Below are 60,948 nucleotides of genomic sequence, written 5' to 3'. Positions count from 1 at the left end.
GCGTTAATGATAAACTGTGAACAAACAATAAATCTGAATTAGATTCCACCACACTTGTCAGCATGACTTTAAAATATCTTCGTACTTCTGACTTCACTTTAATTCTTTTTACACTTCATTATCATTTGTCTCACCTGACGTGTTTTTATGCCCAAACAATATTGGGCAAAAGTAGCGGACTCAGTTTTGATGCTAGCGCAACAACATTGGTATCATATGAATTGACAGTTTACAAAGAATCTGTTGATATCAAACATGTTACTGTAGCTGGGAAAGACGCTAAATATCGCTCCAAAGTGGACTCCTTTTTTACCGCGATTTAATATTTTTACAAAATAGGGTCATATGAAGTCGTATCTGTGAAGGGGATTCATATGATGAATTTCTGCATAAAACACAAATTGAACCAAACAATATTTTTGGCTGAATTCCTCTAACAACTGGTTTAATCTGCAGCCTGCCACATCTCTCACTCCTGACTCAACTGACCGCTGACAGATCAATCCAGTCGAGAGGTGCAGGGCAGACTAAACCATTCTGTGCATTCAGAAGGGGGGAGAGGGGCCTTTGAGACAGACTCAACATTTCTTCCAGAAAGGAATTCTGAATGTTTGTTTATTTATTCAGACAATTTTAGTGAGCTTATTGCGGTTATAACTTAGAGAAAAAAGCTAAATGAGAAAAACATTTTTATTTCAGGCCCATGAAGGGCCCCCCTCCCCACTAGGGCCCTGGGTAGTTAGTCCCACATTTCCCCCCACTATGACGCCCCTGGTGGAAAGCGAGCCTTCTTTGTATTTACATACCAGACAGTTTAACAAACACCAGAAGAAGAAACCTTGAAAGTTATCCAGTAACCTAAGTATTTGTTTTTCATATATGCTTGAGGCTCAGATGCGCAGCCTATTATGTTATTATAATTGCTGTAATTATTCTTGGATTCAATACGTAATGCTTGGAATTCATAGGTGTGACTACAACATGGAAATAGAAAAGACACTCCCATTATTTTTTGTTGTTTTAGACACAGATAATTGCATGCAAATTGCTCCTTAAGAATCACAAAGGTCCATTATGGTCCTTTGTCTAGAACATGACTCTCATATAAAAAGGCGTTGGAACTATTAAAAGACGCATCATGGAATGAACCATAGGCTAATCAGATAATGCCTCTGCTCTCCTGTGTTGTTTTGCTCATGTGTTGATTTGCGTTTATAGCGTGAAACAGATTTCTGTGGCTTCAAAAAGCTTTAAAGAAATGTTTGTGAGAAACAGGTTTGTTTGGAGAAACACTTTATCAAAAGCATTTCAACACTTCTCAGTGCAAGCATCAGGCTTTTATTTCTGCCGAAAACGCCCTCAGGCCTTTTTACGAAACGGTGCTGCATGTTGCTCATAATATCCTGCAGAGCTGGAAGTCCAACGCTGTTTTTAATTAGAATTCATTCTCGTCAAAAGTTGAGGTTACAGTATGAGAAAATATTTTCACACAAGACACAGCAACACGTGACACAACTGCTCAAGGCAACTTTTGAAATAATACAACTCAGTCAGTAAAGCTGACATGTTGGTCCACCTGAAATCCAGTCCTTGTGTTGTCCTGCGAGGGAGCGCAGAAGCTCAAGAGGCTCCTTTGCTCTCTCTGTTGGGTTTTGACGAGTTGCATGGAAAGCGAACCAGGGCTTGGGGGCCAGGCAGTGGGGCTTGGACTGTGTGGCTTGGGCGGTGGTAGTAGAGCGGTAGAGAGGAGACCCTCCCACATGGGTATGACTCGAGGTTATGTGTGTTTTGTTGGAAAGACAACGTCTTGAAGTCAAACTAACACATCTTGATAATAATACTAGGAGTCGATTTTCTCTTGCATGTATATACACTTCAATCGGCCCCACATTGACCGAGGTGGTCTGTGCATGCTCCTCAGTTCCTTGACAACATAAATGCATGGAAGAAAACTGGGATGAAAACAAGACGAAGCTATCAGTTTGGCGAGTGCTAGAGCGAGAATTTACAGAGCTGTCGTCCATCTTTGGCCGTCCAACATACAACAAGATTGCTACTTGCTAATTTGTCAACAAGGTCAACCGGATGAAGGTCCAAGAACTAGCTGAAAAGAGCTCGGAATATCTACTGTCCCAGAGTTCGTTATATGTCCATCAATAGATCGACTTCCCTTACCAATGCTTGTGTACTGGGACGCAGACCATGAATGGCCTAATCAAGCTTTAAATGCAGCTCAAATTAACTGTGCATGTACAGTATGTGTTGTTATTACACTCATGAGTAGCATGCTGGTTTTTCACTTTTTTTGCAAGATATGGACTTGAGATTCTGATGTTTATAGAACCTAAACACCTTGGTACAAGAAAAAAGATGTGTGTTTGGATGAGTCCTCTGCAGATCATGATATCGTGCCATTTATCATTTCCTCGTCCGCTTCTTTGACCAGGCGTGGTCACCACAAATGCATAGAATAAGGCCTGTTTCCCCATTCCTTCAGTGCATCGGTGGCCAGGTCATCAATAACTGTAAAAACAAACACAGAGAGAAACAAAGAAAAACGTAAGAAAAACCAAGCTGGTGGATCGGCAAACATCCTTTACGCTATCAGTTCCCTTCTATTTCTGTTTGATGAAAAGCTACCTGCAGCACAGATTTATCAAAATAAAAATAGTGTGTAAATGACAAACACATCCAGTCTGCAAACGCGGAACAGATCACATCTTCCCGGCAGTTGAAGCTGGTTGGGCTTGTCCCCATTTCAACCACAGCTTGAGTTGTGAGGCTGCCAAAACATTTTTTTTTTTTTATCTCTGCATCGGTTGGTATGAGGATATGGTGCCTGTATTTACTAGAAGACACAGAAAAGTTTGTTTTTTTTGCCACTCCGACAAGGATATGAATGAATCCTTTTACTGGTAGGCTGCACGAGGGGAAATTGGAACATGTTTTGCTTTTTGGAACATGTTTTGCTAGTTTGAAAAAGGTCAAGTGGGCCTACTTTTCATAACTACAATGATAACTACATGTTGCATTACTATGCTGCTTTAATTCTTAAATCGGACGCCTCCTGGAAATTGGTCTTAAAATATTTACAGAGAAAATATTAAAATTTCAGCTTTGATTCTATTTGAGCATCCACCAAAGTCTGGTTGGACATTCACCAAACAAATACAAAGCCAAGATTTAAAAGCAAAAATCCAAATTTTGCTGATTAACCTTTTTTTTTTGAGGTTCTTTAAGAAACTTTTGGTTTGTGTGGATTGACGTCCTCTCTGGACGAGGTGGTACTTCTAGCTCATCTCTTTGCGCATTTTGTAAGTCGTGTTTGTTTTCATCTCATCCTGCAACCTTCAACAGTCAAATGTACAACTGTTTGAGAATATAACTGCTATTTCAGTGTGTTTCATAAGCAGCTAATAATACTTGGTCTTTAAGACTCGTAGGTGTGGCTGACCACTTTTTAGACATCTGTGGCGTAGTTGTTTACAACAATGAAACATGTGACTGTTTGCGTAGTGAGTGTCTGAGTTGTATTAGTCACAGTCAGAGGAGGATGCCTTGTTTTTAAAAACCAGCTGAATCAGTTAATGAATGCTTTAGCGGTTAGCGGTTAGCATACAAACGCAGGTGACCTGACATGTAATGCTAAATGATGGACTCAGAGTGTAATGATAATAAGTGAGTAATCATCAATGTTACTGAATACTTTTTGCTTTATTATATTGTAGTCCTATACGTCCATCCATCCATCCATTTTCTTCCACTTATCGGAGGTCGGGGCGTGATGGCAGCAGGCGCAATAAGTCAACCTAGACTTCCCTCTCCCCCCAGCATCGTTTGCTAGCTCCTCCTGGGAGATTCCAAGGTGTTTCCAGGCTAAACGGGATACATAATTCCCTCCAGGAAACTGGATCTACCCTGGGATCTCCTCCAAGTTGAGCGTGCCTGGGAAACCTCCAAAGGGAGGCATCCTAATCAGATGCCCGAAACCACCTCAACTGACTACAACCAATGCTAAGGAGTAGCGGTTCCACTCCGAGCTCCTCACCCTATCTCTAAGGCTGAGCCCAGCCACCCTCTGGAGGGAACTCATTTTGGGCGCTTGTATCTGTGATCTTGTACTTTAGGTTACGACCATAGGTTGGAATGAAGATTACTGCTGCCAATGCTGAGCCAATCCGTATGTCAATCTCACAGTCCATCTTACCCTCACTCATAAACAAGAACCCCGAGATACTTAAACTCCCTCACTTGGTGCAAGGGCAGTAAAGGCCAAATAAGGGACAAGCTGCAATGCATCAGTTTCATGTTCCGATTTAAACTATGTTAAATTGCATGGTTCCTATCAAATTAATCAATTCAATTATTCATTGTTGTTGTTGCTGTGGTTGTCCCTATCCGTCTTCGGCATCTCCCTCTAGCCCACTTTTCAAGACCAACACAGATGGCAGATTGCTGTTCATCAAGAGTCTGGTTCTGTTCATGGTTTCTGCCTCTTAAAGAACATTTTTCCTTCACATTGTAACTTCACTGAATGTCGCTTAGTGTTCATGATGGATTCACATTCACATCCTATGTAGAAGAACTTTTTTGTCTTGGGATAACATTTGTTGGTGAATTGGCAATATACGGGGGCGGCAGTAGCCAAGTAGCTGATTCCTAACTCTATCCACCATCCTGTCTGAAATGAAAGCATAAAAAGCCCCAAATTAAACATTTAAAAAATGAATTGGTGCGTTACAAATACAGATGAATTAATGGATTGATTGAATTTGTCTCTTAATGCAGAAAATATCAATGACTTCCTGTGCTATCAGAGTAACATGATGGCATCTGACTACATTACAACATACAACATGGTCATACAAACAATTCACAGAAAGGTCTGACTCACAACCAGAATGCTGGAAACAAAATGATTCAAACACAGAGAGCATTCAAAGTTACACAATGACAGCATTGTAAAAACTTTTCCCATAGGCTCATATATCAAAGACTTCAGTTGGACCTGTTCTCTGTGTAGGTTTGTCCAAACTCTGGCGTTCCTCTGTACACACACCATGACACTTCTTAACAATATGTGTCGCATATGATGACCTGTTACATTGTGTGTCGACTTAAACTTGTAACATTGAGTGTTTGCCTTTCAAAGAAGTGAAATATAGTCGTCAAAAAGACGACAGAATGTAAGGGATCATTATGTGCTTGATTCAAAGCGGTATTTATTTTGCTAAGCTGTCATGTTATTTGTCAGGGTCATGTCACTTCAGTAGCATTGTTGGAGAACAGTCTGTACCGTACTATGTGTCTTTTTTTTTTCTTTTTCCATAGAGCTACTGAACAGACCAAACAAGAAATGTAACTGTAATTTGTTATTACAATTTGTTAATAATTGCATGCCTGATTAGCTCCAGAGATCCACCAAATGAAAAAAAAACAATTACTAATCTCAAGAGGCTTTCAGTTGGTACTAAGAATTCACTTTCTCCTTATCCTTAACTTTGTTGACATACACTGAAGGCTGAAATGTTGACAGAAAGATATGCCATGTAAAATAAACATGTTCAAGAATGCTGGTAGGAAAACTTGGTGTTCATTTTCATACCTCAGAGTCAGTAGTGTGCTGAATGGCTCCAGTTACAAAGCAAGTCTGGTTGGACTGTCACAACAAGTGTATTTTGTGCTTCAATGTCAGTGTTATGAGGAGATTGTGTTTTCAATACCCCAGTAGGAAAGAAATCCTATACACCCATATGTACAGTATAAAGCCTGGAACAGTTAATCAATGTTTTTTCTTCTACACAGACTGTAGATTAAGGTTTTATAATGCTTGTGGCATTCAGAATGACCTCTTTGATAAGTTTGCGGTCGTTAAGATTCAACAAAGGGGGTTCCTCAAGGCTCATTACTTGGACCGTTTTTAATCATAACTCAAATACAGATATCTTCTTCAATATAAATTGGAGTCTCTATCCTTATGCAGATGACACTGTCCTTTATTATGATGACAGTTACATTCATAGTTTCATTCATTCTCAAACCACTACAGCAGTGGTTCCCAACCTTTTTCGGGTTGTGACCCCACTTTGGTTTCACAAAACTCTGGCGATCCTAGACATCCAAATACTAAAATGTACATGTTTACAATCATGTAATAGTTTCTCTACTATGTTACAATAAAACATTCATTTTAGACCTAGACCACATTTAGGCTTTTGTATATTATTATATAAGGACAGAGGAAGAAAGGATGGTATGACATTTCTGAACAATAGATGACAGACAGACAGAGACTCTGCAAGCTTTTTGTTTTAGCCCCTTTTGAATTCCATGTGACCCCTAGTGGGGTCGGTACCCCAAGGTTGGGAAAACCTTCACTACAGATGTCTATAACCTAAAACATATCTTCTCCCACAGGTGAGTTTTACTAGAGGATTGTGTATTTAATACTCCAGGACAAAGGGAATCCAATTCACCCTTATCTGTATATGGTTAATGGTAAATGGACCTGAGCTTGTATAGCACTTTTCTTCTGACTACTCAAAGCGCTTTTACACTGCAGGTCAAACCTACACATACATACCCATTCACACTCTAATGTCAGAGGCTGCTATGTAAAGAGGTCCATCAGAAGTAACTGACCTCTCTGAAGATAGAGAGGTCAGATAATGTAGGTAAATTCAAGTCCCCTTTTCTTCAAAATAAAACAAGGGAGTTCCTCAAGGTTCAGTTCTAGAACCCATTTCATTCATTACTTAATAAATGATATTAGTTCTTCAATGTTAAATTGCAATATCAATGACCTCTATGCAGATGACAATATTTTATGTTTTGATGCTGATTTTATTCATATTTGATCTAAAACTTCAGCTATATGTTAGCTTGAAAAGCTTAAAAGTAATTTAAGTTGTCAAAAACTTTCCAAAGACAGAAAGGTTGTTGATTTTACATGCAATTTTATGTCATTTTTGAATGTTGCATTGCTGACTTTTTTATGCTGCTACTTATTTATTCTATCTATTTATCACAATTGTTTTAAAGGGATAAAAGGGTTGCATTAACTGTGCACTTCACTTTTAATGTAAACGACAAATACACTGAATTTAATTTAATTTAATTGATGATGTCAACATTTCATCTGACTGTAATATTAGACTGAGTTGCAATATTGTATATTTCGGTATCTACATCAATGAAAAGCTCAGTTTTAAATCCCACATTAGTAAAACTGAGATTATACCAAATGGGCTGTCTTTTTAAAATCCATCTGGTTTTCCTTTATTGACAAAAAGAAGTATGCTTAAGCAGTTCTTCACTAAGTGTTGGATCAGAAAAATTGGCACTTGGGAGTCAAATCTCATCACCCCTCACAGATTGTTTTACATGCAGAATCTTGAGAAGTGATTAGATTATATCTTGAACCTGAGTCAGAGCCTGAAGGGGAACGCTAGGGTGGTGCTAGGGCTGATAGTACGAGTGCAGAACTGATGCAGTGCAGTGCGCTGGCAATGATACAGCAAAGCGAGAGACTAGAAATCGTGCAGCTTTATTACACTGCAGAATTAGGAGGTTATATTGTCAGGTGAATCTGGAGAATGACGCATGTCAGGTTTGAAATCTTCAGTTGCCTGTCTGAACTAGCTCGCAGACGTCCCTACAATTAAGTTACTGACAGCCCAATAACAATTACCGCCCTCAGGCTCTACCAATAGGAAGGGATTAGCATTCCTACTTATATGTTTGTAAACCTACCCAACAAAAGATTACTTCTTACTTACTGAATTACTGCCACTGTTTTGCTTTAATCCTTTAATTGTCTTGGTTTTTTAAAAATCTGCAGAGGTAAAAAATATGATCGGTCAAGTGGGAGGAACAAACCTTTCCTTGTAGTAGGAATAGAGCAAAGTGCGGATCTCAGCAGATAAATCTGGGACCTGTAGACCCTCTCTGGGCGAGGAGGGCGTGACTGAAAAAGAAGAGAAACAGGAAGAAGAGTTGCTTTAATTATCTGCTGTAAAGAAAGCTAAAATATTTCAGATACCTTCCTTATACTGGAAAGAATATTCCCGTAAGTTGATAAGTGATTGAAAGAGGGGAATTCACAGACACATTGTTCCTCCAGATAGCTTTTCTTCCTGCAGCCTGTCTTAAAGATTGGAATGCAAACTTTGAACATCTTGTTATTCAGATGACACACTCCATTGAAGGCGCTAACATTTTTGATACCCTTGGCTGCATCTATAAAGTGTATCTGTACACTTTTGGATGAGCATGACTGACATTTTTGTCAACAGGTGTTGGAGATAATGCACCTGTTCACGTCAACAGTCTGGCTTGTCACCCAGTGTTGGTGTCGTGCTGCATTATATATCTCTTCAACATCTTGCTATTGACTGTGGCTTTTTTACTGACGTATACGAAGCATGTAGACAGGAGGCGTTACTTTTGATCTGTCTATATAGTGTAAGAATTTGAGGCATGAACAGACATAAGTGCAATTAGAGCATGACCAGCCGATCCAGCGAGTGATGTGTAGGTTTGCCTTAGGCTCTGATTTGGTTTGTAATGTATTGTGGGAGGAGGTGAGTGTTTGTGTGTCTGTCAAAAGAAAGCAGGAGCCTAAAGAAAATGTTTGTGGTTCAGTTAGTTTTTTTTCGGTGAGTACAGGCACTAATTAGCAGGTATCTGCGTCTGTGCTCACCATACCTGGCTCATTTGTAATGCATTGATTTATTTGTGGCAGTCACGACTTTAAGGTGAAGAGGAGAAGACAGAGCTTTTAACAAGGATAGTTTGGATTTTATTTAGATATGACATTAAGTAGATAGTGTCCAGTGCCTGCTAGTAAGAGCTGGCTGAGCTGTTTTTACATATACACCCCTTACAAAAGTGCAGACTGCCCCTGGGGGGGGGGAAGTCTCCTTAGACTAGACATGACGTAAAAAAAGAATGACCCAGAAGTGTCAAACTGAGCAAAAGAATCAGATGTGCGATGTTGAAATGAGAATATTGTCTTTATATTAATGTTATGTGCAGGTTGACAGAATCACAATATTTTTAAAAAAGAGAAGAGGAGAACATACTGGAGAACAGGAAACATAATGCAGCAGTTTAATTATGTGCATGAAGATGTGCAGGCAGTCTATGGTCGTGCACTGATCGCAGAGAAGAAACATCAGCCCCCCTATTGCTCTAGATGAATTCTCCTGATTATATCCTGCTGCTTTCTCGAATCCGCTCAATTGGACCTTTTGCAGTAAAAATACCGCTCTCTTCCAGCGACACACCTCCAACCCCCCTGAAGGGAGTTATCTCGCCATAAATAAGCACCATTAAGCGCAAACGGCGGACAACATTGTCCTCGACTCGAGCTGCAATCGCCTTTGACCTGCATTGTTGTGTTAGCATGCTAATGTTAGCGCTCTTTAGTTTGCTCGTAGCTTCACATTGCACATAAATAAACACAGAATGAGCGTGATCTAAAAACTCTTACTAACATCCAAATAATCAGTGAGTATGTTCTTCTTCTCTCTAGTTCTTGACTAAAACAGCTTTTATACACAAGGGGAGGAGCCGGCCGTCCCGTCCATGTAAACACGGCTCTGACAACAACACAGCCAGCGGGACTCGAGCTTCTCCCTCATTGTAGACAGTCAGGACTCAGAGACACATTTACACAGGACAGACTTTATGATTTATTTATGTGTCAAATGCTGCACGTTCTTCCTTTTCAGATTCATACTTCAGTCCAGCGGTAACTTCAATAACTTGTGTGAACCTTTCTCCTCCAGATCAGATGTGGCAGTTTGATAAGATTTTATGTCAGGATGTGACTGAAGGTAAACCAGCAGAACAGCCTATCAGGCCCCTCCTTGTCTCCTCTACTTGTCTCGTACCTATTTCATGATATAGCGATCCCTGCCTCGCTGTCGTGGCTTTCCTGGATCTGGGCATCTCAATCTTCATGAGGTGATCACAACACTGCTTCCACTTGCCTGCAACACAGAGGATGAGGAGTTATTTGTTTTTTTAAAGCATTCTTCAGACATGAATCAACCATCAGTAGCTAGTTTCTAATAAATGCAGTCAGAGGGTTGGCAGACATTCAATACCTGCGTAATGATGACAGTGCATACCTATAAGAATACCATAAGCATTCATACCAGACAGACAGGGATGATGCAACTCACGTGACTTCTGACATGGAGTAGTATTTAAACATCTTTATCAAAGTCGTCACAGAGTAAAACATGTGTGCTGACATGGTTAAAAATACATTTAAATTAAAGGGTGCTGTTATGGAAAATGTAATCACTGTCATGTAAGCAGGGGTGTGTCCAGACTATTTAGACTGGGGTGGCCCACATGGGGTGCTTGGAGTTTGTGCACCCAAATTAATAAAAAAAAAAATGGTGTATCCTTTTTATCCCCACTAATGATATGTAGTTGTAAGTAAAACATTTTGGCAACATATACTGTACATCTTTTTAACCTGATGCTTTTGTGTATCAAAAACTAAGATATATAGACACATTTTATAGTACATACAAACTCTTGCACGTTGTCTAACTTGCGATAACACATTTATTGGCAAGTAAGTCAATCGCAAGTTAGGCAGCGTGTACTAGTATTTGCGTTTAGTTCTTCATCATTTAACAGTCTTTAACCTCTTTGTCTCACTGAGTCAACTCTCAGAGATCAGGGTCAAAGGTCAGATCCGGAGGTCAGCTCTCAAGAGGTAAAGTCTCAGAGATCAGGACACAGAGGTCATGTCTCAGAGGTCGTGTCTCAGAGGTCATGCCTCAGAGGTCAGGTGTCGGTGGTCAGATTTAGAGTTCAGATTTGAAGGTCAGGTCTTGGAGTTTTAGTACCTAAAGTATTCTTATTATTATAACTGAAATAACAACAGCAACAACAACAAAAAATTATTCATTGACACGCAGCCTGCTGAAAAAAAAAAACAGAATAGTTGAAATCAACATACAGTACGCCCCGCCTCTGACATCATTGATTTGGTAGTTTGGATGGCACCTGTGGTGGCCAATCAGATTTCAAGTGGGGGCCAATGCCACCCCTCTGGACACGCCCCCTGGACACGCCCCTGGACACGCCTCGGCACATAAGATAAATGATGCCGTCAAACTTTTACGTAGGTGTGTATAAGGAACAACAATTAAATTCACAAACATGTAATTTGTTAAGAAAGAAAAAATAAAACGTAATGCACGCCTTCATTAGTGTGTCGTAACCCTAACCCTAACGCTTGGGAACATGCAGGTGATTTGATCCCAGATGAAAATTTGACAATGGAACAAAACACTGCAGACAAACAAACTCACACACCCTTGTTTACACCAAGGTGTGGCTCGTCACCACATTCAGGTAATCAATCATGGCGGTGATAACGAGCCACATTCCTGAGCCTGTTCTCCCCCGAGGAGAAGTGGAAGAGCAAATAAAAATAGATTTGCGGAAACAACATAGTTAATCTGTTTTTTTTCGAACACAAATGCAATCGCTCCCTGCAAACACTCTCTTATTGAGGATGATTAATTTCATATCTTACTTCTTAGAAATGCACGGAGGCATAAAAGACGCCGCAGTAATGGCCCCCCCAAGGTGCACAGTATCTAACTCATGTTGCATTAGCTCGCTTAGGGACACACTCCGGTGCAGACGCCGGAGAGAATTGAAGAAATTAGATAACTTAATGAGATAAATTTCAACTTTCTCTCCAAGTGAGATTGCATTCAGAGCAGCAGAATCAACCTGTCGTCTCTTCCTCAGATTAAAGTGAAGCTCCAACCAGATTTCAAGTGAATTTGATGAAATGGTTTTCAAGTCTGAGAAGTAAATTGATAAAATGTCCATTATAGTACTATTTCCTTCTATAAGATTGAGATGAACATAACAGGTATTCATCGTTTCTTATGGCATGTGTTCAATACAAACTAATTATACGCTTTGGGATTAATCTGCTCGGCTTTTTCTCAAACCTATTTTCTTGTCATTCAACCCTAAGGTGTCTGAAAACTGAATTTGGAACACATTCTTTCTGCCTGTAATTAAATTGTCTCCATCATCCTTTGTGAGGTTTAAAAACATGAAAAAATGCTAGACGGGCGAGGAGTTTTTTTTCATACTTATATTTTCCACCAAGGACCCTAACCCAGGACACGATATAGTACCATACAACACAACGGGATACTAAGCAATATGATACTCTGTATTGGCCCTTATGGGATGCCTTAGCTGCCTCCACAGTTGAATAAATAGACAATCACAAGAGAGAAGCAGCCACCAATGAAAACCACAAACCCACTTTTATATCACATAACCAGAACTGAATTAAAAAAAACAATGTGAACAGGAGACATACGCTCGAGATGGGCACCCTGAAAGAATGAGCTCACAGTTCTTGTAAGATGTAGTTCTGTGTTTAGAGCAGCGGGGTTCTCAACTGGAGGGTCACGACCCAAAAATGGGACGCGGAGCTGTTCTCTTAGGGTCCAGGTGTGACTGGGGAAAAAAAGGTGTCAAAAAGTCTGTGAAGAGTGGGGCGCTGGTGGTGTAGTGGGTTAGTAAGCGCCCCCCATGTATGGAGGCTATAGTCTACCAAGCGGGCGGCCCAGGTTTGAATCCAGCCTGTGGCTCCTGATTTCTGACTCTATCCACTGTCCCATCTCTTCATTAAAGGCACAAAAAGCCCAAAAATAAATCTTTAAACTTAAAAACAAAACATGTTTGTTTTGTTCCGTCACATGTTCTGTACCGTCTGAGGACCAAACTCCAAATTTGTCATTAAATACATTTGATTGGTTGAAAAATATCCAAAATTTGGGTTGCAATTTTTCATGAAGGAGAGGACGCTGGGTCATGAGACGAGGGCACTGCTACAGAGTACCTGTTGGAGCCATTTTGGGTTGGGCTGACTACTGGGTGTGCCCTGTAAACCCAGTGAGCCAAACTTTATTTAAATGATGCTGATTGGCAGCTGGTGTGGTGCACAATTGAGGTCAATGGTTTTCGGCAGTGGCACATAACCGACAGAGAAATGTACGTCGACAGTACGAATTATGAATTCAGTTTTTGTATCCTCACTTTAAAGTTTTTCCATCCTGAAACTTTTTTCACGAGTACAAGAAACGAGTTACTTTATGATGTTATCAAACACGGTGATGACATTTTTGTACAGGTTGTTGTCTGGATGAAAGTGAGGACATATAACCTGCAATGTCCACATCGGCGCCATGCACTGCGGAGCCAATCGCTTCCTCTCTGCACACCACTCAGCTCTATCACTTTATCAACATCATGTCCTAACTGGCACCTTGTTCTCTTTCTTCCTGCGGGATCTTGTAGTTCTGCCTCATGGCTGCGCTCGCTCCTGACCCAGTTTGGTCGGGTGCGCGCCGCAGGGCGGAGCAATACCATTGGAACGCGGAACACACAGACTATGAGGAAATTGTGGGTTAGATTACAATTTTTATTTTTTTATTTTTTGAGGATCAGAAAAGAGGGAAAAAACCTGTCCTGTCCTTTTTGATAAGAGAGAAAAATTAGACATTCTATTTCTGTTTAGATTTTTAAACATTCTCCCTGAACGTGTCCTTAACCTTTATCCTTAAATCTCTTTGTTCACAGATCAAGTTGCTGCTCCTTTTTTTTATTGGGCCAATTGTGGTGATTTAAGTGGGTGGATTACTTTTTGCAGCGTATCATTATTCATCATCTAACTGAGGGTTAATTGTGGTAATTTCAAAGCTATGATAATGGAGCTTCGGTACAGGACAAACCAAACCGATGAACTGTGACTAAAACAGTGCCGCATTAACTGGATTAGCATTTTATAACTACGCTGTATCTGACCTTATTAAAATCACGTGAATGCATGAATGTGCTTGAGTCATCTCGCGTCTTAGAAATCAGGGTTTGGATTTTATTGGCCGCAACAGAAATGTTCTAGTTCAGTCTTGTTGACGTTATTGAATGCGTCATTTTCAGAATCCCCAAATGTCAATCTGAACAAAGGTTAGCCAGGAATGAGTTCCCTCGTGAGAGCTCAAACAGAGCTGTAACGAAAGCAAACATTGGACATTTATTCATCAATTACCGAGAAACTGAATTGAGTGAATAGTTATTGTTCTCCATTTCAATTTTGATGTGTAAATACAAAAATGTACACTTACAAGTTTATGAGTTAGCATACATTTTTTTGTCCAATTAGCCACACCATAGCTAAGCTAGCACAGCGTCTCCCTGTAGTCGCAATCTTTTAAACGTCTAATTTCTTCTATTTTTTTAACTCTCAGAAGTCGAAGGTGATATCCACCTCAGGGAATCAAAAATTTTATTAGTTTACTGTCATCTTTAAAGATCCGATCGGCCCTGCGTCCACCTAGCGTTTTTTCCAGGGAGAAAAGCGCTAGCTGTGCGTTTGCATGAAGTGTTTGTTTGCTGAGAAGAAAAAGCGCTGCACATCGGTCCTGTCTCTGATATATAACGCTGAGTACCAACAAACAAAGTGTATAATATAAAGGAAGAGTCTGATGGGAATCATATCAGTTACACGCCGACAACCACGAGGACAACTACACGAGGAAGTGATCCTGTTACTTAAAATGTTGCTACAAGATAATAATAGTTTCAGTGGGATATAGTTTCAGTGGGATATAGTTTCATGCAACGAGGCTTTAGAAAGCTAATCCTTCCTTGAAAATAGATATTGTTGATGGTTGTCACTCATAGACTGTAAATATTAATGTACGATGTCTGAGTAACGATCACCCGTCTGTTCCTGCAGGGGGCGCTGGAGTCCCATCGATGGCGGTCTCCATGAAATCCTGTCTCAAACTCACTTTCAGTCAACCTAACGACAGGCTGAGAGCTGGAGCTGAGGCGGGTTTTAAACCTCCTGACAAACCGTCACTCCGCTCCCGCCTCCAGCTAAATGCCTTATTGTGAAACCTCTGCACCTTTAAGAAAAAGCTAAAGACCCAGCTCTTTCATGAATACCTATTAACTTAATGATGATGGTCTCCATATTATTGATGATGATGATGGTAATGACGATGGTTTTTGTTTGATAATGATGACTTATAAGATGGTTTCTATACTGATTAGAGCTCTCAAGAACTGCCCTCAATGTTGTGCTTTGCCTCTGGTCACTTCCTGTCAGCACCTGTGTGTCCAATCAGACTCAAAGCTGATCGTTTGCTCTTACTCACATTGTTCCCTTTTTTCTAGATCCTTGCTTGTGTTGTACTTACTCTCTGATGTACGTCGCTTTGGATAAAAGCGTCTGCTAAGTGAATTGTAGAATCACCCCTCCCCCTTTATTAATTTAATGAATTAATAAAACGTGACATCAAGTCATTTTATTGTTTCTGTTTACTTCTGTATTGATTTGCCTTTATATAATGTTCCTTATACTTTCCTGTCTCCTTTCAGTTTTTTTTCTGTTAACTGGATTTTCCAGTAAACTATAAAAGATTGTATTTGTTTCTGTTTTATTTTCCCTACATTTTGTACGTGTGGTGTTATTTTTTATCCTTTAAACCTGTCTTTAATATTTCATCTTCAACTTGCAAATAAGTAGGCGTTGTTCTCTTCACCGTCCAGACTAAAAGTCTGCGTCTCATGATGTCAGTCAGCCATTGGACAAATATTTTCTGTGCGACACTGAATGCATCAGATGACATTCACATTTCCCCGGTGCCATGAATGTGTCACTGAGGAATGTCGTCCTGCAGGTATCAGGAGGTATATGTTGTGTCTTTTTGATAAACATCCCCTCCAACCATTTCCAAACAGACTAGTCTGAGCTTGAATCACGGCTGTTGTAAAGTTAATTATGTCCCTCCTCTTCTTTTGGATGAAGACAGGAGAAGAACAATGCCCAGTTATGTTTTGTAGACACTGAAGCAGTCGTTCAAAGAACTAGCATAACCGCCCTGTGGCGAGAGAGCTTCCAGGGATCAGTCAGGTGGCAGTTCATATCCAGCAAACTGAATGACAATGAGGGCGGGGCGGGATATTTATATATTGAAACGATTTCAAAGTGAATATTCGCCTGAACAAAGCAAGTTGCACCAAGTCTAGGCATTTTTCTCAAACTGATGTTGTTGACTTTTTTCTTCATTAATCCCAGAGAGGAAATTCGGGTTTACAATTTTTTTTAGGAACATGCTTCTCCACATAGGCCTGAATCACACGCTGCTACACAGAGAGTGCAGCAGAGTTGTTGAGGGTTCAGTGCCTTGCTCAAGGCCCCCCCCCCCCCCCCGCAGTACTCTAGGAAGTGACCTGGCACCTCACACCTGTTTGTGAACACACAAACACCCTATTATTATTACACCCTCTCCAAGAATATAGAGTTTGGCTGCACAAGATTCAAGATTCAAAAAACTTTATTGTCTATCACATTGTGACAGAAAATTACCTTTTGTTGAGGCTCAACATGAAAACATACAAACATTCACACTTACCCTCACATTAGGTCATAAATAGCTAAAATTACCCTAAATAGGTAAAAACACATGCACAGCATTTACAAAACATTGCTTATCTAGCCTTGTTTAAAATGCGTATTGCAGTGGGAATTAAAGAGATTCTGTAAGTTTTCTTTTTCGCCAGTGGTACTCTAAAACGACTGCCTGAGGGGAGCAGCTGAAACGAGTGATGAAGGAAAAGAAAAAAAGAAAAAGAGCAACCCAAAATCACACAGCAAGCATTCCTTTGAAATTCTGTTATTTACCTGGTTGCCATTGAAATGTATTGATCAGCATCTGTATCTGATGTGATCTTGTGTTTTGACCATTTGATAAAAGTAGAGGTGTCATGTGTTACGGCTAGTGGGCTAAAAAAAAAAAAAAAGAGTTTGTACAATGAAGCCTTACTCATGTTGAAGACGTGCCTCCAGAGAGCCTCCGTCCAGAGCTGTGTGTCTTCAGGTGTGTGCGTGGTCAGTGTGTAGGTGACATCCTCTCCCTCATGCTCTGTACTGATGAATATGCTCTGGCACGGGTCAGGATCGGTTTCTGATAAACACACAAGGGTATCCTGAAAAAAAACAGAAAAAGATTACACACACACACACACCTGATGATTACGGACCCCAGATCATCAGGCCTTGCTGGAGGTCACATGACAGAGCAGCAGAGGAATGGTTTGTGGGAAACATCCACACAGATAACACATTACTGTAAACCACAGTGTTGTTATTGGAAGCTGTCAACGGTTGATTGACAGAAATAATAGCAACGCTTAAACACCTTTTGTACAGAACCTAACAGGTGAATCTGCTGCCAACAAAAACCTCTTCATCCTAAAAAATGTCAAAACATTCTCTATTTCAATAAGGTCCAATTCAAATTTGGATAAGTTGACATCTTTAAGACCCCCGTGTACACAGAGCGTCTTTTTTCAGAGAGCGTTTGCAGCAGAAAGCCACCGCCTGGATGAAAGAGCTGCGCCCAGCGTCTTCTTTACAAGCGCTCTGCCGTTTTCACCGGTGCTCTTTTCAAAATGTTTGATATTCCCCCGTATTTTAACCTCCTACAGATCGTGTCTTGTACCCACATCATCTTTGCTCTGTGTCTGATCGGGTAAAAAACGATATAAAATATAAAACATGCAGTAAAAAGTAAAGGAGCCGTGTCGGTCATACAGCGGTAACTGTTGTCATAGAGACAGGACGGACTTCATGCAAACACTCCCGAGCGCACAGCCAGCGCTTTTCTGCACCGGATAAAACGCCAGGTGGACACAGGGCCTTAAGTCAAATATTCAAAGTTAAGTTAACAGAGTTCCATCAAACATCCCATAATTTCTTGAGAGTCTCAGTTTTGCAAAAGGTTTCCCCTCACAGGAACTTTGTCATTAATTCATCAGTGCACTCTGGTGGCCTCGGCTTGTTATTGTAATCAACGTGGACAAAAAGCTCTCAAATGAATCCATCTATTTATTCATGAGACTCAGGTTCATTATCACCAACCTTTCTGACGGGGATCACGAGGAACGGCTCGTCCTCAGACTGCAGGTCTCCTTCGCTCTGATAGCAGAAGAGAGTTTGGCCCCTGAGGACGCCGTAGACATTTTCCCAGCAATTAGAGTCCTCTTCAAGCTGAATGAAAGTGATTCAGTGAATAACAATGTGATACCATATTTTGGATGGATTATATTCATAATAAATGGCTGCTCACCTTAACCCTGAGTGGTCCGCTCATCACCGGCTGAATCATGCAGAGAGGCTGAGCCCTGAGGCGGCAGCACATGTTGCCGTACAGAGGCAACCAGAAGGGACTATCCTCTGGAAAAACACAGATCAAGGATGGATTATCAGGAGGGGGAAAGGGAAAGGGAAATCATGGAATTGAGAGGGATGATTAAAAAGACAAGAGGAGACTCACCTGTTGTTGCTATTGACAAATCGTGTGTTTTGAAACCTTCCTTGATGTGATCGATTGTCAGAGTCGCGTAAGCCAGCAGGTTGTACTTCGGCCCCCTGAAAATAGAGCATGTCAGAATCAGAATCAGAATCAGAATCAAAATCTGGGTTTATTGCCAAGTACATTTACACATACAAGGAATTTGACTTGGTGTATTGGTGCTAAACAATTAACAAGGAAATAAAGCAGAACTAGAAACAACTTAAATAATACAGTATAAGAAGATATTACAATATATAAAATAGAATTTAATTTTTTTTTTTAAATTACAAAATAAAATTAAAATTAAAATTAAAAATTAAAAATTAAAAATAAATAATAATAAATAAATAAAAAATAATAAAAAATAATAAAATAAAAAGTAAATAAAATAGAAAATAGAAAATAGAAAATAGAAAAAAGAAAAAACACAAAATGTACAAAAGGTGTAATGTAGGAGCTGTGCAGTGGACAATGAGAAAAAATCTTGTAACTACTCACAGAGTGCATTTAAGAAAGATACATTTTTAAAGTCCAGTGGGCGTTAATGTAACGCATAAAGAACAGTTCAGCATTCACATTTATGTTTAAAGTTGAAGATAGATATGTAGCTTAAAGTGTGTGTTCGATGCGGTCATCCGCATTCTTGTGTTCCTGGGTTCTTATGATGGTTCTTATGATGGTTGGGTTATGTATGTCTGGTTGTGTATCGTGCACTTTGGGTTCTTTTCTGTTGAATTGTATTTAATTATTTTTGGTATTTTGCATCTGTTATATTCTTACTGTTGTTAATGTTCTTCTGTGTTTGGTTTAGTTTGTTCTTGTTTTTGCTGTTTGTCAAAGCACTTTGTAAACCTGTGTTTTTAAAAGGTGCTATATAAATAAAGTTATTATTATTATTATTATTATTATCCTTACAGTCTCGACATGTTGGAGGAGAGAGGTGGTGACACACTTCCAGGTGCTGCGAATCCAGCGCTTAAGACCGATCCGCAAACTGCCGCCGACTCCAACGCCGCTCTGATCTTCTTCCCAGAGGAGCCTCCCAGAGAGCCACCCAGGTAGCTCCCTCTCCTGGGCGCGAGGATCCCCGGGGAGAAGTCCTCGGCCGCACTGCTGCTGTAGAGCTCGAAGCGGAGCTGGAAGCCCGGACCTGCCTCCTTGCTGCTCACACACACACACACACACACACACACACACACACAGAAACATGTATTTAAAGATGCATCATGACTTTTTAAAAAGAGGGTTTGAACAAAAACTGAACCTCTGAAGAAAGTGTAGAGGAGCGCTTTCTCGCTCTCCTCTCTCTGTTTGCTCAACTGCATATAACTAACTCTGAATCTTCTCTGACTCTTATCCCACATTATCCCATCCCAAGAGAACCTGTCTCTCTTCAGCTGTCCTATCAAATAAAGGCAGTAATATTGACTCTCTCTCCATTTTCAAACCTCATCTCAAAACTTTTTAAACTGGCATATTCAGTCTGCTCATTCTCCATCCGGTGTCATAACTCCTTTGCATCTGGTACATTTGTGTTTTTTGTGTTTTTAATGTTAATTTTATTGTTGTGTTGATTCTTTGTTGTTTTTATCTCTGCTCTGTAAGGTGAACTTCAGAGTTTTGAAAGGCGCCTTTAAATCAAATGTATTATTATTATCAAAGAAACAGAGACCAGGGTCTAGATCTGCTCTTGTTGTTTTGTGTCGAGATGGGCTGGGTATGAACACATCATGCATATGCAGGGCAAAAACAAACAGCAGAGAGAAAAAAGGAAGAAATGGAAGCACACTTGCTTAAATGCCAACAAAAAAAGTTTGTATTAAATCACAACGTTTTGGACCAGAAGTCTTCTTAAGGAAGTGATTTTGGAGATGAATTAGAATTATGACCTGCACATGACCTGAGGTCGAAATGTTGTGATTAAATATTTGAACTTTTTGTGGCATTTGAGGAAGTGTGTGGACATACCTCATTTTTTCACTGAAGTGTTTGAGATAACATTTGTTATGACAGGAATTGACTGATTAATGGACTTACAATACGATAGTGTCTTCAAAACAGATGTCGGTTAAAGTCCGGTCGACCATGACCATGTCGGTGTCGTAGATCTCTGTGCCGCACTGAAGCAGGCAGAACACGGCACAGCGATGGAGCTCTGCAGGTCAGAAGAACAGAGAACAAATAATTTCAAGCGAAAAGAACAAGACATGATGAGGTTAAAAAAGGTTTCCATTCAATCCAGGAGCAGTATGTAACTCTGACACCTAGTGTTTAAAATGAGTACTGCAGTCTAAATTCTAAACATAGAGAGCTGTCTCCCCCCCCTCCTCTCTAGAGTCGATGCTCACTCAGGTCACCATGTGGTGGACTCTGAAGCTTCAGTGTTTATCCAGCTCTGCATGGGTCTGTAAACCTTTCTGTGTTCTAACCTCTCTCCATTTTTCAAAAGCATCTCCAATATTGATCCTAGTTTGAGCACGTTTCTGCTCGTGGAGCTTATTAGAAACATGCAGAGGCTTTTTAGGTCGGGTACAATCACTTCTATCTGAACCACTTCTCTTGACCGCTTCCATCACTGTAACACCTGTTGACCTGATAACTGCTCTCATATCTGACAAACAGAGGGGCGTCCAAAACGGCCGTGTGGGGGTGCCTTAAAACCTCCTACTTCTCTGGTCCAAACAAATCCAGAGCATTCAGGAGCAGAATCTAAAGTTAGAAGGAGGACATACTGGCTGCTGTATTGTTGTCAGAGAAGCCAGCACTTCAACATAGCATGTTTCCTTAATGTCTGATCATACAGTAAGATCACTTTATCATTTCACTCATTACAAATCTCACTGATTGGTTCTTTAGATTTGTCTAAAGACTTACCTCCTTTGTTTTTGAAGTACTCTGAGTCTTTCCACATCAGTGGGATTCTTAGATCTGCAGAGTGCAAACATTAAAACAAGAAATATAAAGGCAAAATTCAACTTTTTTTCTATATGAAATTAATTTTATTTTTCAGAAGTATTTTTGTTGACACTCACCTGAAAGCGCTACTTTTCCCAAACATGGCACCACATCTTCAGAGGGCCTGCAGTAAAGTAAGAATCCAACAATGCATTCATACTTGCACACACAGAAATGTTCAGAATGTACCGAACAAAAAATAACAGGAACATTCATAAAAACCAGAACAAGGGTACAGATTACAGCCTGAAGGAGAAGAACACAGTTCATACTGAGATATCCGTAACCAAATCTAGAACAAACTGATTATATCATGTTTTGAAAAGATTGTACTTTGATTGCTTTGTAGCACATTGTGTTTTATTGGAGTGTTGACAAAAAGAGATTTGTCTGCGTGAGTGTAATGTTACACGTATACACCTGCAATCAAGACACAAAAGATGTGATAAAAAAAAACCTCACATGAAAACAAAACGACGTCTCTTGAAACATGAGACTTCAAGGACTGAAAAAGTGGGTTTGTCCGCCCTCTAGTGGCTGTTTGGGGTAATGCACCATGTCCACAAACACTTCACCTGCTCCCCTGCAGAACAGCTGTATAACATTCCTTAACATTCCTTAACACCCCCACCCCTCCCTCTCCCCCTCCTCTGACTGTGTCTGACCTGCGTTCCACTCTGTGCAGGATTTGCGCTTTCCTCATCCTCTGCAGTTGGCTGAGCAAGGCCAGAATGCGGGAGTTGCAGGTGAGCAGGCTCTTGGAGGCCTCCAGGGCCTGCTCTCTCCTGGAACAATATCCCAGCAGCTTACTGGCCCCCTCCCGCATTCTCACCTCCTTCTCAATCTGCTTCAGCACCGCTTCATCCTGTGTCGAGATTAGAGGAACAAAGAACATTCTTTTAATTAACTAATAACAATATTCATAATCTCTTATCTAGAAATGGAAAAAGGATAATCCGCTTTGAGCATTGGGGGGCTTGCACAGAGAATTATCATACTTTCAGAAAACCAAAGAGTCAAAAAGTCAAAGTGTGACTACACTGCATTCTTAGTTCACACAGAAATACTTGGAACAGTAAAAAAAAAAAAACTTGGGAGAAAAAATAAATACTTGAACAACTTTTGAATGGATTGCCTTTAATCTCTGAATGTGTGTTCATGAGGAATCGTTCCAACTAACAATGTTAACCCCCCCTCACTTTTCATTCATCACGTTATTAGGCTGAATTTATTAGCCTAGTCCAGTGATTCCCAAAGTGTGGGCTGCGGCCCCCTGGTGGGCCATGTGGGTACTGCAGGTACGAAAAGCCCTCAACCAAGTATAAAAATAAAAGAAATATCACAATAATGATTTACCATGAGTCAACCCTTTAAGTGATTAGTAAGGCGTGTCATGACTATTCATGGACATAATGTTTCGTAAACATCTTGCCATAATATCATTTGTTCGTGGCAGTTTTAAGTTTGGGAAAGGCTGGTCTAGTCTAAATATCTCAACACCTGCTTCATTGTATTGAATGAAATTTAAGACTGATATTCATGGTCCTGAGAGATTCAATCCTTTAAAGGCACAGTGTGTAAATTCCACCACCAGGGGGCTCTTAATCAAAACAATAACAACGAAAACAAACTCTGAGTTGTATAATCCAAGTATAATTAACATGATGTTTTTTAATCACAACAGAACAGTATCGTATCGTATCATATAGCCCGTATCGTAGCCTGTGATCGTCGTTCATTAGCTTCCACAGTGCATTGTCGACCTAAACCGTTTTGGGGACTTTTTAAAGAGGAACTATACAGTAGGGAGTCCCGAGAACTACACACACCATGGAGATTTTATTTCTGTCTGCTCAGCCATGGTACCGGGAGAGTACCTACTCTGAAGCAGGACCTAAAAAGGTTCCTCTAAACTCGGTTCTCTAGGAACTAAAATAGTTCCAAGTTCCTGCGGTGCAGAATCAATACAAAAGGGGGCAGGGTCCCAAATTCTCCCTAAACATTCAGACAGCTGTACCAAATGACAAACTGGCAATACAGAAGACTGTATACTGATATGGACGCCATGTTGCATTCCAGGGATTGGTCATCCACATTTCCAGTTGTTCTTGATGATGATGTAAACAAATACTTTATGAACAATTAATTATTTATCAGGTGACAGTCACCATCATAAGCCTCATAACTTTTTAATAGAGCTGATCCTTCAACTGGAAACACCCCAAACCAGACCTGTTATACAAGTGCCTGGTCATCACAGGGAGACAATGTAAAATTAGTGCATCAGACTAATCCCTGGATCCAGTCCAGGATTCAGAGCTATAAGAGCTGTCAGAGCTCTCAAGTGATTTCTGGTGACTTTGTTGAATTACAGAGAAATGACAGAATGCATGCTGGATGAATATAGTGAAACTTAACCTTTGATTATGTCTGTAAAAAAATAGGTTTTGTTGTTCTTGGACGAGTCGATAAACAACAATGTGCATGGGGGAGAAGGAAAACCTCTGCTAAAGTCTCCATGCAGATGATGGTATTCAATCTTTAACAATCATCAACAACAATGTTATCTCAAGAAAAGAGCAGTTTAAAGACTTTACTCTTTGATATGTTACCTACAAAGACCCAACATGAATCCATCATGAGCACTAAGCAACATTTAGAAAAGTAACAGCGGATACAGAAAATGTGATACAGGGAGATGCAGGAAGAAGGATAGGGACAAATACAGCAACAACAGCAACAACAGCAACAACAGCAGCAACAACAACAACAGCAACAGCAACAACAACAACAACAAATAAGATAGATTCATTGTTGGAATTCTCCACTGGTAATCCACTTAGCTTGGTTTCTAATTTGGCTATAAATAGGAGAGGGATTGTTGAGTGTTGTTTTGGTTTCTCTATTTAATTTTTGGTCTTAATCATTTTTTTTTTCTATTGTTGTCAAAATGTTTGTTCCCCACAAATTAACTGTGAAGAGAAAATAACAATCTAATATTAAAAATACATTCATTATGTATATAATCTGTAAAGGAAGATTGTGCGACATGTTCCACATAAATAAATCATAAAGTCTGTCCTGTGTAAATGTGTCTCTGAGTCCTGACTGTCTACAATGAGGGAGAAGCTCGAGTCCCGCTGGCTGTGTTGTTGTCAGAGCCGTGTTTACATGGACGGGACGGCCGGCTCCTCCCCTTGTGTATAAAAGCTGTTTTAGTCAAGAACTAGAGAGAAAAAGAAGAACATACTCACTGATTATTTGGATGTTAGTAAGAGTTTTTAGATCACGCTCATTCTGTGTCAGTTTACATGCGATATCAATCTCCGAGCTAACTAAAGCGACATCTCGATCAAAAGTCACACAACCTTCCTCTAAGAACAAAGCTACAAAGCACACTTAAGTTCTAATGTCCATGATTTTCTTTATGTTCTTTTTTCTACTTTGTGGTTCTCTTAATGGATCCTCCGTTTCTTGGTATGCTTTCGGTGATTCTTTAATGGCATTAACATTTCTCAGTCTCGAGTGAATGACGCTTCATGCCATACGAGTCGGGAAAAGTACAGCTTAGGGATCAGAGGTTCCTTGCATAATTCAGTCATGTTTTCTGAGCTTAAGCTCTGTTGATAGGCGGCTCTCTTGTTCTTAATAAAGCGTTCAAAAGTTACATAACATTTGGTTCATTCAGCTGATTTACAGTTTTGCTACATAGTATTGTAGTATAAAGAGTATCAGGAGATCACTGGTTCAGTTCAGATCTAATGCTTTGAACTGTATGGTTTATTCTTAATGAAAACAAACATGGATTAGAAGGGGAGCCAATAAGAAACCAACACTAAACACTGGAGAATGGATCCAAAGTCCTTTTTCCCACACAAGTGATAAAAATTGTTTGTATTTTCGTTGTTTTTTCCCAATTCAATTCACATGAATTGGTCACACACACAATAATTTAAAGTACAATGTGAAGTGGTTTTGGTACCCTTCCAGACAATAATTCTGCCTTTAATATACATGAAAATGTGGTACCTTTCCATCCATGAGATATACCCATGATAAACATTAAATATGTTTTGTTCAGCTCAAACGCGTCAGATTGAGTCAACTTTTATTTTTCTTACTTTGTCAATCATATTTCCCAATGACTCGACTTCTTCTTCTCTTTTGTAAATGCTTTTAATTAAAAGATAAAGATGAAGATTAACTTTATTGATCCCCCATGGGGGACAGCTCAAGTCTAAATAAAACAAGAAGTTAAAAATCAAAAATCAAACATATGTACATCAATAGATCATTAGAATAGAAATGTAAACATCCTGTGGGAGTTTATCCATTTTATATTTACAGATGGTGCTATTTTTAACGTGTGTTTCCCATGGGTACTGATTCAGAGCATCAGGAAGTATTTACAAATTACTCCTTACTTTCCTTAAATAGGCACGTCTTTCCAGTCCTTTTCGGACGTATAAATTGAAATAGAAAATATTTGAGAGCTTCTTTTGTATGATGCCCCCATCTTACTTTAAAAAAAAAAATTCAGTCTTCTTTTCTTCTTTCTTTTTTTACATTAAAAGATTCAAACTTTAAATGGTAATAATCAGGATTTTTCTCTGGATGACATTAATTAAATGGATTAATTTAAAAAGGAAATACCTGTATATTTGTTTATGCTGGTTGTCATTATTAGCGATAGATTCTCGGGGTTCCCAAAATAAAAATAAATACTCTTTTTGGATATGGTTAACAGGATACCAAATCCCCCCCCCCCCCCCCACTGTGTTTGAATGGTTTATTCTCGGTCACTGTAAAGTTATTATAACGGCATACTTAAAGCTCAGATTTTGGATATCCATTAAATCCCAAAACAAACAAGATTTGACGAGTAGATTAAGTCTCGTACGGTTTAAAACCACAACCAAACATAATAAAACTATAAACATACACTCCTTTACTCATTACCTTTATTACCACCAGTAAGGTTGAAAATACACTCACCTGTATATTGTCATTCATGATGCTTCAGAGGTCTCTGTGTGGTCTCTGTGCGGTCAGCTGGAAGCACAGTTAGTGGACTGACTAATCTCACAGCTGAGTGAAAGAGTGTTCACAGAGGACAGAGCAATTAGTTACTCAACTGAGAGATCAAAACAGTATTAAACGTCACTAGAGGAGGTCGCGGCAGGCGAGATTAGAGGATTCTTAGAGCTTGTGGGCCTTTATTCCGTCCGCTTTATCACATATGACGATCATTGTGTGAACAAAGAGCGGATATTTACATCACCTTAAGATACTTATTAAAGCGAGGAAGTACAGTTAAGAAGATGTAGTTACTGTAATAAGTCAACAGTTATTACCAATTAATTATAAGATCATTAACAGTGTCTTACCTCAACGTAAACAGATGTTTTTTTATATCAGCAAGCAGTTAAGAAACCTTTAGCTTCACCTTGCTCTTAATCGGATATCTGCCCATTGTATATTTTGTCACAGAGGAAGACATATCCTTTAGAAAACAATAAAAAATGACAAAGAAAATCCCATTATTCATACAGAAAATTGTGAATTTTGTATCGTCAAATCACAATAAGAGTTCAGTTCGATGCAAAGTCAGTTGCGGTGGTTTGGGCATCTGATTAGGATGCCTCCCTGTGGAGTTTTTCCGGGCACGACCAACTGGGAGGAGACCCCAGGGTAGACCCAGACTTCCTTGGAGGGATTATATATCCCGTCTAGCCTGGGAACACCGCGGAATATTCCAGAAAGAGCTGGAAAAGGTTGCTGGGGAGAGAAGGAAGTCTGGGTTGACTTGCTGCGCTTGTGCCGACCTTGGATAAGCGCAGCAAATGGATGGATGGATGGACAATAAGAGTTTGCTAAACTGGTAGCTGTCATCTGGCTTCAAAGTCCAGTAATATCTGCATAAAAACTGTTTTTTTGTGCGTTTTTTCTGAAAAAACATTTCCCAAGAAAAAACATTTTTAAGGTAAAAAAGAAGCGGTTCTAGCTCTGCACCTTGTGGGACTCCATGACCAACTTTTGGTGTCATAGAGTATTCAAAGTAAACAAACACAAACTGACACAGATCTTATAAACAGGATTTAAAGCAGCTTAACGCTGCTCCTTTAATGCCAATTAATGGTCCCAGACTCCGTAAGAGGATGTGACAGTCAATTGTGTCAAATGCCACACTAGAGAACTAGGACGACAACACAGAGAGATGTCTTCCCTGACTACAGCAGATCAATTTTAACTAAAGTGTCACCCAGTTGTTTTCAGAGAAGACAGTGAACGCATCACGAGATGAAAAAAAACAAGATGGCGGCTGCACAGAGTGAATCAAGTAGTGGTCGAAGAATACATTTTATTCATATCTTACATAATTCCAGTTTTTACTGTAAACAACAAGTGGAACATCTAAAGTGAAGAACAAGTGAAGTGTTTTCTGTTTTAGGTATCAAACATAATAAATCTGAATGTTGAACATCTGTATAGGACCCATGAACACATTCTCACAGTGAAATGAAAAGACTGCTGAAAGTTCTGTAAACAAAGTTGAACAACCTCGGCTCTGTACACGGTGATACAGAGGTGTGTAACGTTATGCTTTTACAGCTCCTGGCCTTGTCTTTGTTTTGTAAAAAACGAGCTAATTAAAGACTGTTTGTGTCAAATAAAAAAAGAAGCGTTTCTTGTAACAGATGTTTTACAACGAGCTCAAAATAAACAAGAGACATTTTACAAATTCGAACATAGAACTGTACATGATGTCAAGTAATCTGTTGTTCTTCCTGAGACTTCTGTCTTTGCAAGTATGAAAACAGAAAAGGTATGAAAGACAAACATCACTAACTGGTTCATATTTGTACAATATTTACATTTACAGGTACCAAATGAGGGCGTCCGAGGCTTAATACTGAGGCCAGCTACACACTAGAGGATTTTAAAAACATGGGAGACCACAGACGAGAGGAGAGTCACTGATTTTTTAAATTATAATCCTCCGAACACACACACACACACGACTCAGCCAGACCAAGAGACCACACACCAGTTGTTTGAAGTAACGACATCCCACAGGACCTTGCGTGATGAAGAACTACAAATATGGAGGACGATCAACATCAGTCGGCCATATTGCGGTATGTCTTGCACGAGACATGTTTATGTTCCCTGTCATGTTTGTGAGCTAGTGTTGTAGTACTCTGAATCAGTTTTGGTCTCAAGACCGGCATCAAGACCACTTTTTGAAGGTCTAGGTCTCAGACTGGGCGGACTCTGGGTTTTAAATCAAGACCACCACTGACAGGCTATTTTAACATCATTCCTGTGATTAGAAGGAAAAAGTCTCTTTCAGGCATTTCTAGTTTGATTTTTATCCAACGGTTACAGATGCAACCTTCCTGGTGTCACGGACAAAGTGAGTGACAAGCACCCTGCACACAAGATGAGGATTTTTCTGTGATATTTATGGTCCTGGTCTTGTCTCGGTCTTGCCCTGCCTTGGTCTTGGTCTTGACTCGGTCTCTATCCCTAAAAGTCTTGGTCTTGTCTGAGTCTCCTTGGAGCACTCTGGTCTCGGGTATGTCTTGGTCTTAGTTAATGTGGTCTTGATTACAACACTATTGTGAGCTGAACAAGTACGCAAAATCCGATTGGTGATGCATCCCGGTCTGCTTGCTCTCATTGGCTATTGCGGGCATTAAGTCGGAGGCAGCACGACCCGTAATTCTAGATTGGGGAGGCTCCAACTCGATCAGGATCAGCATAATGATCGTATTGGCACAACACACTTGAGGACATTTGGACAAATAGTTGCTCTTAACAAGTCTTGAATCAGGCCACGCCCCTCCCCTGTCTGATCGTTGAGAGGCCTAAAATCTTCTTGTGTGTAGCTAGCTTAAGTGAGTGATTGGGGATAAGCTGCCAAAGTGAGTTAAACTAGTTATTATCTGATCTAATGGCTTTTCAACAAGAAGGAACTTCAGAGTAATTCAATGAATGTACATATTCAAAGTGCTTGGGAAAAAAAAAAAAAATGAATTTTGTCAATTAAGTAAATCTATCTTCCCATCATAACTGACAGCAAAAAAACAACAAAACATTTCTGTAATAAATTACACTTTACAAATATAACACAACAAAAACAAAATGTTAAAAAGCAAGCCAGTGGCAGGTCCGTGCTCTCTCACCTCACCTCTCTGTGGCTCTCAGCCCTCCTCCACGTCTGTAAAAATGTCACTTAAGAAGTACTGAGACACGCTGGTTGCCTCTTCTATCGAGCTGCCGTCCAGATCCAGACTCTGCTGAGAGGAAAAAACCTGAGAGGAAGAAGACATAATGAGGATCAGGTTTATTAAACTGGACGAGGAGTGTGCAAAAATTCAACTAAAATACGATAAATCTCCATTCCCTGATCTGTACTTTAACCCTTCTTACGTCAAGAAAAGACTGAGACGGAGCGAGCGCCGGGTCCAAGCCCTGTCCGAAGCCAAACGTCTGGCTGATGTTCAGCTCTGAAAGAGATGTTGAAAGGGGTTGTTCCTCTAAGGTTTCTACTGAGCTGAATGTGGGAGCGACTTCATGCGATGTTGAGGCTTCGGGTTCTGGTGCGGATTGTTTTCTTGCTGCACGTGGGGTTTTGACTTTCTGAGCCTTGGATGTTGCTCTCACAGGCGTAGAACAGCTGGGAGGGGCCGTGTTGTTCGTCTCAGGAAGGGAGCCTTTGGGATTTCTGTGAGGCAGCGGGAAATGAAAAATAAACATCAACATGGAAACGAGGAAAATCTGATCCAGACTAATAAACTTTCACACTTTTTTCCTCACCTATTACGGGTTACTCTTGTCGGTCTTGCTGAGCTGCTTTCTTCAGCGTCCTTTGAACCAGTTGGAGCTTTCTTTGAATCATCTTTACGTCTGCCACCTTTCTTCTTCTGCTGCTGCTCCTCAGACTCTCTTGGCTGCACAGAAAGCCCGGGGAGCTCTGACTCCTCAGTGGTGTTTGTTTGGAGCGGGGGTGACTCTTCTTCATCAGCAGTGACAGTCGTGCTGGCTTGTTGCTTCCTTGAAGTGTTGGGCTTTACCTGCCGTTTGGCTGTTTGTATGAACACATAAAGATCACCCAAATATTCTGAAAGTGCATGTGATAAGTGGTAATGGTAATGTCTCAAAAAAGGCGGAGTGCTTGGAAAAAAGACACTGGGTGCTGTACTTTTTTTTCTGCTGTGAACGCTCTCTACCCACTGAATTTTAAAAAAGTGTTTTTGAAATCATACACTCAAATGAGCGGAAATCCCAAAATGAATAAATTTGAATTAAGGCTTTGAGTAATGCATCATTTTGCAGAATAAGGGGCTCGGCGTTGCAGCTGTGTGCGAGGACGCTTAAGGCTTCCACAGCTCCACCTCTGTGACTGTTTGTAGATTGATTAAAAAGTTAGGTTGAGATAGCATTTCCAATATGTGTGCACCTCCTTATGACGTCATGAATTCAGACATTACTGCCTTGGATTTTCTAAATGTATCTGGAAGAATCTATTTTTACAGAATGTGTTTAGTAGTGTTCAAACTCGTACATGTAAACTGTTTTATGTTCAGTAACTGTGTACCTCTTCTTGTTGTACCCTGAAGTTTCTGCTTTGTAGGCGGGGTTTCAGTCTCCTCAGTACCCTCCACGGTTTCTGGTAATGTGGATAGCTGGACTGCAGTACTCTCTGTTCCAAAAACACCAACAATAAATACATATTCACTTTTCCTAATAACAGCCAGTAGTAGTTATTAAAGTAAATGACAGAATAGTGCGATCACTGTACCTTGTGGATCCCCTTGATTCTCAGGGACTGAAACCTAATGTGAGAAAAAGAAAATGGCTGACAAATACAGATATTTGATCACATTGAAGCAACAAGTGGCTCCATGCAAGTTCACTTACCGCACAAGTAGTGGCGTTGGATCCAGAATCTTTGTCATTGATGAGGCCGGTCTCCTCACTCTCCTCCATGGACACAGTCGAACACTCTGCAGGAACACTGTTGATGCAGGTACAAGAATGTTAGAATCAGACGCCAAGGGAAGAAATGAAAAAGCCTACCAAGTATGGGACGACCGACTCATCTAGAGAAGGCACCGACCTCTGCTGCTGTATCGACGCCTCTGTGACAGGAGGACAAGGAAGAGGCTCAGGAACACTCTCGAGCATCTCTTCTTGTTGGCAGACTGGGATCTCAATCAGAGAGAGGATGATAAACTTTTCCTCCGAGTCTGAAGGCATCTGCCCTGACAGCACTGGGGGGGGGGGGGGGGGGGGGGGAGAGAGAGAGAGAGAGAAAGAGAAAGGAGTTTTAGCCAATAACTACGAGTACAGAATTAACAGGTGTGAGTGATCGATTGTTGACTTACTGTCTGGAAATATTGAGAAACTGGGATCACTAAAAGACTCTTCTGTACTTGGCATTGGTGCATCCTGGGATTTGAAAAAGAATCAAAGCCACAAATTTCAGGATTGATCCATAAATGACATGCAGTAAAGAGGTTTTTCACATAATCACAGGATTTCAGATGAGAGTTGTTTTAATCCCTGAAATGACTTGTAATGTTGGTACTACATAGCGTAGTTGTTGTCTCTGTTTCAATCCAGGCGCTGCATCCTTCAAAGGACACGTCTTAAAACCAATTGTATTTCAATGGTGTGTTGAAGGGCGTCCCATTTCAAAGGCTCCTTCGATTCAGCTGACTAATGTGTCCAACTTTTCCAGCGCCACAAAGGATGAATCCAGAGCATCTTTTGTGGAACTACATATCCCTACATTCATTGCGTGCCAACTCAAAGGAAATGGCATCCAAGAGGTCAACGATTAACCTTCTAAATAACTGGTTTCAACTAAGTCAAAAAGCTAGCATTACATGTCTTAAAAAAAGAAAGGGGCCTTGAAACTTTATTAAATTTGTGATTTATTGGTGAAGTTGGTTAATCTAGCTGGTTCTGGTGCAGCTGTAGAAGTTGCTAGGCAACAGGAACAGCGCTTAGTAATGAGAAGGTAAAGGCAGGAACAGCTGGTCGAACAGGAAATCCTCCATAGACCGTCTCATTGCAGTTGGCCTGGTCCTTTGAAGGATGCTACCCCACTTGAACACCAATTCAATTAAATTGATGTCACATAGCATCAATTTAATGTTGACAAGCTAAAGTAATTAATAAGGCCAGACCGAAGTAGTATTTTGGGGCCCATGCCGATATATCAACCAATATATTTCTAAGACGTATATATCTTTATATAGTCTCGTCTTACCTGAGTCGAATGGTCCTGTGCTTCTGATACACAGCCAAACGAGGATCCAGCAACAGTTGGAGGTAAATTCTGGCTACTTAATTGGCTAAGAGCTTCTTCTACTTGTTCTTGAATGTCAGGTTGAAGATCAGGCAGAGCTCTGTGAGAAACAGAGGCATCCACGCCTTCTGAGGTAGGAACGGAATCTGTTGAAAAAAGGACCATAAGCTGTTAACAAGTTGATCCTTTGTCAGGCAAGGGGACTTGATTTTCTTACTGAGTCATACCTGCTTCTGCTTGCTCTGCGTCCTGGACTTGTTGGGACTGAGGAGGTTGGCGACTGCGTCCAAGGTTAGGTTTGGGTTTTACATACCGGCCTCTACGACTCAGAGGGTCTTTTCTTGACTTTAAAGAGTCTGTTTGTTCCAAATGATCTTTGGGAGTGCTTTAAGTGGAAAACAAACGAGCAATGTCAGAGAGAGAATCCATCGAATACTTCCTTTATGTTGGTTTGAAAATGGTTAAAACAATAACAGTTTCGGGTGAGGATCCCCGGGTAACTCATGACACAATGTAATACCAGATATGATGCCCACAATAAGGATTATATCACCATACAGCGTTCCCAATAGTTGATATATTGCAAGACAATCAGAACAGAAGACCCTAAAATTCACCCCAAAAAGTAAAAAGCAGCAAAATTGTATCTATTCACTGCAATTTCCTTTTTTTTTTTTCATCTCTATCCTACTGTCAACTTCTTCTTTGGTCAATTTAATTTCTGTCAACATTACCCTTATTCATGTCATAGACGCCACCCTGAGGAGTCATGAAGTCGTGAAAGCCTGGGAAATCCAAAGCACCAAATTGTCTTTTCGTTTGAAATACCAATATCTGGCAACAGCGATTTGATTATTGTGTCACTGTTAGTTAGGACAATGATAAATTACAAAATCGATATTTTATCCCACTCCTACTATTTAGATCGTCTTATATTCTCACACAGAATACACTTATAGTCTTACCTTTGTGCAGTTGTTTGATTGGTTTCAGAGCATTGTTGGACTTCTTGACATTGTGACTTTGGCAGCTGAGTGCTTCCTTCTGAATCTGATGTGGACTGGTTATTAGTAGGGAGATTAGACTTAATGTGTGACTCTGTGGAGCCTCCTTCTGAAGACTGAGCATCAGAGATAGTAGTCGGCATCTCTGTTGGTTGGGTATTTGCTTCCATAGCTCCAATAAATGTGTCCTGTTTGAGGTCCCAATGTGCAGCAGGTCCAGCCCCCGCCTTGTCACTTGTGGGCATTTTGTCCCATTCAACGTTTAATTTTTCAGTGGTTTTATTTTCAAGAACTGAGTCAGACTGATCATCAGCAGTCAACGACACAGCCTTGTCATTTAAGATATCTAGAGACTCTGAAGGCCCTGACTTTGTTGAGCTGAGAAGTTCTGTATGTAACGAACATTGAATCGTCTTTAAATCCTTGCTGTCTTTGTCTGTGGATTCCAGTTCCCTTTGTTGACTGGTATTTTCAAGAGTGTCCTCTTTGCATTGTTGGGAAGTTCTACTTGTATCATCTGACTGCATTTGAGTCTGTCTAGCTCTGGTTGACGATCCAATGTTGGGTTTAACTCTGGAAACCCGTCGCCTTCTTTGGGTTACACTCTGTTGTGAGCCCTCCGAGCTTGAGTCCAGTCCAACATCTGTCACCGGCTCCTCACTTGAAGATAAGTCCTCCGATGCTTTTTGAGTAGAGCGTAATTCCAGTGAAGATTTTGAAGCTGAAACAGAACCAGTACTTTCATTTTCTCCTAGCTTTTCAGGAGGGACTGTCCCACCACCAAGATCTTGAACATCTGTCTTTTTCTCCTCATTTATAGAAACATTATCTTTGGGTGAAGGAGGAAATCCCAAATCCAATGACCATACATCATCTGGGGCAGGACCAGTGCATTCACTTGTTTTTTCAGGAGATGTCGTGCAGGCTGGTTGGCCCAAAAATTCAACCTTTGTTTCTTCTTGTAGTGTGGGTTTTGGAATTTCAATGGAGTCTTTCTCTACAACGTTGCTAGTGGTTGGTGGTTTAGGACGTACAGTTCTTGATGTCAGAGCTACATTGGGTTTTGGTTTAAATCTCTGGAATCGACTTCTTCTTGTCTGGGGAGAGGATGCATCTTCACTCTCATGTTTCTGACTGACAAGAAAATCTTGTTTAATTGAGTCTATATTTGACCCCTGGTCACCTGAGGATTCTGTGACCACACATGTTTGCAAATCTCTAGAGCTACTTTCAGTTGTCCCAACATGAGGCACCAAATCTTGCACCTTGGGCTGAGATGTTGACGTTGTATCTCTGGTAGTCAGATTTGTATCAGACTGGGCTTCAGATGAGATCTGGCTTTCTGTGGGTCTCTGGTCAAATGTTGCTGAACCAGGTTCAAACTGACAACGAGCAGCTCCAATTTCTTTCTTTTCTCGCTCAGTTGTAGTCATTTCCTCCGTGGGTGCAAGAGAAGTTCCTGGAACCGAAGATGGCATTAGATCTAAAGCAAGTCCAACGCCTTCATTCGGATTTTCAGTTAATGGGATGCAAGTTTGTTCTACAAAAACGTCCATTGTTTTTTCATGGACGTCAGGGTTTTGAGTTGGCTGGGATTGTTCCTCGACAGTTTCTTTAGTGGTTTGAGGTTTAGAATGTACAGCTCTTGATGTCTGTGCTACGTTGGGTTTGGGTTTGACTTTCTGGAATCGACTTATCCTGGTCTTGCAAGTTGATGCTCCTTCGTTATCCTGTTTCTGGCTGACAGGTAAAACTTCTGCAGGCATAGCTGGGGCAGAGTCTTTTTTTGGCTCTTGTTCAACTTGTGATTCTGTAACTACGGTGTCTGATTTCAGCTGATTACCACCACCTCCTCCTGTGGACTTAGGTGTTGGTTGTGTTTCTTCTGCAGCCTGTTCTGTACTCGATGGGGCTACAGAAACGTTCTGGTTTTCTGAAGAATCCGGGTCTAAAGTGGTCCTTCCCAAATTATCCTCACCACCAACGAGTCCAACAACTGTCTTCTTGTCTATGTTAGGTATTTCCTCTGACAAAGTAAGAGCAGGGCCAAATTCCAATGAAGGTGTCGAATCTGAAGCAGATCGATGACCTGTTTTTTCAAGAGAGTTGGGTTCTGCTGAAGGGATTTCAATGTTTGGAGTTGGGTTGGGGTCTTTCTTTACAGTTTCTTTGGTCGTTTGAGGTTTAGAACGTACAGCTCTTGAAGACTTTGCTAGGTTGGGTTTGGGTTTGACTTTCTGGAATCGACTTATCCCGGTCTTGGGAGGAGAGGCACTTCTACTCTCTTGTTTCTGACTGTCAGGTAAATCTTCTACAGATGTTACACCTGAAGCCAGATGCTCGCTGCTTTCTTGGACTGAGGCTGAGTCTACATCTGTCGCTAGTCCAATCTGTAAATCTTTGACTGCTGTGTCAGATGTCACCAGATTATTTGTGCTACTTTGAGTGGTCCAAACATGAGATTCGGGCATGACGTCTGTGGACCATGAGTCTACGCTGTCCTTGAGCCTTTGCGCCTCTGGACCTGATGTTGGTGCATCGGACCTCTCCTGTCTGCCAGATTGCTCTTCTGTAAATTTGACGTCTGAGCAACTCAAAAGCACATTGTCATCTTTCAACATGTCTTCATGGTGGGATACTACTTCAGGGATTTCTTCTGCAGCTGATAGTGTCCCAGTGGCTTGAACAAGGTTTGGGGAATCTGTATGGCTCTGTTCAGCAACAGATGTGTCAGGTTGGGATTGCGACTGGGCAGCCATCGAGGCTCGGCCTAGGTTAGGTTTTGGTTTCACCTTGGATAATCGTCCCCTCTTGGCTGGTGTAGAACCTTTCTTTGAACCCTCTGGACTTGCATGTAATTTAGTGGTAGAGTCCACATCAATACCAGTCTGCTGATTACTACTTTGCAAGCCATCATCATCTGTCGTGCTACTTTGAAGCTCCAAAGTGGTTTCTGAGGTTTGGCCAGAGGTTGCAGGCAAAAAAGGAGTGGCACTGTTTTCTTCTTGTGCATAAGGCATTGATGCAATCTCTTCTTCCAGGTGTGGACTAGCTTCACTCAGATTTACTGATATCGTCTCTGCAAGTGAACATTAAGATACATTTAGTATGCAGGTAATTAAATCATCTTAATTCAATGTAACATTTTGGCTTATTACCTGTTGTTTGTTCTTGTGTGACTAATTGATTCTGGTCTGGTTGAGAGAGGTGAGCCAGATTGCCGATGGTCAACAAGGTCTGAGCGGCCTCGTTGTAGCTCTCATCTTCAGTTACTGCAATTAAATGATGCACAAAAAAATTAACTCTTTAATACCATGTAAATATATTATATATAAAAACAGGTTTTCCACTGTCGAGCTTTTCAACATACCTTCTGAGTGTTCTGAAGAAAGGAATTCTATAACATCCTGTTGGGAAAAAAATCTATTGTAAGTCAAATGAACTCCTCTTACACTGTACAAGCAAGACTAGTTGTAAAATGATGTGATACATATGGAAAAAATGTCTATTACAATAGCTCCAGCTACACTTCTTTTGCAGAGTTTTTAAAACTAAATTACAACAGGACACAAAAAATGCAAGTTGTTCCATTTGTGCAAAATATGGAGACTGCATCCTTATTCTTCAAACTAAAAGTTTTTGCTTTTGATGTGCCAAAAAATAAACTTTGTTGTGTAGATAATAAAAAGCAGATATTAGAAATTGTATACAAATGTAAATTTGAGAGTAACTGGGAATAAGGATTTGCTCTAACTGGTAGTTGGGTTTTATGCATGGAACACTTACAACTAGCAGGTCCAATTGGTGTTCACAGGGTTCAGCTGTGCCTGTCTCATTTTGTGCCCGCTCACAAGAGGCATCAGGGCACATAGCATCTTGGGAGATGCCCAACACATCAGGCATATTGGCCAAGATATCAAGCTACGTGCAGGATGAGGGGGGAGTCAAGAGTGGAGGGTTTGAATTATGGAATGAAAAAAATCATGCACAACATAAAACACATGCGTACAAAGACGATGAAATCACAAACAAACTGATTTTATGAAGATACAAAATAAAAGTAATGGAAGGTGTATGTTTCTGCAATGCATAATCGCTGAAGAGTGTCTCATACCTCCTCCATAGTCTCTTCCACTTCTGACATCATGGGATGTGGGGAGCGCAGGCTGGCAGGCACAAACGCCGGTGCATTGCTGTCGTTACTGGAGCCACATGCAGGCTGCTCCGCCACTTGTTCCTCCCACTGCTCGTCATTGTCTTCATCGCTGTAGTCTGACTGAGAGGCCCTGAGGGTGACCAGCTTGGGCTTTTTGGACTCTTGGGCTGATTGGGCCTTTGACGTTCTTCCTCTCTTGGCAGGGGGTTTGGGTTCAGGCCGAGCAGAAGGCGCAGAAGTGCTTTCAGATGCAGAGGAGTGTGCATCCTCTCTGGCTGGGTAGTTCAAAGGCTTAGTGGGTTTGGGCACTCTCCCATATCTACAAAACACAATCACACACTGATGAAGAACTCTTAATGGTTTTATATGTCTTTGGGAGTAGATGTTGGAATGCCTCTTGATAAAATGACAAATCATTGTACCTGGTGGGTCTTACAGGTTGAACAGTTGTCTCCTCTTCTTCAGAGGAATTGTCATCATTGTCTGACTTTTTATTTGCTTGTTTTAGAGGTGATGCATCTTTGTTTAACTGCTCCGTGGATGTTCCCTCTGTCTCACTCTCGTCCCCCTTATCGGACGCAGCATCTCCGGCCTTTGTGGAAGCTTTGGGAGGCTTTTTGCCCCACTTCCTGCCCAAAGGCAAAAGTGGTTTTGGTGCTTTGCCTCGAGACAGTTTAGCCGGCTTAATTGTAGTGTCATTGGCTGCATTCACATCCCCACTCTTCTCAGACCTGAATGTAAAATAAAACAATTCTATTCCAGCTCACAAAAATCTTACATTTTAACAACATTTTTAAAAGTTTCATTACATGTCTGAATTTGTGTTTTCCACGGGAAGTGCTGCTTCAGCGTCTTCTGGTATGCAGGAATCATCTGAGTGTAAAAACACAAAAAGAATTACAACGCAAGCAATGCAACCTCATTGGAATTTTAAAAGTCACTTGCACCAGAAACACATGCGTTGATAGAATACAACATGAGCTGTTTGTGTACACAATCCTAACTCAAGAACATTTCAAGAAATCCTTGAATGTCAAATGTCTTTGTACCTTGTTCCTTGTCTTTTTTACCCGCTTTGTTTTTCTTGTCTTTTGGCTCCTCCTTCGAGGCGTCGCTCTTTCTTTTGCGTTTCTTTTTGAACTTAGAAACCTCGGCTCCTCCTTCATTACAGAGGTCCTCGTTTTCTTTTTCTCCTTCCCCCTCCAAGTCAGGTAAGCTGTTCTCATTGTCCTCATCTTCCTCCTCCACATCACTCAACTTCTTTGAGTTTTTTCTGCCTTTAGAGGGGAATGAACAAAACACAAGGATTGTTCAAATTAAGACAAAACCAAGGACAAAGAGTGTTAACCTGTCCATCAAAAACAATATTCAAGAGACTTAACCAACAGTAGACATTTCACAGATTAATAAAAATGATGAAATATGGAAATTAAAATACATACTTTTTCTCTTTTTCTTTTCCTTCTTAGGAGAATTCTTCACAGTGACAGATTTGAGTTTCTTCCTGGTTTTCTGAACTTCCAGGATCTTCTCCAGCAGCTTAGAGAAATACTCTATGTCCAATTTGCGCCTCTCTCCTACAAAAGTTGACCATTTAAATGATGCATCAAAAATAACAAGGAAAAATATCTAGAACTTCATGCAACACAATTTCCTGCTGAATACTCACTGAAAGCTTTGTCAACCCTCCAGGAATTTTCTCGTTCTTCTTTTTTGAATTTGTTCTGAAGGAGAAAAAATGTGAATGTGTATTTAGAAAAGCAGCGTGGCTCGATTTTTTTTTTTTTTGTGTCTGTTTTCTGCTCTGACCTTTATCTCCGATCGAGATCTGTGAGGAAACAGCTGACAAATCATGGAAAAGTCCGTCCCCACCATGCTGATTGCCAGGAAGAACATGTCGGTTTCTGATGTTAAAAAAAGAAAACAATAGCAGAAATGTTTTAAATAACACGTACAAGGCATCACAAAAGGAATCAGTCAGGTTTCTTTGAGATAAAGTAGCTGTACCTTCACTAGACCAGGGCTTGGAATAGGTCGGTTTCCTGAAGCTTGCGTATGTTGTAGTGGAGCCTCGTTCAAAGATGGGGTCCCGATCGTTTGCTGGGTTCGGCCCTTTGGCTCGCAGGACTTCCACTGTCAGACTGGGACACGGGTTGGGGTTGAATGTATTGTTAAGACAGCAATTATATCTCCACTATAGAACAAGGTAGCTATGTTTGCATAAAGAGTAAATCACATGTTCTGAGGAAAGTTTCAAAGCATTTGTAAACAATCAATTTTATCAAGTTGAGATAAACACAAAAATCCCAGGGAACTAAATAAACACAAAGACGTTATTTTGGTTTCTAAAGAAGTCCACTGACCTCTCTTCATCGATGATCAGTGTGCCATCCTCTGCTACTTTGACCTGAGGGACCATGAGCGAATCATCCTGGTCCTCCTGGTTCTCCCCGTCCTCCTCCTGAGCCCCCTCCTCTTCCTCCTCCCTCGGGCTTGTGATTTCAGGGACAGGTTCAGGTTCCTTTGCTCTCTCTGGTGACCTGCAAACATGGGACAAAGAAAAAGGTGGATATGAATATTTTATTATGTCATTAAGCAACTTCTGATGTCAACATATGAAGTCTTTCTAAGATTTCTTCATATATGAGTGCACTATCCAGGCTGTTTAATCATTCAGACTGCATAAGGAGAAAGGTGAGGGAAGGTCAAAGTAGACGTCCAACAAGCTCTCTCGTCAAAGTCTCTCATTCTACCATGAAAAGCAAGGTCTGTTTTACAAGTTACGCAGGTCAATCCTTTCCTTTGCAACACTCAGGGAGAAATGCTCCGAGGCTTTAGAAGTTTTAGGACGCAATGGTGTTGCATCGGTCGCACCATTATGTTGTGTTTTGCTTAAAGGGGACATATTATGAAAAATCCACTTGTACAGTGTTTTTGAACATTTATTTGTGTAACCTGAGTGTCTACTGACCCACAAAATGTGAAATAAACCCATCCAGTCCTTTGTTTGTGGTCTGCATAAGTCGTACAACACAGAGAAAAATGCTCTGTTTCAAATGTGCTCTCCTTGTGATGTCACAGTGGGATTCTGGTAAAAAAAAAAAAAATCCCCTCCCCTCCCCGGGTATCTCCACCCATGGACTCCACCTCCAGCTTAGAACAAAACTTTTGAGCAGGTGCACCATTTTTATTCTCACTCAGTGATGTCTACTGGGAAAACTCAGGGGGGGCTCATTGCATTTAAAGAGACACACACACCAATACGGAGCGTTCTGAGAGAGCTGGTTTATACAGGGTCACAAACCTCCTCTGGTGCTTGATTCATGTTATATTTTGACCAATAATAAAGCTTGTTGCTGACTGAAACGCAAAATGTTCCAATCAAGAAATATCAGAACGCAACATACTGTGTCTCACTTTTTCAATATTCAAGCATTGATTGCAAACAAACACAGAAAGTCAGAAATAAATCTCCTTTAGTGTTATTCCCCTTTAGTCACTGTTTACAACATGTAAACGACTAAACTCTGAGGGACAGAGTGTTAGAAAATGAGGGGGAATGAACTCACGCTTCTCTTGCAGGTGAAGGCGGGATCACAGTCTCGTTCTCGATAACGGTTTCTTCTAGACTAGATCTGGTAAAAAAACAAGTTGAAAAATTGAAGTCACATAAGACAAACATCTTTCCAACACATTCCAAGACAATCAATTGATCAATTTTTCTGCAGATATGGAGTAAGTGTTGTATTGAATAAAAGACAGGAGCAGCTGGGTCTTAGGAAAACACTTACGTCATGGGGTTAGACTCAGGCATGTAACGGATAAGGTCCCTCATGGTCATTTTAGCAGGATCCAAAGAAAATTCCTTTTTAATTACCTTAATTTTCTTCTTCTCCTGCAACAACAAATTATAAAACTCTTTGAAGCACTGATATCTTTTTAACACTAAATACTCAACAACAGGGTTATTTAAAGGCTTTATATGAGATTTTTTGATCCAGCAGATGTCGCCCTTGAGCACCAGCATGAAACTGCATTGTTGTGTTAGCATGCTAATGCTAGTGATCTTTATTCTGCTGGTATCTTCACACTGCATGTAGATTTACCTGAAATGAGCGAAACACAGTTAAGCAGTGAGTACAGTATGTTATTCTTCTTTTCTCTAGTCCCTCAATTAAACAACTTTTATACACGAGGGGAGGAGTCAGCCGGCCGTCCAGGCGATGTAAACAAAGTGAAGATAGGACTCTGAAAACATCACAGACAGTGGGACTCGGGTGTTACATCCATTGTAGACAGTCATGACTCACTCAGTTATTTTCAGAGGATATACTTGATTTCTATTATATTTAAGTGTGAAAAATCACATATAAAGACTTTAACATCAAATAATCTATCTTACTTTTTCTCTGTGCATCTCCTGTCTGAGTAGCTCTCTGAGTTTTTGAGCCTTTGCGATCCTCTGCATGTCAGACGGGTCGTTCAGGAGTCTGCTCAAGGAGAATGCTGGAGATGTCACCGAAAGGCTGCCCTTAGACGAGACGAGAGTCCTCGCTTTCTCCGATATCTCTGTAGCTTCTTTGTCTGTTAGCGAGGGTTGGACTTTATCCGGTTGTGCAAAGGAGACTTTTTTAACTGGACCGTCTGAAGTGCTTTCTAACTGTTTGCCACTGTCTGCTGGCAGATGTGTCTGTTCTTGTGAATCGTCCGCTGAAGGGACAGCTAAAGGTCCCGAAGTGTCCGATGAGATAACGGCTTTGGGCTGCACTTTGGGCTGCCTGCTGTCCTCCGAAGACCTCCGTCGCCTTGGCGATTGGAGTCCTCGGGGGGAAGTTGGAGTCCCAGGTTGGCTGGATGTTGTCAGTTTGTCGAGGTCTGAGATGGAGGTTTCGGCGACGGCCTTAGCGGGCGACTTTGGCGTCCGGGAAAGGGTGGACAGTCGGCCTGGAGCCACTTTCGGCTTGATGGAAAACCGCTTCCTTCTCTGGACCGCCGCTGAGGTGCTGGTACCTTCTCCATTTTGATCATTACCATCCCTAATAATAACATAAATTGTTTTTTTTGTTACACATGACAAATAGATGCAGCCAAGACTTCTAACACTGACTGCTTGATGCTTGTAACTCACCCCGTGGATGTAGGTTTTTCTGAAGGCGTCGCCTCAGACTTGTTTTCTGTCACAGCAGCATCAGTTGTGCAGCTCTCACTGACGTCTTTGGGGGTCTCACCACCAGCCTCCTGACTTGCTGAAAGGGCTTCCTGAGGTGTTGCTGCTGTTCTCCCCGCTGTACCAACATTGGGTCGAACACTAAATCTTGATCGACGAAACATGTTGTCCTAAAAAAAGACAGAGAAAGCCAAGCTGCATCAGCATTCCTGCAGTGAAACCTGATTTACATGATTTGACAACTGCTTCCTCACAGAGCTCGATCAGAGTTAAAGGTCAGTGCAGAAAACATACAAAATAATCTGTAGAAAAATGGACAAAAACGATCCACGCTGCTTTGCTAAATACACATTAAAATGTTTTTTTCTTCAGAACAAAATCAAGGGTTATGGAGACGTTCAGAAAACCAGGGAGAAACTCAAATCTGTTGCTGAAAATACTTCCTTTACCTGGTACCACTTCATGTGTCAAACTTATTGTAAGCACTGGTGTTATGAAGACAAATGCATGCCTGCCAGATATTGCATGCACCCCTCAGGACAATTCAAAATATGGCAGACACAATTTCTACACTGCCAAATTGTGCACAACGGTACTCTGAAAAAGAATCGCAATAATATGGTGACAACATTTTTAAAATTGATGACGCACCACCGTCTTCACAAGTGGGAGGTGTGGAAGCATTCTGGCTTCCCCAAAGACAGAAAAAGACAAGAGGTGAGAAGAAAACAGACGAGACAAAAACTGTGTGCAAATATTACAAGAAGACAAGAGAACTACACAAAAAACCACAACCAACATGATGCACCACAGTGAGAAGCTCAAATCACCTCCCCTTGTTGCGAGGAAAAAAACATTAAAAGGCCAAACCACATCGACAAGCGGGATTGCAGCCCCTAAAGCAGGGGTGTCCAAAGTGCGGCGTGAGGGCCATTTGCGGCCCTTGAGGGGGGTTTTTTGCGGCCCGTGACTTCCAATGGAGAATCAGAAGATTTTGGCCCGAGGCCTTGATTAAGATTGGCACATTATCTTATTTTTCTTTTTCATGTTAACAAGGGCTGAACAATATTCCTAAAATAGAAAATGTTCAGTAACATGTATGTTGTTGTTGTTTTTTAAATCTACAGCTTTTACTATTTTCCACATTTTTTTGTAAACTATGAAAAAAAACTTACGCAAGGTTTTTGCAACCAAGCGGACTGTTGTTTAACCGTTTAATGACCTGAGCTGAATGAACCACGTTACAGACTTGATTCTGAGAAAAAAACAAATAAAGTAGAACGAAGAAATCAAAATATTTGATTTCCTTTTATTAAAGGGTTTCTTTAGCGAGCCTTTTGATTCTGATCTACAAAGCCTTACTATTTTTTCAACTATATTTTAAAAAACAAAACCTGTGGCCCACGAGCGATTCTAACACGACAATTTTAGCCCGCAAGAAAAAAAGTTTGGACACCACTGAGTCTAAAGGAATCTTTTTCCACCATATTCTGTCCACATTCTCATTTTGTAAATGATGTATCGTGAACCGTATCGTGAGTTGAGTGAATCGTTACATCCCTAACAGACACTTAATGTTTATTAGGTATAAACTTCACATACTTAGTCATCACAGAAAACCCTGTATCATTCTTTTTCTTTTTTTTTGTGAAATAATTTGAACATTGTTTTTTTTTGTTTATTGTATTTTCGTGCTTTTCATTTTGTTTTGTATTTTTGATATGTTTGATTTTATTTGATATGTCTGAAATAAATTTAATCAATCAATGAATCAATCATTAAAAAAAAACACGTTTTCTAACACTTACGGGAGGTGCATGCCTGTTTTGGCAAGGATACATTTCTCGCCATAACACCTGCATGTGTATGAGCATAACGTAGGTCACTGTAAACACTGAAACTGCAGCCACTAGTCCAGCAGATATTCAGCAAATATCTTAAACAACCTGCTACCTCTCTGTGGCTGTCACTTAATAACCTTAATATCTATATATTTACGTAACAATATCACTTATAGTGGTAGATTCAGCAAGAACACAGGCTGTTATAAAACTGACTGCTCAGCAACTCGTTGGACTGACAGGACCGGTAACGTTGACAGATGTTCAGCCGTTAAGTTACGTCAAGAGCCGTTACGTTACCGAAAATGACAGAGAGATAACCCCTTTACATTTTAGTAAACTAACAGAGTGTGAAACATACAAAAGCGTTTCAATACTTGACACAAAGAGCAAAAAAAATGTACAAACCTGAGCTACACAACTCCTATGACAGTTTGAGTGTGAGAGTCTTCCCGCCCGTTTGTTGATTTGGACAAGCAGAAACTCCTAAATGAATCATTTTTTAAATGTCTACATGTTTTACTTCGCTTCCTACAACGTACCTGATCAAGAATAGGTCGTTAGCTTGGAGAAATAAAGGTTCATCTGTCGACGACGAGTGGCGAGTAGCGGACCCCCATGCACACACACTAATCCGCCATGTTTTTTCTTGACGCAATATTTCTGACGGGAGTGAAAGGGATTGTGGGAAGTGGAGTCCGAACGCTGCGGAATGGTAGATGAGGCAAGATACTGCAGTGTGCATGCAACATTACCTTTTGTTGTTAAGCATTATGAGCATTACATTGTTGTTTTTTTTGCATAGCCTGTATTGTTTGTGATACTTATTTGTGGGATTAATAAAGATAGATTTTTATTAAAGTAAACATATGAATACACCCATTTTATAAAGCTCACCTGAAATAAAAGCATTCAGTAAAAATGCATGTAAAAACTATTTATTGGGGTCGCAGGTGGCCAGTTTGCTCACCCCATGTACTGAGCTTGCAGTCCTCAAGCGGGTGGCCCGGGTTCGAATCCAACCCCTGGCTTCTCTCGCACGTCATTTCTCACTCTTCTCTCTCTCTCTGATTTACGACTCTATTCTCTCCCGTTTCTCCAATTAAAGGAATTAAAGGCCCAAAAAACAACTTCTCATTGGATTGTAAATTTGAATAAAGCCGCACATATGCAGCATTTTTCATACTGATTAATTACTCTTTAATTTAATTTGTGTCTATTTATTTAGGATGATGTAATTTAACACAGTTTCAAATAAAAAACATGAAACTGATGTGCTGCACAGAGTTCACATTTATCGCTAATTTCAAACTCTCGCGTTCCTAGTTAGGCCTTTGTGTAAAAAGTGTAGAAAATATAGCCTAAAACATTAATAAAATACAAACAATACTTAAGGATACATTAAAATACATTTACCACAAAACAAAAAATATATATAAACCAATGATTATTAGAAACTTAAATTACAAGTGCTAATCTTTTATGACTACATTTTGCTAATACAATTGCTTCTTTTAAAAGTTTATACACTTATAGGGAAGTTTGTTACAAATTTAAGGCCATTTGTTCCCTTCACCCAAGTAGTAACTTACATATACATCAATGTTGCAATGCATTTGCTTCTGTGTGTGACCAAAATGGTATACCAGCATGCGACATAAGACGATGAACGATCAGCATTATGATTTAATTTCTTTTATTTCATAACACAGACAGCATCAGCAGTGAACCTCTTTGGACACCCCTTCTCTAATACACCACATTTCTTTCTTCAGCAGATCATGACATTTACATTTAGTTCCTCGATCGGTGGTCTTTGGAAATAAGAGAACTACTGATTGGACAGGAGAAAAAAAAAAACATTTGAGGTGAAGGTGTAGAGGACGGGCAGGGCAGGGCAGGTCAGGGATGAGATTTAGAGGAGTTCATCATTCGGATCGTCTTGCACACATTGTAGCTATTTGTCCTGAAGATGTTGTTTCATGTGAAGAACTCCTTTCCCTCCAATAATGCCATTTCAACTGTAAAGGCAGGGAGAACAAAAAAAGGTGAAAATAGTGTTTATCCTGAAGCATTCAGTATAAAATGAAGATAAAAAACAAACCTACTTGAGTACAAAGTTGTGGTCAAGCAAAGGGATTTCCAAAAGGATCCCCAAAATCTGCTGTCGAACCAGAGGTCAGAGCGGCAGGCTGCTGTAGGATAAAGAATAAAAAGGCCAAAATTATGTTTGATTGTAACTGTGGTATTTGCAAAAAAATATGCACATTTTTTCATCTCTGTACCATAGCTACAGGTGGCCCTCCAAAAGGACCGGAATCAGGGGCCCCGAATGCTTGATCAAACATGTCCTGATTGAGTCCTTTTCCCTGGGCTGGAGCTGAATTGTTTGCGACGGGAGCAGAAGAGAAGGCGGCTTCAAAGCCGGAGTTGAAACTCGGAGCTGGGGCTGCTTTGGGAGCATCTACAGAAGCACATTAGAAAGAAGAAGAAGAACAGTAAAATAGTGACATTTCTGATAGTCATGAGTGTGACAACTTGCAGATTTTTAACTTCATGCACTGCAGCAACTTGGTTTACCATTAACAGCTGGTATTTGATTGATATCAAAGTCGTCATGATCTGCAGAATCCTGAGGCAGCCCCACTTTACTGGAGAAGTACTGATCGAACGCCCCGGCCTCGTTGCCGCCAGCTGAGATGGAACCCAGCTCCCCTTTCCGCGCTGGGATGGCGGGAGGCTTGGCAATCTGGAAGTCCTTGAACATGTCCTTTCCGGTCTTCTTCTCTCTGTCGCCGAGCGGGTCCAAAGATGTGAAGGCACTGTTCTCCACCTTTGGAGGGGCGTCCTTCGCAGGCGGTCTCGGAGGTGGGCGCGACGGACCGTGCTGGTCGCCCATACCGGGATATGCGCCAGGCTGGAAAGGGTTGGTCATGGCAGGTTGACCCCAACCGGGCGGGGAGGTCGGTGGGAAGATGTGGGGTGGAGACAAAGGTGCGGAATACTGAGTGTGCATGGGCTGGCCCCAGGCTGTGGGAGGAATGGGTAGACCTCCAAAGGCAGACGGCTGCGGGTAGGCGGGTCTAGGGCCTGGAGCTGTCATTCCTGGCATGGGGAACATGGAGGGTGCATTTGGGGTGGCTCCCCACATGCCTGCAGCAGGGATAGTCGTAGCTGGAGGACCGAGCTGAAGATTTCCTGAATGTAAAAAAACCCAAATATTTCTATTAAATTGTTTTTGTTTTTTTATTGGGACTCGTATGGAGTACTTGAACCGTTTTCCACACACTACAATATATGAAAAAGGTACTACAAATGTACAGCCAAGACAAACACAGCTGCAACATCGCCCTCATGTCTCACCCAGAGCGGCGATGGAGGATGGAGTGGAACCGGCTGGCGTGCTGTTGAAAAGGTCGCTGGAAGCAGGCGAGCCTTCAGGTTGACTCGGAGCAGCAAACAGCTCTGCTCCAAACAGGTCGCTCGCTGTGGACTAATGATGGAAATTAAACAAAAATGTTAGGTCTTTTACTTTGCATCACATTTCTATCACTTTAAAAACAATAGACTGTATTTAAGAAGTCGCAATGCTGGCAATTTGTTTTTTGTAACCAGAAGTTACTTTGCCTCGGTCCTGATTGAGGTTTCTGTAGTGGTAACTTGGAAATCCCAAGGAAGATACTCCTTACACACATTTTCAAGACAGCTTTTTTTTTTTAAGTCATACTGGGGGGGAATTGTTTTCCAGATCACTGGAAGTTTAAGCGTGACATTCCTTGTAAATACTGCGGTGCAGTTACCACCAACTCTTAGCAGACATTTACACAATTTACACACTTTTTGTGAGTAGATTTTAGTGCCTGTGTTCGTGAATAAGACCTTCTTTTGCATGAGGCTCATTGGCTTCAAAAATGTGCCAATTTTGTCCCTAAATGAACGAAGACTGGCTCATTCAATGATTCTTCAAATAATGATTTGAAGGGTTGTGTTCAGATATTTCAGTTTAAGAAAATGTATAAGAACAAAGTTATCAGACTGTATGAAATTGGCAGTTAGTGTGTTTTCCTTCTTATTTCTGAGGAAGTGAAGACTGAATTGTCAGATTTGTTTTATGTTGGCATGGCTTTCATTCATTGATTGTTATTGGACAGACCTTCCAGACATTTATTGTTGCTTTTTGAGTAATATTTATTCTTCTCCCTGCTTCTTTCCGTACATGGGATAAAATGTGAATTGTTTTTTTCTTTTTCTGTTGTGTGTTTTGACATGTACGGAACAAATAAAAAAATTAAATTAAATTTAACTAGGTTAACTTGTCTCATATGTGTAGGTAATAGGGGCGCATAAGCTGCTCAATTTGTTCATGAATCAAGCCCATTGTCTAATTTTGCAGCCATACGAGTCGCCTCCTACTGGCCATTTGAAAGAAGTCATGATTAAGGCATTCCTGCGATTTTTAAACCTTTAAAACCTTCAGGCAGCGTAAAAATTCTTAAACACAGTCTCTGGTGAACATTTTCTAAACTACAAGGAAATTAAGATCAAACCGACTTCATCATCAACATACTTTAACTATGAAATCAGAGATAAAAACACAGAAGTATTTACCTTGACAATGATACATACTGCATGCATGCTTTTGACACTTACCAGTGCTTTTTATCACCGAAGCATGAATGTTAGAGGACACATTAAGAGCAGAAATAAGAAGTACAGGTCATTGTTGAGCAGCACATTCAAAGGATGGTGTTTCCAAGCCAGACAGAGAAGCAATGTGACAACGAGTGCATGCATGCAGACAGACAGAACATATCCAAACATCGAGCCCTTTCACTGCAGTCCTGAATTATTTCACCAAATGCAAACCTCCTGAAAGACACCGATGCACAACCCTGAATGCTCCAAAAACGTGAGGCGTTAGCAAACATCTGTCGCTTTGGAAAATATGCATTAACCTCTTTTTTTTTTTTTTTTTTTGCAGGCATCACACATGCAACTCTACTAGCTACAAAATTTCACCTTTGCACTTCTTCGACCTCGTCCAGCCTTAGAGCTCTGCGGGGGCGGGCTTATGACTACAGAGTCCTTGCTATGAGTCACTTGGGGCAGTGGATGAAGAGTTATGCCATTAGAGACGGGGGACGTTTGCAAAGAGGAGTCGAAAAATGGGTTTTTGGTCGAGAGAACTGGAGCAGTGTCATTCCCGTCCATCATGGTTATCGTGCTGGCCTGAGATATTTGGCCCCCTAGTGGCCACTGTCCGTTATTGAGAGCGAGGATGACGTTCTTACTGGATAAGCCGTTTATCTGCCGACTGAGGTGTTCGGCATCTCCGTTCAAACCGCCGTTAATAAATGTCTTGTAAGTGTTGCCAGCATTGTTGTTGTTAAGGAAATTAGAGGCGGCGAGGCGGGAGAATTCTGAATTATCGGGCGCCGACAGTGAAGGCGCTTTGGAAAGGGGGTCGTCTCTGAAAGGGTCAGTGTCTGGCGTTGGAAAGTAGCCAAAAGTCGAGGAAAAGGGATTCACTGTGTAGGGAGACGGCCCGAGGTCGAGGTCAGGGGCGCAGGAAGTGACAAAGGAGTTTCCCTTTATGCAATTCTGATTGCTGTCAACTTCAGCGGAAAAATCCAGCAAGAGAATATCATTAGAGTCCTGGTTAAACATGAGAGGGGACAGTGGGAGAGAAAAAGATACAGAGACTCATGATCAGTTCTGCAGAGAGACAAAACACATGTGTTACAACACAATTACAAAATGAATCATATGGTGTGAACAGACATGACGGTTTAAAGCTGCTACCTGTGGAAAATTAACCATAACAAATATCCTGATATTAAAGGGATAGTTTGTTTTTTTTAAAGTGGTCTTGTATGAGGAACTTGTCTTAAAGTAGTGCTTTCTACATTTAGTAAATATAGCATACACTTACAGGGTCATTGGGATTTTTTTATGCCTCTATTTTATTGATTGGAGAGTGGACAGAGTTGGAAATCGCAGTGAGAGCAAGTGGGGAATGACATGCAGAAAAGGAGCCATAGGTCGGATTTGAACCTAGGCCGCCCGCTTGGATGGCTGTGGCCTCCATACATGGGATGTGTGCACTAACCACTAGGCTACTGCCCACCCCCAGGTTTTTTTTCTTTTTTTTTAGGATTTATTTTTGGGCTTTTTGTGCCTTTAATGGAGAGACAGGACAGTGGATAAAGTTCCAAATCAGGGAGAGAGCGAGTGGGGAATGACAGGCGGGAAAAGGACCCACAGGTCAGATTCAAACCCGGGCTGCCTGCTTTGAGCGCTATGGCCTCCATACATGGGATGCGTGCACTAATCACTAGGCTACTAGCGCCCCCTGGGTCATTGTTTTTTTTTAAGGTCAGTTCTCCTTAAAAAAAAAGCTAAGCTAACACTGAACCCGTCTGCAGTGATGTGTAGTCTAGCTTCTGTGCCAGCACTCCAGCCAGTTCATGATAATTGAGATTCCCTGCAGGTGATACAGATGTCATCTACGAGTTCCTCATACGATCCCACAAAACAAACAAAAAAAATCCCTTCAAAGCTCCTGTAAGGAACTTTTGCTTTCATGTTGAATTTGGCGCCCCCCTGTGGACAGACAGTGCCTCTTAGCTCTTTGCTGCTCTTGCCCTACCTGTAACTCCTGATTTCTTTTAACAGTGAAATGCATCACTTTTTGAGAATATTTGCTGTTAAAGATGTAACAACTTGTGTAACTGCCGTCATCCGTTTTGGTTCTGATAGTTTTCTTTGCTTTTTTAATCCAAATAAAAGCATTAATATTCATTTCAGTCTGTTTCAAAACCAGCTAAAACTCCAAACAGGAGCTTGAAAGTCCATGGAGTTCATAGTCCAGCTTTAAAAAAAAAATTAAGGAGTTACGACACATGACTCGTCTCGGACAACAAGCAACAGAAATATGCTAAAGTCAGCACTAACTGGTTAAGACAGTAAAGTGAGGCACTACCACCACAGGGCCACTAGATGTCGCCAAAGTCCCCAACAAATAAAAAAACATCTCCACTTGTAGCAGCTTTAAAAGTTTGGTGAACAACAATGAGATTGGTAAACGTGAAGCTCAAACTCAACTCTGAAATGATCCGGTTTCTGTTTAAATCTTTCATCTTCAATTTCATAAAATTTCATGAACGGCGACCTTTTCAGGTTTGAGTTTGAAATGTGGAATGGTCTTGTGAGCTGCTGAGATTATTCAGTTGAGCCTCTTTCTTTTTTTTTTTTTTAAAACACAAAATCTGTTCTTCGAAGCATGTTTTTTTGAAAAGGAGCAGAATTAAGCACAACATACATTTATATAAATGACCACTTACTGGAGTATTGCTACCTTCTGTTTCCAATAATTCTGGATAAAAGTCTTCCTTCAGCTACAGTATGCACTTTAAGTATGATACTGTACATGCCCAGCTACACTGCACTGACGAAGTATAATTTCCCAATGTTGGCCACATAAAGGGAACATTTCATGGCACCACACTTACATTGGGAGCCCGGATGTCTGGAGGGGTCGACATGTCTCCAAAGAGGTTAAGCTGCTCCACCGGCTGCACGTCACAGAAAAGAAACAAAAACACACTGTATTTATTCAGCTCCTATAAATCACTGTTCGTTTGTTTAATGTTACGCTGCAAACACAACGGAGCAGAAACTCTTACTTGGGCCGGTTTGACTTCATCCATTCTCAGCAAGGCGTCACTTCCATTCTGGAAAAAACACAGACAGAGAGAGAGAGGCCGAGTGTTCAGGAAGTAGTTAAAAAAAAAAAAAAAAAAAAGGAGCTCATTGGGGGGAGAGAAGAAGTGCTTCCAAGTTCTTACCTCAACTACAGCGCTGCCATTTTCTCCCTGTAAACAGAGGTAGACTGTGAGTGATTATACTTATTTTCTTAATTCACCGAGGGCGTGTGTCATTTCACATAATTTCAAAAGGAATGTCTGACGCTGTGATTCATCGAGAGAACACAGAGAGGCAGTGTTGACACTCACACGGGGTTGTATTCTGCCAGTTCTCCAATTCGACCACATCAAGAAAGAAAAACATTCACACTGTCCCAACTTTTTTTTTCTCACGGTGTGGGATGAGTCTGAACAGTTACCTTCTGTGAAGCCTCTGCCTCTTTCTTCCTGATGTTGAAGATGACCTGGAACAGATCCTTCAGATCGATGACCAGCGGCTCCGCCTGGTGTGGAGGAAGAGTTTTGTCACAATGCACAGAATTTTAAAATGTCAAACAATAATCAGCACCTGTCTCGAAACCATGGCAACAAGAGCTGAAGCCCTAGGCACCCGTTTTTGGGTACTGTCATGTTTTTAATTAACCAAAAAGTGCAAGCAAACTCCTGCACACTGTCTGAATTGCAAAATGTCTCCATCTATTCACAAGAGGAACATAATTGTATTACCCAAATGGCCTTAAAAACATCAGTATTTGCCGACCTCTGACCTCTGAATGCACCTCATCATCCTTGTCAACAAAAACAGAGTCAATGTCCTCGCTACACTCAACAATGGTGGTCAAAATCTGTCCGCCTCCCCTGGTATGCAGCTCACCTGCCTTTGTTTACATGTTCCTCTACTTGTACCTTCACCACACACCATAGTGAGTATGCCACCTACTGTGACAACAAGGAATTACAACAGAGAACACACACACATATTGAACACACAAGAAATGGCTCTAGCAGGCGTGCGAGTTGAGCGACAGGTGGATGTGTTGTTGCTGTTTGCCAGGAGGCTTAAGGCCTGTTACTTGATTTATATTTAAGGTATTTCCAATATGGTGCCCGCCATATTTAAACTTCATAACACCTCCCCAGAAACCAATGGATGATGTCACTGAGACCACGTCCATCTATTGGCTGAACACACCCCCTGGTTGAAAGGTTATTCTGGTATTGACTCATCAGTGTTTGGTTTGTGGTTTTTCCAGTCTTGAAGCCTGGAGTTCAAGGTTTTTTGCCCACACCATCTTGTTCCTCCAGAGCCCAAAGGTGGCCATATTTGGGCAAAAGGTTGATACCAAATTCCTACACCGCCCTACAAGCCCACCACCACCATTTCTGATTAAGTAAATCTTAAACTTTGCTGTGATATCTTTGTTTTGGATGACAGAGCTTCTGGGGGAAAAGCGTCAATTACAAAGAAGCCACAGCCTAACGCAGACCCTTTTTTGTCGTCTGTTATACTCAAGAGGCGGAGCTTATTTTACAGTGTTATCATCGTTGTGTTTTGAAGAAGACTTGAGACTAGAGACTGAGACAATAAACTCATCAGAAAAATGTTTACTGTAGAAATAAACAAAGTGAGAAGTGGGGTAGTTTTCTGCCACTAAACTTCCACTGTCAACCAGAGGGGTCGCCCCCTGCTGGTCATTTAAAGAATGCAGGCTTCTACATTGGCTTCACCTTCAGAGCTAGGAGGCTACATCCACATTTTATACACGGCTTGTGGTCTTGTTGCAATCAGAGTGTGAATGTGTGAGCTTTGCCCACTTACCTGCTGTGCAGTCTTTATGGCAAAGAACTGATGCTGCCCCTCGGCGCCGCACACATACCCAAACGCCCTGTTATCTGTCACATCTCTGGCGATGAAGGAGATCTTATTCACCACGTGCTCATGCTCGATCACCTGAAGGACAAACGTTTTATTATCAAGCCGATCTAAATCTCACTGAATCTTCACAGTGTGTTGTAGAAATAGAAGGGACTCACTCCTGATCTCTCATCGATGATCTTGATGCCCGACATGGAAATGTTGACCCAGATCCTCTGTTTGTGTTTGCCCTGAGACCGAGCAGCTACGGCCATTCCCTGGGGTAAAAAGAGAGATAACGCAACGTGGTCTTTTTCTGACGCCCGTAAATACCGCTGAACATAACATGACCTTCGGTTTTACTTCGGTCTGTACAAAATGTTGCTCTCGCTGGGGAGGACAAATCTACAACAAAATATTGAAAAACAACACTCCAAAAACATCAACCTTAGCAAATGTATTTGTGTAATTTCTTGTCAAAAGTATCTCATGACACTTAATATAAACTTATAGAAGACTTCAACCTGACAAGTCCAGAATTACATCTTATTCCAAGCTATTAAAAACAATGTCCTTGCTACACTCAACAATGGTGGTCAAAATCTGTCCGCTATTAAAAACAAAACATAAATGCCTGACTTTATTTGAATGATGTTATGTTTACTTGTAAAAGGTCAAATATGCAAAATCCACTTCACCATGTTCCTCTAACTCTAATATGTGTTCTTAGTCTGTCGACAAACCCCCCAATCATGAGAAAAGTCCATCCTCTCCGTCTTCTGCCTGCTCCACTTTTCAGATAATGTGTGCTCAAACAGGCCGTTTGGAGATTTTCCCTTCATGACATCACAAAGGGCAGTAGCCCCTCCCCCAGGCGGGTGACACTCCGACAGCTAGGTGTTTGTTCTGCCCTCTGAGTCTGCCTTCTCACCGTAAACAATAGGACATGGAGCGAGAAAGCACAGAGTACACCCAAGCCCTTCCAGAGAGGGGGCGTGGTCAGACACAGCTCATTTACATATTTAAAGGTACAGACACAGAAACAGCCTGATCTGAGCAGGGCTGAAATAGAGGGGTTCATAGACATGATCAAATACAGGATCAGAGTGGATTTAGAACAAGAAACTTCACACACATGTTTTGAGGAGCTCTGAGACTTATTTACACTGAAGAAGAGGAGGAGGATATGTGACTTTTAAGTGTCTTGAAATAAGATGTAAGAACTATTTTGGATGGTATCAGAAGTAATTCAGGTCGTATGTTTTCCTTTTTATAGCTTGAAATAAGATTTGTATCTCGACTGGTCAGGTGAAAGTGTCCGCTTATAATATTTCATGACAATAAAGATGGCAAAAGTTGCATGTTGCACCTTCAGTTTCATCATGGAGTCCTGGGACATCTTGTCTCCTCGGGCCTCTTGGACGTCATCAATGCCGATCAGCTTGGCTTTGTACCTCACGCCATCGCCTTGAAACCTGCCCAGCAGGTACTCGTCTGTCTTCTCTGCCACTGAAAAGAAGAATCAAACAAAGTCAGATTTTTTACAAGATCAGAAACGGAACATTCTGACTTTTAATAATCAGTCGTGTTGATGAATCGTCATCCCTTACCTTTCTTCTTCTCTTTCTTGAACGGGACTTTGGATGCGGCTGTCGCGGGGGAAGCAGGAGGGGTGTTTGGCGTCGAGGCTGCGGTCGGGGATGCGACGCTCGGATCGGTAGGGACGGCGCTGCTGATCTCCACCTCTGCAGACATGATGGGGTGTGGGAATGAGCCTCACAGGATGAGCAGACGGTCAGACGGTCAAAACAGACGGCAGCTCCGTGTTCAGGGTGGGGGGGGGGGGGGTTGGCAGCGAGGTCAACCGAACAGATGACTCTCAACACCCACACATGCTTTTCTTCTTATTTGTCTGCAGCAGAAGAAAAAAAAAAGTGAAGTGCGTTTGAGGAGAGAGAAAAAGAAGAAGTTGAAACACTCTTCTCCAGTAAAAACTGCAAACCAGAATTGGGATTGTAAAGAGAGATAATTAAACACCACTTGAAGGTCAAGTAAGGAGGTGGGAAAAGATGTTTTTGCACATCATAAACATCGTACAACTTTAACAATCCACATTAAGGATTTACAGCCATAAAGCCCTCTTCAGATAGAGAAGCATAACCAGACACATGACCTATGAAACATGATGGTCTCATAAGGACACACACACACACACACACACACACACACTTTAACGGGGCTTCACACATGCTGCGTCAGATGTTCAGCCTTGTAAAGGAGTAAATCATCCAAGACAAAGACAATCCTGCACACAGCCAAATTACATCCTGTTCCCCTCATTGAGCTAGGTATTTAGGACAGATACTAAGATAAATAAGAACCCAAACAGAAAATCAAGGGTCCTTGGGGTTTTGGATTGTTGCCCGGACAACAGAAGCAACTAGAAGATGTCACTTTGTTCTTCCATAGAGTCACAATAAAAGTAACAAACCTCTACCTGTTTCGATACCATGGCAACAAAACCTGAACTCCCTAGGCAGAAATACTGAGTAATTTCTTGTTTAATTGCCAAAAAATGTGCAGGCAAGCTTCTGTGCCGTTCTGACTCTGCTCTCTCTCGTTTGCTCACAGCAGCTTTGGTTGAAATAGAGGTTTAAAGATCTGTTTTTTTTAACACTTTTAGGTACTTTTTGATATTATCTATCATCAAATAGCAGAGACTGTATTGTTTTAGAACACTTGGTATCAAAAAACCTCTGAAGTATCAGATGTTTTCACAACCTTAGAGTCTCAGAAAACACTTTAAAATCTTTAAAAACGTTCCTCACAATAGATAGGCAAAATATCAGGCAGATAACTGCTGAAGGGGAAAAAAACGTCTGCAGCCCTTAAAGTGTCACATCATGTGATTTGTCAGTCTTGTAAAAATTCCCCCAGCTCACTGTGGCTCAGAAGCAACAACACACTAGCTAAATGTATATGCATAACAACAATAAAAACCCTGAACTGTTTATATAGTAACATGCTGAAAATCTTGTCATGAGCGACTCTGCAGGAAACTCAAGGCGGTGTCATGTGACACAGAAACATCCCAGTGGAAATTCACCTCCATCTCCACAAAAAAAACGGATTCAAAGCCGATGCAGCACCACCACAAGTCTGATAAATCAAACAATCACAACACCGAGGTTATCTCCTTTACAATCCAACCAAAAACCAAGAAAAGACTCCTGCTCTAGCAAAACTCAAACACAGCTGTTTGTGTGTTTGTGTGTGTGGGGAAACAACGTACCTTCAGGTCCACTTCCAGAGGCTACACTGCACTACAACAAGCGGTGTCAAGAAAGCTGTGACGGCTGCAGGATGGACCAAAGGTTGGAAGCGGGCAAAGGTTGAGCAATTACCTGAGGTTAATCTTACGCTAGCAGAGCAGAAGATCTCGTGATGCCCAGCTGAGCAACAAAAAACTTCAGAAGGAAATGGGCAGCTTTTTGGAGTCATCATGTATCCATTACGTTGTTAATCTTTCACTCACATCCAATTAAGTAATTTTCATTTCATTTTTTCATTAATTTCGAACATGTTTTAAAAAATAAAATAAAAATCTGCATTACAAACAAAGCAAAAAGCAATCAAAGCGTACTTTCTGCAGTGGCTCTATTCTTTTTTTCTTAACCAGTTTATGTTGAAAAGGGTGTAAGGATGAAGTTAAATAACTTTATCCAGTCCTACCCCTTTTTATCTTTTTAGCTTAATAAATTAATCAAAGACTAAGCTTTTAAAAAATAAAGTTGAATAATACAGATAACGAAGTAACAAAAGCAACAGATATAATGTATTACACACATTAATGATGCAGAATAAGGGGAAAAAATATGACATTAAAGTACCGTCAATAATGAACAACAAGTATTTCAGAAGTTGTGCATCTTAAGAAAGCCAAAACACAAACACACCATGTGGTGGAGGGGGTTCCTGTATGATTCAATCTGTTGCACTGTGTTTTATATCTTAGATAGATAAAGGAAATGCCACTCAAACAGGTTGAGATAACAGCTGGGAACCTTCAGGTCACCGAGGTTGTTTCACGTTTGTGCCAACTGGAACCTTTATTTTGACTAAATCAGAAACTGATCCTGTCTTCTTTTTTGGAAACTAAAGTGAGAAATGTTCAAGTATTTTTAAATTTCCTTTAAAGAACAGCAGCTTTTTTCAAAATGAGGGGTTGCATCACACGTGCTTCTGTGCAGCTGTAAAACAATAGAAACTTAATTTGGCCTGCTAGTACCACTTCTGAAGTCAAGGAGACAAGCAGGCTAAGCCTTTGAATGTTTGCTTTACCCCTGGTGACGTTTTAAATTCCTGCACACAGGAGACACAGAGACAAACATGCCGTTTTTTGTTTTTTTTGTTTCTGTGTGGGGAAGCGTAGAAAAACAAGATATAACTCTAAACACTTGTTGATGCCTCATTTTTACACAGTGTGAGTGTGACACATGACTGCGCTTGTCCAGTAACTAAACAGCAGTGTCAGAGTCCCACTATAGCTGCAGGAGAGGCTAATAAAAAAAGGGTGAAAAGTCAGCTGTTCATGGCAGATTTGAAGTTAAAGGATTACATTTTAACGACGCATGAATGGTAGCAGCACTTATTAGATAAGAGGATGCGAGGATGTATGTTTAGTGTCACACCACAAATAACAGAACATGAGTGTCAATTCATATTTGTCAGCAGAATAACTGCAGTGCAAGGGGCAGAAATGTCACAATCCTGGGCCGCCAGGAAACGTAAACTAGTGCACATCTGGAGGAAATCAGGGAATGACTCAGTCTGCAAGTGAATGAGATGGTGAAATACCACAGGCCCACTGTGGACACAAAGGGCATGCAAACACTTTCAGACAGAATGATTTCTATTTGCACTCAAACTAGGATTCAGATGTAAATATGTGGACAGGAAAGAGAAGTCAAGTCATACATTTCTTTAAAGATTAAAAAAAGCAAAGTTGCAAAAACAACAAAATCAAAGTTGCAACTACATGAGTGTTCTGGATGAGAAAACTTGGTGGTAAATTAAGTAAGTTTGAGACACTTTGGACAGAAATAAGAACCACAAAATGACTCACAAATGCGGCTTTCCTTTCCAAAATGTTTCTGCCTTTCCTCTCACAGTAAATGGAAAAAAACATTTGCTTTGTTTTAGACTCTCCTCAAACTTCCCCAGAGTTCAACAAGCGAAGTTAGATGACAACTTCTGTTAAACAACTCTAAAAAAATGACCACCTGAGAGCAGAAACCTGGTAGATTCTTTAATTAGCGCATGCAATGGATGTCAAAATGTTTAAAGCAAACAGTGACCCTACCTGTTTGAAAGCCCCGCAGTGAGATGTTTGAAATCCTGCAGCCTGGCGAAACACTGATTTTTGTTCCCCGTGATGCCTCCGCGGCTCGGGCACAAAGTGAGTAAAAACCAAACACACAGTTCTCGGGGAAAAAACGAGCAGGGAGTCAGATGTTTTCCGCTAAATGCCGAGGACACGGAAAGGGAGAGAGTGCTGCAGACTCCCAGTTTAACCCTTCACTGACCGGCAGACCAAACTCAATGCAGGTTTTAAACTGTTTGAGGGGCGGTCTCTTTACGTGGAAGAGAATAAAACCAGCAGGCCGGGAACCTACCTACCTACAATAAGTGGGTCATGAAAAATTGTTGTTATGTCAGAGGAAAATTGATCCTTTTATTATTATTATTTAAGAAAAAACATGAAAACACTGCTGGACTTTTAGTGACTCCACTTCAACCTCACATTTCTCATGACTACTTTTTAAGACTTTAATGAAAAGGCCTGTGGTATTATTCTTGAAAAAGTGGTTTGTTTCAAGTTAAAGCATTTTTACTTGTATTTTTTCTTGTAAAACAAACTATATCCGATATTAAAGGGGGTTTCTTGATGACTCTGTAGATAATTATCTCCTGATGGCTCTGTATCTCTTACAGATGGGCCCATTGGTTGCCAGATCTGCTAATTGTTTTGGTTCATGCTTTGCAACATTTGAGTCATTGCTAGTTAACTAGCTTCTTTCAGCTTATTGTTTTGGTTTTAGGAATTGCAACTTTCTGTTGTGTTGTGTCAAAAGAAAATTTATCTTTTTTTTTATCATTTAAGAAAAAAAAAACATGAAAACACTGCTGGACTTTTAGTGACTCCACTTCAACCTCACATTTCTCATGACTACTTTTTAAGACTTTAATGAAAAGGCCTGTGGTATTATTCTTGAAAAAGTTTTTTATTTGTATTTTTCTGGTCAAAAAAAACAAAAAAACATGTTGATTTTTATCTGAGGTCAAATATTAAAAGGGTTCTTAATGACTCTGTAGATAATTATCTCCTGATGGCTCTGTATCTCTTACAGATGGGCCCATTGGTTGCCAGATCTGCTAATTGTTTTGGTTCAGGCTTTGCAACATTTGAGTCACTGCTAGTTAATTAGCTTCTTTCAGCTAATTGTTTTG

At 40.8% G+C, this 60,948-nt stretch overlaps 3 protein-coding genes across 6 annotated transcripts; all 3 read right to left on the bottom strand.

Annotated features, from left to right (window-relative positions):
* Positions 1-1,322: 1,322 nt before the first annotated feature.
* On the bottom strand, positions 1,323-27,582 carry LOC109999514 (rhotekin-like). The gene is made up of 14 exons (XM_065965613.1): positions 26,774-27,582; positions 26,382-26,474; positions 22,052-22,251; positions 21,464-21,510; positions 21,306-21,359; positions 20,469-20,586; positions 19,347-19,592; positions 18,411-18,505; positions 18,204-18,310; positions 17,996-18,124; positions 16,899-17,061; positions 9,897-9,995; positions 7,879-7,966; positions 1,323-2,523 (listed from the first exon to the last, which is right to left on the bottom strand). The coding sequence occupies exons 2-14, from the start codon at positions 26,397-26,399 to the stop codon at positions 2,517-2,519; spliced, it is 1,371 nt and encodes a 456-aa protein (XP_065821685.1). The 5' UTR covers positions 26,400-26,474; positions 26,774-27,582; the 3' UTR covers positions 1,323-2,516.
* Positions 27,583-27,727: 145 nt separating this feature from the next.
* zgc:162472 (uncharacterized protein LOC553495 homolog) lies at positions 27,728-45,523 on the bottom strand. Of its 2 annotated transcripts, XM_065965611.1 has the most exons (28): positions 45,420-45,523; positions 42,998-43,206; positions 42,272-42,905; positions 41,661-41,764; positions 41,439-41,504; positions 40,233-40,409; positions 39,877-40,010; positions 39,679-39,773; positions 39,539-39,593; positions 39,312-39,446; positions 38,919-39,146; positions 38,679-38,742; positions 38,292-38,600; positions 37,828-38,188; positions 37,500-37,634; positions 37,084-37,120; positions 36,872-36,985; positions 33,675-36,792; positions 32,937-33,094; positions 32,671-32,855; positions 31,781-31,844; positions 31,513-31,666; positions 31,314-31,410; positions 31,195-31,228; positions 30,991-31,095; positions 30,210-30,477; positions 29,823-30,117; positions 27,728-29,704 (listed from the first exon to the last, which is right to left on the bottom strand). In XM_065965611.1, exons 2-28 carry the CDS (start codon positions 43,198-43,200, stop codon positions 29,594-29,596), a joined length of 7,440 nt encoding a protein of 2,479 aa, XP_065821683.1. In that variant the 5' UTR covers positions 43,201-43,206; positions 45,420-45,523; the 3' UTR covers positions 27,728-29,593. The 2 variants fall into 2 exon arrangements, with proteins under 2 accessions (XP_065821683.1, XP_065821684.1); XM_065965612.1 differs by lacking the exon at positions 37,500-37,634.
* A 1,033-nt stretch (positions 45,524-46,556) lies between these two features.
* Positions 46,557-60,017, bottom strand: dab2 (DAB adaptor protein 2). Of its 3 annotated transcripts, none has more exons than XM_020654561.3 (15): positions 59,801-60,017; positions 56,049-56,350; positions 55,808-55,947; positions 54,618-54,716; positions 54,403-54,534; positions 53,003-53,086; positions 52,725-52,751; positions 52,563-52,610; positions 52,389-52,451; positions 49,897-50,532; positions 48,241-48,370; positions 47,458-48,075; positions 47,163-47,341; positions 46,986-47,072; positions 46,557-46,898 (listed from the first exon to the last, which is right to left on the bottom strand). In XM_020654561.3, exons 2-14 carry the CDS (start codon positions 56,191-56,193, stop codon positions 47,004-47,006), a joined length of 2,370 nt encoding a protein of 789 aa, XP_020510217.2. In that variant the 5' UTR covers positions 56,194-56,350; positions 59,801-60,017; the 3' UTR covers positions 46,557-46,898; positions 46,986-47,003. The 3 variants fall into 3 exon arrangements, with proteins under 3 accessions (XP_020510217.2, XP_020510218.2, XP_020510219.2); XM_020654562.3 differs by lacking the exon at positions 59,801-60,017 and adding an exon at positions 57,731-57,856; XM_020654563.3 differs by lacking the exon at positions 49,897-50,532 and having other exon boundaries at positions 59,801-60,014.
* Between the last annotated feature and the right edge of the window lie 931 nt (positions 60,018-60,948).

The sequence above is a fragment of the Labrus bergylta genome, chromosome 17 (assembly GCF_963930695.1).
Source record: "Labrus bergylta chromosome 17, fLabBer1.1, whole genome shotgun sequence".
NCBI classification, from domain to species: domain Eukaryota; kingdom Metazoa; phylum Chordata; class Actinopteri; order Labriformes; family Labridae; genus Labrus; species Labrus bergylta.
The sequence above is the reverse complement of the archived record's forward strand: the minus strand, read 5'-3'. Positions and strand labels throughout refer to the sequence as shown.

What these genes read in the sequence shown, in the direction of transcription:
- LOC109999514 (XM_065965613.1), bottom strand. An exon ending in GGGAAAAGTAGCGCTTTCAG is followed by an intron (nt 21,360 to 21,463) that starts GTGAGTGTCAAC and finishes TGCACTCTGCAG; the next exon opens with ATCTAAGAATCCCACTGATG. An exon ending in GCGGACCACTCAGGGTTAAG is followed by an intron (nt 18,125 to 18,203) that starts GTGAGCAGCCAT and finishes ACTTTCATTCAG; the next exon opens with CTTGAAGAGGACTCTAATTG.
- zgc:162472 (XM_065965611.1), bottom strand. Translation starts at nt 43,200, where the DNA reads ATGTTTCGTCGATCAAGATTTAGTGTTCGACCCAATGTTGGTACAGCG. An exon ending in AGGAGATGCACAGAGAAAAA is followed by an intron (nt 41,765 to 42,271) that starts GTAAGATAGATT and finishes TTGTTGTTGCAG; the next exon opens with GAGAAGAAGAAAATTAAGGT. An exon ending in AATCAAACAACTGCACAAAG is followed by an intron (nt 33,095 to 33,674) that starts GTAAGACTATAA and finishes TTCCACTTAAAG; the next exon opens with CACTCCCAAAGATCATTTGG.
- dab2 (XM_020654561.3), bottom strand. Translation starts at nt 56,193, where the DNA reads ATGTCTGCAGAGGTGGAGATCAGCAGCGCCGTCCCTACCGATCCGAGC. An exon ending in CAAGAAAGAGAAGAAGAAAG is followed by an intron (nt 55,948 to 56,048) that starts GTAAGGGATGAC and finishes TCTTCTTTTCAG; the next exon opens with TGGCAGAGAAGACAGACGAG. An exon ending in ATGAAGTCAAACCGGCCCAA is followed by an intron (nt 52,452 to 52,562) that starts GTAAGAGTTTCT and finishes TGTGACGTGCAG; the next exon opens with CCGGTGGAGCAGCTTAACCT.